The 72,089-nt window shown below is 40.0% G+C and overlaps 1 protein-coding gene across 6 annotated transcripts; it reads right to left on the minus strand.

Moving 5' to 3' along the window:
* Positions 1 to 16,358: 16,358 nt before the first annotated feature.
* Positions 16,359 to 51,013, minus strand: gabra1 (gamma-aminobutyric acid type A receptor subunit alpha1). 6 transcript variants are annotated; one of them, XM_079847036.1, is made up of 10 exons: positions 50,750 to 51,013; positions 47,861 to 47,961; positions 45,021 to 45,127; positions 37,089 to 37,156; positions 33,904 to 34,124; positions 33,232 to 33,314; positions 32,649 to 32,792; positions 28,948 to 29,100; positions 23,909 to 24,111; positions 16,359 to 18,440 (listed from the first exon to the last, which is right to left on the minus strand). In XM_079847036.1, the coding sequence occupies exons 2-10, from the start codon at positions 47,938 to 47,940 to the stop codon at positions 18,123 to 18,125; spliced, it is 1,377 nt and encodes a 458-aa protein (XP_079703162.1). In that variant the 5' UTR covers positions 47,941 to 47,961; positions 50,750 to 51,013; the 3' UTR covers positions 16,359 to 18,122. The 6 variants fall into 6 exon arrangements, with proteins under 6 accessions (XP_079703162.1, XP_079703159.1, XP_079703160.1 ...); XM_079847033.1 differs by having other exon boundaries at positions 50,162 to 50,959; XM_079847034.1 differs by lacking the exon at positions 50,750 to 51,013 and adding an exon at positions 49,420 to 50,141.
* Positions 51,014 to 72,089: the final 21,076 nt, after the last annotated feature.

Genomic DNA, 72,089 nt, shown 5'->3' on the forward strand with positions numbered 1-72,089 from the left:
GAAACGAGGAGGGATGTTGAGAAGCACCCCGAGTATAAATATCAGAGCACTGGCTAGCTGTAGCCTCAGCTTGTTCCTCTCACACAGAGCTGTTGCATTAGCAAGCCTCTCTACTACATTACTACATTAGTAGGCGAAAAACAGTGACAAAAGAAGTATGTCCGAATTCACACTACTCATAAAAGAGTAGGCAAAAAGTACTCAAATGACCTACTTCTGTGCATACGATGGACACTTTACTATCCCATAAGGCCACGGGAGAGGATTTGTGAATGGCAATGAAGTGACGTAACTGACGCTGGTAGGTCACATGATAAGGGCAACATGACGAATATAGTACGTCCAGATTACATTCATACTACACACACTCATACTTTATTGAAAATACTTTTTTAACTGGTAGTGAAGTAATTGCTTATTCAAAATAAGGTCTACTCAAGAGAGTATGTGATTTCGGACGCAGCGCTAGTTTCCTAATGTGTGCTTGTTTGTTCCCTCAGTTGCACTAACTTGGATTGGTTAAATGCAGAGGACAAATTCCGAGTATGGGTTGTTACTATACTTGGCCTTCACATGCCACTTTCATTTACACTTGATTGACATACTGATTATCCTCACCTGTGTTTAATTGAGTTCGCTTGTGTATAACCCTGGTCCTGTTCAGATCTATGACGGTTCAAAACAGAATAGATTTTCTGACATGTGCACATTGCATGAATATGAGTTTCCAGCTGTTTGCGCATACTAACCATTCTCCTACATTGGTTCTTTATTCATTTTAAACAGCTGACTTAATATTTATCTATTTCTGGTCATAATTGTGAGACAATGAGCATATGAACCATTGTGCTGTGCTACTTATATTTATCACGCAATAAAAATGCCCCTCCCCACGCCCAAATAACAGACGCTGAGTAAAAGGAGAATTTTAGAATGACGAGACACTAATTTATGACACTTTATTTAACAGAAAGAACAGCTCATTCCATGCGACATACATCATTGCACATGCACTGTGCTTTCAGTTTCGGTTTTCAATCCGATCAAGTGTTTACATGTTCTCTTGATCGGATTAGCAAAGGAATAAACCACCCCTATTTCATTCGGATTGAGCTCAATCACATCGATTAAGGTGTTTACATGAAGGCTTTTCAGTCCGATTGAGCCATCAATCCGATTACTAACGGATTATTTGTTTTTTTACATTGCTGATTACTGTGACTATCACAGTCTTTCATTACTGCAATTTTGGACTAAATACACATTATTCTACTGTGAACTTGTATACAGTAATTTCCTGTGCACAAACGGGTAGTTTTAATGTGAAACAAATGCAGCATTTCTCCGTTAGAAGTGAAAAAATTAAGAAAAAAGGAAGCAGCCATTTTGCAAAGGAGAGAGCTTTTGATTTAAAGCCTAAACATTTTAAAAGAGTGTAATATAGTGAAAATAAAGAGGTTTAATTTCTTTTCCAATAAAATCTGGGTGATATACTGTAAAAAAAAAAAAAAAGAATCAGAGTATTAATGACATGTATGTATGACATACAGTTGTTTTATTTTGTGTTTGAGTCATACAATAATAATATATATATATATATATATATAAGACGTTGCTCTGTTTAATGTTAACTTATGTATAACTTATTTTACAAAGAAAATCCTGGGAGAATATACCCACCTAATATTCTCCCAGGATTTTCTTTGTAAAATAAGTTATGCAGTTGAAGAAAGAAAAGAGAAAGAGATCTGAAATGTCATGCGATTTTATCTGTTGTCAAATCAGATAATGTGAATGAGTGATATGTAGCGTTAATAGAGTGATTCTGACAATTTAATTTAGCTCAAAGGAATTATTAATCAATTTATAGGGAATTCGAAAGAATCACTTATTACGACCGAGCAAATGACTCGTTCAGGGTTCATTTGAACCGGCCGTAACCATCCGCTCTGCAGCGGATATAAATTTCCAAACTATAGTGAAACACTATAGTTAGCAGGGTAACTTAGATCAGCAGTTTAAGACATTAAATTCGTAAGCACATAACAAGTAACACTTCTCTTTAAAATACAAACAAGACTTTATTGATTAACACATAAAACTAATATCTAACACAAACACACGCACGCACACACACACATACATACGAGTTGCAGAAAGGAAGAGAGTGAGGAAAGAGTGAGTTTAAGAGTGAGATTATGAGATCTCAAGATTCTATGCACTTATAAGACATGACCTGAAGAACCATCAATCATTAATTTAACCCTTCTTAGGCGGGTTATTAAATCAATACAATACACCAGTTCAGCTTTTAGTCTGGAGGCTACTTGCTTGTGTTGCGTAGGGATTCCCTTTTTGTCTGCGTAAAAGGGGGTTTCCTGGGTTCGTTCGTTGGTTGGTGTCCTCATGCTTGAATAGATGTCTGGGGCAGCCAATCACGTGGTGTGCTGGCGGATGGATTGAAAGTCTTTGTCTGAAGCTGGTTTTGTCGAATCGTGGAACGAAACTTTGCTGCAAAACTTAACTTAGAACCGAGACTCACAACGTAAAAGAAAGGAAAACTTAGAAAAGAAAGAAAATTGAGACGAGAGTAGTTAGATGGCTTGAATGAAGTGGTTAACCCATGTTCTTCTGATCTTGATTTGGGTTCTTTGTCTCTGCGCGTCTACATGGTTACTTTTTCTTGAGAGAGAGAGATTTTTTCCTGAGAGAGAGAGCCTTTCTTGAGAGAGAGAGAGAGACACAAGCTTTGTTTCGGGTCTAAGATTTTAAACTCAAAAGTTTGTCCAACCTCCTGAAGAGATCGGACCAATTAGACACTGGCTTTATTTGTCTTATCGTAAATCATGCGTTATCTGGGATCTCCTTACTCTCCAAGCTCAGAGGCCACAGTTTAGACATCATTCCTATTATAAGAATACAAAACATTTCACACAGATTTCAATCAAGCCATCTTTTGAATCACGAGCATACGATCATAGTGATATGAAACACAACACACTTTCATTTAAACATCTAACAGTTATAACCATTAAATGACTTACATGGGATCTAAGCTTATTAAACATGCATATAAGTGGTAGAAACAACAGAATTATGTGGTTGCATGATGTTTGATTATAAGTCCATCGAAAACTGTTCTGGAATGATTTTATGTATTGTTATGGGGTAAATATCAGTTTTCTGTGGTTTGGAGAGATTTTACTCTGGGTCATTCAGAGGTCCTTAAGAAGAAGATGGTCTGTTTTGTATCTCTGTCGTGGGCTCAAGCAGCTTCTGCTGTTATCTTGATCGAGCACTGAGTTGTGCCATCTCTGAACCAATCATTCTTTTAAAAACCATCTCACATTGACAAGTTCTTCAATTAGTTGGCCATAAAAGTTGGTTTGTTCTGTGTGGAGTTATGTTTGAACAAAACACCTGGAAGCTTCATTTGTGTTTGATTTGCACTCAGTCATTACAGATAAGTTCTCTCCATTGTGCAGTTTTTATTTTTATTTTTCGTTTTTGTTCTGTTGATGCATACTTCTTGAATCGACCTTGGACTAGTAAACGGTGAGCCAACAGTGTCTAATTGATGTCGCAATGCATCTTTCTCTGGAACTAATTCAGTAGCCTTAATCTGTCTTCAATCCCTGGAAACAGATAAGAGAATACAACACCATACACTTCGGATGCCTTAAGTGAAACAGAGTTTAAGGGTAGTAAATCTTTCTTTTGTCATGTGACTACTTCTACTTCTTCTATTTTTCTACTTCTATTTTTTTCATAAAGACTTCATAAAAGGACAAACAAGAACACAAGGAAAAGACTTCTGAACTGTGTTTTGGGGAAACATTTATTTTATTTCTCATACCAACAGGCCTGATTGGATTTCCTCTTGGTTCTATTGACTGTATGCTTGCAAACTTTCAACTTATTTTCATTTGATAGTACCAATACAATACATTTTCTTCTTTACAAGTTGTAGCGAAATTGTTGTCTCAAATCCTCCTTACGAACTTAGACGTTCAGAATAGTATCATGCTACTGTACCCATTCAACCTGATCTGTTCATTTAGAACTCCAGAGTGTTCAAACGGATTACATGGTTTTTTTTTTTTTTTTTGTTGCAGTGTATTTATTTACTAATAACTATAAATAGCCCTAATCAATATTACTCAGTACTTAAATGTATAATTACATTGTGGGGACACATTAAAATAAAGTGTTAACCACTTTCAGAATGTAATTTATAAAGGGCATTCACTTTTATATTGTGAGCAGTTGGACATGGCAGAGCTGAGGAAATATTGGTTTGTGATGTTAATTGAGAATTGTGGACTGGATAGGTACAGAATTATTTAATATATATATATATATATATATATATATATATATATATATATATATATATATACTTAAAGCTTTAATGAGAAATGTTATGTAACACTTTTATATTCTATAACACTCAAGGAGTCCAAAGCCATCATGGGAGGTGATCTGCAGCCTGTATTTAGGTAGCAAAAAAGGAGGTTTGAAGAAATCTCTCAGGTAAAAACATATATTTGGTAATCAGATGGTTAAAAATAGCATGTTATAATGACACTAGGTTTTATGCTGTATTTTTTCCACAAAGAGGAAGAACCTTTCCATCACATACAGGTAACTGTACCTGCGACTGTGTAGTAGCTCATCAGGAAAAGTGACAGTTACCTCAAAAAAGGTAGTAGTACTAAAGGTAACAGGCTCAAACTGAAAATCCATATTTGTTTTTTTAGGCAGATGAAACAAATATTTCACCCCTGGAGCTTGCACCGGAGAAGGCAGTGGTTCAGTGGTTCACAAAAAGTAGGTTTTGTTTGAGATGGTTGCTGCATCAGGCCAAGTAACATTTGATTTGTTTTGTGCTTTTTAACATTTATGATATTTCATTTGTGTTTATTGTTGAACATATTTTTATTTATCCTCTTTTGTATTGTGTTATTTCTTATGTGTGTGATGTATCTGAAAGAAGTTCAGGTTTCTTGTGTCCTTTGCATGGAGAATGAAGAAGCTGCTGAGGCTCTGGAACAGTTATTCAGTGCAGAGTTCAGAGAGCATGATGCTGTATAGCCACTGATGTTTGTTTTTACATTTATGCAGGACATGTATACGTTTCTTGCATGTGGTAGATAATTTATATCATTTTTTTGTACATTTGGAGTGCTGTCAATACAGAGAACAACGACAAAAATCGGTGTTGCCTACACCGAGTTATTCTATTTTTAAAATTTGCACCCTGTTGACTTCAATGGGGCAAGTACTAAACCTGCTTTTAGCCTCTTAACATCCTTGATGTGTCATTACAAGTGCACAGAAAATGTGAGTGATTCCTTCTGAGTGAACACGAGTGAGTGTGACTGCAGTAGATGTGAAAGAAATGTATAAAAATGATGTTATTTAAGCCAGCGCAAATACCTTTGTTTACATCCTGTTTTTCGGTTGAAGTCCAAAGTAGTCGATTGCAGAGTTCACACGCATAGGTTTAATACCTATGATCACGCGCGTGAACTCGGCAATCGACTACTTTGGACTTCAACCGAAAAACAGGATGTAAACAAAGGTATTTGCGCTGGCTTAAATAACATCTTTTTTATACATTTCTTTCACATCTACTGCAGTCAGACTCACTCGTGTTCACTCAGAAGGAATCACTCACATTTTCTGTGCACTTGTAATGACACATCAAGGATGTTAAGAGGCTAAAAGCAGGTTTAGTACTTGCCCCATTGAAGTCAACAGGGTGCAAATTTTAAAAATAGAATAACTCGGTGTAGGCAACACCGATTTTTGTCGTTGTTCTCTGTATTGACAGCACTCCAAATGTACAAAAAAATGAGCTCAATGTTAAAATTGACCGGAGTTCTCCTTTAAGTTAATTACATAATATATTGAAATTTTGGTTTCACTTTATTTTGATGGTCCCTTTAACACATTATGTTGACTCTAAGTAAAGTTGCACCTACATGTCTACTAACTCTCATTAAAGTGTTAGTAGAGTATTAGTAGACTGGTAGGGTTAGGGTTAGAATAAGTTGACATATACTTGCAACATTACTTATAGTCAGTAGAATTGCTGTTGGAGGACCACTGTAACAAAGTCCCCTGAAGCGAGTTGTAGTTGAGAACCCATGTGCAGTTCATTTAACATAAACTTGAACAAAATACAAAATAAACAAAGACCTGACTTGACTTGAAATGGACATGGACATGGACATGGACAGGACAAACTCACCAGTAGTGGTATACAGGAAACAAAGGAACAATGAAACATGAGGGCTATTTATACAGAGACTAATGACCAAACAAGGAACACCTGTGAACAACAAGGACAGAGAACCAATGAGAACATGACACATACAAACGGCATATAACGGCTGCGTCCGAGCACTGATAAATGCTGCCTACGGAGGACGCATTCCAAGGTATGAAGGCATCAAGGCATGTCTGAATGCAATGTTAGTTTCACTTCCTGTCTCTTGAGATCCTGAGATGCCTTCATCTGATCTATTTTTGAAGGCAGCATAGATGGCAGCATAGATGTATCCTTCGCAGCCTTTGATATCCCACAATTCTGTGCTTTCCATTCTGTGACAGTTGAGCAAGAAAAAATAAAGATGGTGTCTGAAATTTGCGGGTGGTTGTCAGTTTGTGTGTAAATGTACATTTTTGAACATCGTTTACCACTTATGATGTCATTTCTGGCGAGAAATTACTATTGTAGTAATTAAATATTCACATAGTTTTCACCAAAGCTCGCACTATTTTGCTGTAGATAGGTAAACCGTTTCAGTACCTCAGAAGTTTGTCCAAAATCAGTTTCATGAGGTGCCTTCATGTGCAGACGCTGCCTGCAAAGTCATTGCCTAATAGGGCAGCAAGGAAACAAGTCAGCTGCCTAAGTTTTCGTACACTGCCAACATGAGGATCAAGGGAAGCACATGACACGAAACCAGGAAATAAGACTATGAGAATTTCAAAATAAAAGACATTAAACTATAAACATGAAACAAAACACAAAACCACGTGACATAACCAACCACCACCACCACACACCCCTCAAAAAGGTTGGCTCCTGACAACCTAACAAACCACCTAAAAAACAAACCTTAAAAACGAACCTTAAAAACAACAAAAAGTCCAGGAGGGTGGTGGAGTGGAAAAGATCCAGGGGGCGGGATGGGGGGCCAGGCCCGTGAATGGGAACTGGACCTGGATCATGGTATGACAGTGGTCTTTGACTGTGGAGCAGTGGTGGGCCTGGACCGTGGAGCAGTGTGTCATAGCGCATAGGCGGACCAGGGCCATGGAGAAATGGCAGACCTGGGCAGTGGAGCAATGATGGACCTGGGCCATGGAGCAGAAGGTCCTGGTGCACTAGTGGACCTGGGTATGGAGCACTGGAGGTCCTGGGCCATGAAGTAGAAGGTCATGGGGCACTGGTGGACCTGGGGCATGGAATAAAGCAAAGGTGAGTCTAGACCATGAAGCAGTGGTGGGCCTGGTCCGTGGAGCAGTGACCAGGATAGCGCAGGCTGGGTAGGTAGGGCAGACAACCTCCAGGGCGGAGCAGAATATCACCATAGTATATCAGATGAGACAGAAGACCACCATAGTAGATCAGAAGAGACAGAAGACCCCCAGGGCATATCTAGTGGAACAGGCAAGGCTAGGTCAGGCAAAACTGAAACACAAAGCACAGAGGGGTTAGCAATGGTCACATGGGCCATGACAAAACAGGCAGACAGCTCAAGGGTGTTCTCCATGGACATAACTGGATCAACAAGGTGTCTCTGGTTTTCAGGAAGTCTATGCACAACCTCTGTGGTTGTGTCGAGGCAAACAGGAAGTTCAGGTATGACCTCTGCGGTTGTGTCGAGACAAACAGGAGGTTCAGGTATGACCTCTGTGGTTGTGTCGAGGCAAACAGGAATTTCAGGTATGACCTCTGCGGTCGCTTCGAGGCGAACAGAAACTTCAGGTATGACCTCTGTGGCCGTTTTAAGGCGCGGCGGCCATCTTGGCTGAGGACTCAGGCGTGGCGGCCATCTTTGGCTGAGAACTCAGGCATGGCGGCCATGTCGTAAAGAGATTCAAGCTTGGCATCCATGACGTGGAGAGGCTCTAGCTTGGTATAAATGACTTGAACTGGTCCTAGCTTGGTAGACAAGACGTGAACAGGCTCTGGCTTGACAGGCATGATGTGAATAACTCCTGACATGACAGTAGGGGCATGGAGACACTCTGGTGAGATGGGTACTGTAGGATTGCGGGTCTCCTCATCCTCAATTCCAACAGTAAATGAGGCTCCACTTACCAGAGGGGCATGGTATATGTATTCCCCTTGGCATCCATGAGCGAACGGGTTCGTTAGCAGAGTTAGCAGATGGCTCCAGCCCCTGAGCACAGTCCAGTGTCTGTTCAAGTGAGTAACAATTCTCGAATTCTTGTCTCAGAGTTTGTTTTAGCCTTAAAGATCAGCAGAGAGTAATCGCTTCTGTCGTCTACTCTATCAGTGATGGCTACTTCCAATATGTGCGTTTGGGCTGCACAAACTTTTCCAGTTTCCATTGAGGTGATGAATCTATTTCAGATCCATTTGAAGCAGCAGCATCCGTGCATGAATCCCCTGTTGGTCCAGTTATGTCCAGGAAGGCCATCAATGTATCCATTGCTTTGCCGTTCACCTCTGAACTCATTGACTGTCCTGTCTCGGCAGGAGAGGTCGCTATAATGTTCCCCGACTTGGCTAAGAGAGTCGAGTCAGAAATATGTGTATGTTCTATGTTTGCCGAGGAGGCCATTCTAGAGTTATTTTTACTGTTATGCTGTTGATACTCAGCTCTATATTTCTTTGTGCCCTGATGAAACATACATAAAGACAAAATTAACGGAATGTATAGTTGACATAAAAAATGGGATGACTAGTACAACCCCAAATCAGAAAAAGTTGGGACACTGTACAAATTGTGAGTAAAAAAGGAATGGAATAATTTACAAATCTCATAAACTCATATTTTATTCACAATAGAATATAGATAACATATCAAATTTTGAAAGTGAGACATTTTGAAATGTCATGCCAAATATTGTCTCATTTTGGATTTCATGAGAGCTACACATTCCAAAAAAGTTGGGACAGGTAGCAATAAGAGGCCGGAAAAGTTAGATGTACATATAAGGAACCACTGGAGGACCAATTTTCAACTTATTAGGTCAATTGGCAACATGATTGGGTATAAAAAGAGCCTCTCAGAGTGGCAGTGTCTCTCAGAAGTCAAGATGGGCAGAGGATCACCAATTCCCCCAATGCTGCAGCGAAAAATAGTGGAGCAATATCAGAAAGGAGTTTCTCAGAGAAAAATTGCAAAGAGTTTGAAGTTATCATCATCTACAGTGCATAATATCATCCAAAGATTCAGAGAATCTGGAACAATCTCTGTGCGTAAGGGTCAAGGCCGGAAAACCATACTGGATGCCCGTGATCTTCGGGCCCTTAGACGGCACTGCATCACATACAGGAATGCTACTGTAATAGAAATCACAACATGGGCTCAGGAATACTTCCAGAAAACATTGTCGGTGAACACAATCCACTGTGCCATTCGCTGTTGCCGGCTAAAACTCTATAGGTCAAAAAAGAAGCCAGATCTAAACATGTTCCAGAAGCGCAGGCGTTTTCTCTGGGCCAAGGCTCAATTAAAATGGACTGTGGCAAAGTAGAAAACTGTTCTGTGGTCAGACGAATCAAAATTTGAAGTTCTTTTTGGAAAACTGGGATGCCATGTCATCCAGACTAAAGAGGACAAGGGCAACCCAAGTTGTTATCAGCGCTCAGTTCAGAAGCCTGCATCTCTGATGGTATGGGGTTGCATGAGTGCGTGTGGCATGGGCAGCTTACACATCTGGAAAGGCACCATCAATGCTGAAAGGTATATCCAAGTTCTAGAACAACATATGCTCCCATCCAGACGTCGTCTCTTTTAGGGAAGACCTTGCATTTTCCAACATGACAATGCCAGACCATATACTGCATCAATTACAATATCATGACTGCGTAGAAGAAGGATCCGGGTACTGAAATGGCCAGCCTGCAGTCCAGATCTTTCACCCATAGACAACATTTGGTGCATCATAAAAAGATGCAACAAAGAAGACCTAAGACAGTTGAGCAACTAGAAGCCTGTATTAGACAAGAATGAGACAACATTCCTATTCCTAAACTTGAGCAACTTGTCTCCTCAGTCCCCAGACGTTTGCAGACTGTTATAAAAAGAAGAGGGGATGCCACACAGTGGTAAACATGGCCTTGTCCCTTCTTTTTTGAGATGTGTTGATGCCATGAAATTTAAAATCAACTTATTTTTCCCTTAAAATGATACATTTTCTCAATTTAAACATTTGATATGTCATCTACATTGTATTTTGAATAAAATATTGAAATTTGAAACTTCCACATCATTGCATTCTGTTTTTACTCACAATTTGTACAGTGTCCCAACTTTTTCTGATTTGGGGTTGTAATTTCCTACTAGATTTTCTAGAATTTCCTAGAGATTCTAATTATTGGACCAAAAACCACAGCACGCAATAACCTAGAACAGTGGTTCTCAACTCCAGTCCTCGGGACCCGTTGCTCTGCACATTTTGTATGTCTCTCTTATCTGACACACTCAGTTCAGTTCATGGAGTCTCTCTTAACGAGCTGATGATCTGATTCAGGTATGTTAAATAAGGGATACATACAAAATGTGCAGAGCAGCGGGTCCCGAGGACTGGAGTTGAGAACCACTGACCTAGAATACTGTCTAACACTTCATGACTGCTCTGTCAAGTCTTCGTCTTCAGTGAGGAACCTGGGTGTACTCTTTGATTCCAATCTTTCATTTGAAAACCACATTCTAGCATCTGTAAAACCACATTCTTCCATCCTAAAATATATATCTAAATTACGACATTTGCTCTCAATGACAAATGCAGAAAAGTTAGTTCATGTGTTCACGAACTCAAGGCTAGATTATGGTAATGCTCTACCTGGGTGGTTACCCTGCATGCTAGTTAGAGTTCTTACTAGAACCAGGAAGTATGACCATATTAGCCTGGTTCTGTCAACACTGCATTGGCTCCCTTTTGAACATCGTACTATCTTAATAATTACTTATAAAACACTAAGATGTTTAACTCCTCAGAACTTGAGCAAGTTCTTAACGCATTATAGTCCTTCACGTCTATTGCGATCTCAAAATTCTGGCCAGTTGATACTCTGGAACAGTCTTCCTAGCCTTTTTCGAGAAGCAGACACATTGTACATTTAAATCTAGGCTAAAACACATTTGTTTAACCAGGCATACACATAACACATTATCAATTTCTACTATTCAAATCAGTTAAATAATTGTTAGGCTGCATAAATTAGGTCAACCAGAACCGGGAACACCTTCTATAACATCAATTGTACTTGTTACATTGTAAGAAGAATGGCATCTACGCTAATATTAGTCTGTCTATCTCATACTTATCCCGAGGTTACCGTAGTCAGTCGGATCTGGTTCATACCCAGATCATAGGTGGACCTGCACCTAGACACAGCCTACCCTGAATGTCACCAGAGACAGCCCTCACAGCCTTATGGCCAGCTTCGACTCCATACCGGCATGATGAATCCAATCTTCAAGCAAAAGTAACTGGATGAATATTTGAATGCTACTAATCCTGATCTGAATTCTGACTTGTGATGAAGCCTGAATCATAATCACACCATGTTCGTTCATTTGCCAGAGGAGTTCTGGCCCTCTGACTGAGCCTAGTTTCTCCCAAGATATTTTTTCTCCCTTCTGTCACCTGATGGAGTTTGGGTTCCTTGCAACTGTGGCCTCTAGCTTGCTTAGTTGGGGACACTTAATATTCAACAATATTATTGATCTGACTGTACTGACGCTTTTGTATAAGAACTGAACTGAGCTGGACGATGACATAATTTCTTTTTTTTTTGAAGAACTGCTTTATAGATATTACTTTATAGATTTATAGATTATATTATATATATAATTAATTTAATAATTGATGATCTTTACAGCGGAACTGAATCAACACTGAACTGACTTCAGCTGAACAACAGCCGAAATGCATCCTTTTCCTGTTATCACTGTAAAGCTTTAAAGAGATATATTAATAGTGACTTGACTTATGACCTTTTGAATGGACTGTAAATGGTAATGAAATACAGTGGTCTATGAGCTTCAATTAAAGTATATTGATGACTTTAGTTCACCTTGAATTATTATGGCTACTTATGATATGTTGCAACTGATTGTAAAACAGCAGGGCCGGTGTTGTCACGTGTCAGTGTATGTTTGGACTTTCAGTTTGTGTTTTGATTTGTTCCTGTTTTCCTTTGTTCCTGTTTTCCTTTGTTCTTTTCCCATCACTCCTTCGTTTCCATGATTACTGTCATTATCAGTTCAGTTGTATCACCTGTTTAGTCATTATCGTCATCTGTATCACCTGTGTTCTGTTAATCAGAGTAATCTGTGTTTGTATTTAAGTTCTGTCTGTTCTGTCAGTCTTTGTCTGATCTCAGTTATATTTAGTGTGTGTTGCTGCCTGTTCTGCTGTCCTGTGTTTAATTACCAATAAACCTTCGTTTTGGAATTATATCCTCGTCTCCGTCTGCCTTCCTGCAACCACCCATGATAGAAGATTGGACCAGCCCATATGGACGACAGGGCTTCATTTGTCGCTATTGCTCATGAGAGCACAGAGTTTTTCTCCTTCATGGAGAACTTTATTCGTTGAGCTGTCACTAGCCCCTTGACGACAACCCTCAAGCTGCTTTTCTGGATCGGGGCCAATTTCCACCAGACCATCGACCTCCCAAACACAGATGAACTGAATTGGAGGGAAGCCATGAGCAGGTGTTTGGTGAGCGTCGCGTCCCGATCCAGAGAACAACCACCATCACCAGCAGCCGCCGAGATCACCCTTCCAGAGTCTCATCCCGCCGAGACCGCCCTTCCAGAGTCTCATCCCGCCGAGACCGCCCTTCCAGAGTCTCATCCCGCCGAGACCGCCCTTCCAGAGTCTCATCCCGTTGAGACCACCCTTATAGAGCTTCTTCACGTCATGCCTGAAGATGGCCGCCGCCTCACCGCCTGAGCCCTCGGCAAAGATGGCCGCCGCCTTGCGGCCTGAGTCTTCAGCCAGGATGGCCGCTGACGCCACACTGCCTGAGCCTTCATCCAGGATGGCCGCCGCCACGTCAGAGCCTGTTCCTGTCCCTAGATCTGTTCCTGAGCCTGTATCTGTTCCTGAGCCTGTATCTGTTCCTGAGCCTGTATCTGTTCCTGAGCCTGTATCTATTCCTGAGCCTGTATCTGTTCCTGAATCTGTTCCCGAGCCTGAGTCTGAATCTGTTCCTGAGCCTGTATCTATTCCTGAGCCTGTATCTGTTCCTGAATCTGTTCCCGAGCCTGAGCCTGAATCTGAGCCTGAGTCTGTTCCCAAGCCTGAATCTGTTCCAGAACCTGAGCCTGTTCCTGAACTCCCACCCAGCCTCCCTCTCCCACCTCCTCTCATCGTCCATTCTTCAACCACACTTTCGCCACCCCCTGCTAGCCCCACAGCTTGCCCACGTTCCACCTTCAGTGAGGTGAGCTCTACGTGGGTCTACCAGTGTTCAGCTCCAGCATGGTCGGTGGATCCCCGATCTCTACCTCCAACCTCTGCGACTAGGACTCCACCTCGGCCCGTTGATCCATCAGCTTAACCTTGGCTCCTACCTCCCTCATCTCCATCATGGCCCATCAGTCTACCAGCTCCGCCGGGCTCCCTCGTCCCCCCGGCCCTCGCCTCGGGACTACACTCCTCTGGCTTCGCCTCGTCCCTTTGTCCCTCTGGCTCCGTTGGGCTCCTCACTCCCTCCAGCTCCACCTTGGTCCTCTGTCGCTCCAGCTCCACTGCGGCCTTCTGGATCCCCGCCTGCGCCTCAGTCTCCAGAGCCATCAGCATCGCCATGTCCCTTGGGATCCTCAGCATCGCCTTGGCTCGTCGGCTCTCCGGCTCCATCCGGGTATTCTCTTCCTCCTGCTCCGCCTCCGTCAGTCGGTCGCCTGCCCTGCCTCCACCATGGCTCCGCCCTCTGCCTGCTACGCCCTGGCTGCCTGCTCCGCCCTGGCCTCCTGCATAGCCTGCTCCACCCTGGCCGCCTGCACCGTCTGCTCTGCCCTGGTCCCTCCTGTCTTCTGTCTGCCCTTCAACTTCAACTTCGTCCTCCTCCTGAGCCCCCGTTTTGATTTGTTTCCCGCCACTCATTCGTTTCCATGGTTACTGTCATCATCAGTTCAGTGTAATCTGTGTTTGTATTTAAGTTCTGTCAGTATTCGTCCGATCTCAGTTATATTTAGTGCATGTTGCTGCCTGTTCTGCAGTCGTGTTTAATTATCAATGAACCTTCATTTTGGAATTATATCCTCGTCTGCCTTCCTGCAACCACCCGTGACAGGTGTGTTGTAGCCATTAAAGAAAACATACTTAGTTTAGTAATGATGTTTAAATATTTAAATATTATTTGTTTAACATTCCATTTATTTAAATTTGTTAATTATGAAAGTAGACCATGATTGATATGTCATGAGGCTGCGGCTAATGGAGTGAACAGCAAAAAAATGCTGCGAGACATGGAATGGGTGAGATGCATTTTTTGATCACTTCATTTGACTTTGTTTCTTTTGGAAAGCTTTTCTTTAAAGTGAATTTTGGTTTGTATTAATTATATTGTGATTTCAATTAATGTACTAATATTTGTATTGGAAAACAAGACAAAAATATGGATTAAGCAAACAAAAATGACAATCTATGGATTTCTTTTTTTTTTTTTTTTATTGTATGGCTAATGAAGATAATCAAATTATACAGGGCTATAACATTAAGACAGCAAACCTTTACGAAGACAATAGCCATTTCCCAGTATACAGTGCAGAATAAATCATTCTTCCCTCTTGACAAAGTTGTTTGTGCCAATGACCATGTATGCACAAGTTCATCCTTTAAAGTTAGTAGTTACTTCAACTTTTGCCAAGCACAAATGTAGGTTTTTTTTTATTTTATTTTTTATTACAGCATGTGTTGAATTTCTCCAGTACACTGCAAAATCAAAAATAAAACCACGTTCATAATCTGGTATGCATATGAAATGCTATAATCTCCCATAAAAAAAATACAAATTCTTAATTCATAACACATTAAAAATATATATATTATTAGATGCAACAAAACAATCCAAATGTATCTATTAATTGATGTGTAAATAATATAAATACACTAACTGAATTATTTTTAATCCATATTTTTTTATTGCAACATTACCATATCTTTGATTTTGTTTATTCCAAAACTGAACAACCCATTTTTAGATTTTCTGAATGACAAACAGTCCTACAGCTAAATAGGGTGCACAGTTTATAACTGACTTTTTACAATATATATATTGAAAACGACAGTGATGAGGGGTGGGAAGCTAATTAATATGGTTTAAAGCTATCCTTGCATAGCACAAAGCTGACTACATAAATATCAAATATGCCTATAATGTGCAAAATGCATAACAACAGGTTGGTACAAATAAAACGCTGCATCTTTAGAAGTATCATCATGGATATTGTTTTATATATACTGTTTCAACATGATATTAAACATCAATTCAAGATATTGAGTTGAAACCTCAGTTAACTTAATTAAATTTACCGCATTCACAAAAGTCTGGCTCCATAGGACACCATGACTTTGCATGTGCATACTGTTTCCACACATATCCCAGAGTAAACTTTCGGTCTTTGCTTGATCTGGCACAAACTCAGCAAATTCCCAGGTACTATCAAAAAGGTTTTTAAATTGGGGTAACATGACATTTATCTGCATCATCAAGTGCAGATAATGTGTCAGAAATATACTTATTCAGTGACATACACCAACAACATCCATTCAAAAATTTTGAAAAAGAAAAAAAAGTATATTTTAAACAAAGAAAGTAACAAATTGACAAAACCGAGGAGCACTGCCAATTTAGGCATACATTAAAATACCAAGAATAGCAATTCAAATTGATTATAAAGGTGTGCCTTTTATCACTTCAATCACAAAAAAGCCCTTACTAATCTATATTGCTACATCAAAGTAAAGTATGATTATGTCCAAGTTCCTCATTTAAAAGAACTTTTTCTCTCTCTCAATCCAAAAATAGAGAGTATACTCCTTTTTAAGTGTTTTTTTTTTTTTTTTTTTTTTTTTTTTTAATAGGTGCTTGAGCAACTGACATGCCACGAACATAAAAAAAAAAAAAAGTGGCATTGTTATAGCATTGCAAGACATATTTATATGTAGAACAGTGTATTCGCATACATGGATAATATCTAGAAATGTTTTCTTTTAGTTTGCATTAACAAGCAGAGACAAACATGTCTGTAATGGATTATGTTGGATTATGTTTATATGCTTACTATGACATGTGAGACAAAAGGCAGTGTGGCTGATACTTTCTTCAGTGATGTTTTTAAAAGGTTGCCCATAAAATTAAAACAAATAAGTAGACCACCTTCTAAGAAAGTACCCTTTCAACTTGCAAATATATACAAGGCACTACTCTTGATCCATTCTGACTTGATCACACTAAAGTGATGTTAGCAAGTAACTGCACACAAGTGATAACCCTAGTGCCATAATTGTGCACCACCCACAATGTTTCAAAAACCATCTACCAAAATAAAGACTAAAGAGTATTTTAATGTTAATATAAAATTGCATTCTGACATCAACAGAAGTTTACATTTTTTTTTCTAGTCTCTCCTCTTAAACTCATTATAAACTGTGCAAATGCACACATATACTTTCATTTATTTATTATTACCATGAAAAAGTAAATCCAAAATAGTGTCTAGTAGATCTAGAAAAAAAAAAAAAAGAAAAAAAAAATTCCATACCCAAATTTTCTCAATGATCTGCACAAATCGAAACACAAAGCTCTCTTTCTGGCAAGCACTGAGTTTGTACCTTGTAGTTACATTTAGCAAAGCTCAAAATTAATATTGACATCTCTAACACTTTATATTTACATGAAAACTAAATAAATAGTATGCTTTATGATATACACATTAATCTTTTTTAAGTTCTCTTCAATTTTTTATATCCATGAGTATTTTTTTTCTCCACTGAGACATGTTTTATTGCTGTTAATGGAACCCTAGTAGAATATTAAGTCAAATAACAAAAGATTCAAAACACAGGCTAAAGAAAACAGAGAAACACATGACTCTTTTAAATCAAGCTGTTGATTGGGTATAGAAAAGCTTCACCCATGCAAACTTATTCCATGTACATTGCTAATGCAATGCAAAAACATAGTATTTAAATGTTGAAATAAACATCTAAAGAATAGTTCACCCAATTTACTCAAACTGTAGGCTTTTTTTTCTGGAACACAGAAGTAGAATCTTTTATTTATTTTTTATTTTGCACGTACACCTACATAGTCACCACATCAAAATAAATAAATAATAAAAAAAAAAAACACCATAAAAATATTCTATACAAAATCTATACTGTAAATCTTCTAAAGCCATATGGTAGTGTCATGTGAAGAATGGGACTTTAGAAGACTTGGAATAAAGTGTATGGTATATTTTTACTTTTATGGTGCTTGTTATTGGTGTTTTTGTCCCTTTCAGGTCTCGACAGACATTGTCACTAAACTGCCATTGTAACAAAAAGAACAAAGTGTATCATTTTGTGTTCTACAAGATCATACATTGGAACAACATGAAGAAGAGTACATAATGACAGAAAATTTATTTATGGGTGAACTATTCCTTAAGGAAATTAGTTTTAAACTATTATTCTGTTACACTATTTCGATGGTCCATTTTAAACACTCTACTAACAATAAGTAACTTTGCAATCATATAGGAATATACAGTATGTTACATATGTTGACACAAACTTGAAAGTGGGAACTTGACTAACATTGAAACAAATTTGAGACAAATTGTTTCTTTTCACTTTTTTGTAATTGTTTAGAAACATAAGGAGAAAAAAAGATAGAGGAGATAGACTTAGTGTGGTTGCACGGCACCCTGTAATTTGGGTTTTTTATTCAAGTAAGTTGCCCAATACACTAAGTTAAAGGTTCCGAATAGCAACGGGAAGGCTATTCTGGCAATCCTATCGATCTTGCTCACGCTGTTGAAGGTCTTTTTTGCCTCAGGAGCTTTGGGTTTTGGCTCTTCCTTGGGCTCAGTTGGGGGAGGGGGGGCACTTTTAGCAATAGTTGCCAAACCAGGGTCTCTGGCAATGTTTGGAGCAAAAGCTGTTGCTGTTGCAGCAGTGTAGGTGTTGTTCTTTTTCAGCAATGACTCCTTCTTCTTCTTTTGCTGTAAAGGAGGTCAACAGGAAGTATGTCATCAGCTGTTACTACCACTGGGTATTGCTCTAAACCTAACTATAGAGTATTTAAGATACTTCTTCATATACGTATTATTTGTCTACTACACCCAGGTTTTTAAAGAAGTTAACCAAAAAAAAAAAAAGAAAATTCTGTCATCAAAAGAATGAACTGCTTAGCTCAAAAAGTAAAAACAACAATAAAACACCCTAAAATCAATTATAGTGCAGTATATTCTGAGTTAGTGATTTTATGTGAAGAACAGATCTTTCTCATAATTATGAGGAAGTTTCTCAGTATTATGAGATACCAAGTTAGAAGTATTAGAAATTTTCAGAAATAATCATATTTTTCTACTCAACTGTGGCAGAAATAGGCTTCCCTCTCGGTTAGTCACTTCGACGTGGAGTAAATGTGATGACACTAGGGGTTACACTTCGGAGCCCCAAACACCTCTGCTACTTCAGAAAAGGCCAATGAGAAATGGTGAGTAACATTTGCATGTGCCACTCCCCCGGACATACGGGTATAAAGGAGGCAGTGCACATCCACTCTTTCACATTTGTTCTTCAGAGCCGAGTGGATGTCAGCAGACAAACACTTATTTCCATTCACTCTACTTGCTTTGCAGGGAAATTTACGCCACATTGCAGCGGTCTCTCCATCCCACGCATGGATAAATACAGCAAGTTTCCCCTGGGCGCTTCAGCAGAGAGCCGTTTCAGAACTCTAAAAGAGTAAAACTCTGGGGGAAAGTGTCTTTTTAAAGATGCATTTCCGATTGTGTTCTCATTTGGGGCTCCAGATGAGGGCGATGTTTCAATAGCAGAATTTGGGGGTGGGCTTTCACCTTATGATGCTGAAGACTGGGATCTAACGTTCTGAGTTGGCAGCCATGCTTGCCCAGGCCAACGCGAGCATTGGACTAGGGTGGAATCCTTTGCCCTGTCCTGAGCGCTCGCGGATGGATGATTGGTATCTGGGCTTGGAGCGCAATTCACAGTGCCTTTCTTCCTGGAGGTCTGCCCGGTCCCGCTTTGCGACAGTGGGGCAGACAGGGGGTACATGGAATTTCCCATGGTGGAGCGAAAAATTGCGGTGCATTTATGCCCGCAGAACACTGGCACCTGGAAGAATCGTCCCCGACTCTCATCCAGGATCTGGAAGTTAACTTCATCCCTAGTGCCCGACAGGCCACCTCTGCATTGCAGTTAGTTGTTCGGGTTAGTTCTGAGCCGGGATTAATGCAGTAACTGCATTTGACAACTGATTTCGCTCTCAGAGTGACTAAAGTCATGGTGCGGGCTCTCGGCCAGGCGATGTCCATCATGGTGGAACACCATCTCTGGTTTAACCTTGGTGAGATGAGGGACGCCGACAAAATTTGCTTTGAACTAGGGGTAAAGTTAAAGTGCCCATTTGGAGACTAAATAATTGGTAAACAATTGTAACTTTTTTGCCTGCGATCTATTGCACCTCCTATGGCAACCTATTTGGATGGGCCTTTGTCCACATACATTCTACATTGCCTTCCTCTATGCCTCTAGGGTGGCCTCTTCAGCGACACCGTCGAGGACTTTGCCCAGCAGTTCTCTGCAGTCAAGAAGCAGACAAAGGCTATTAAACGCATCCTGCCTTGGCGCAACTCCAGTGCCACCTACAGAACAAGAGGGATGACAACCCAGTGATGGCAGAGACTGTTATTTTCCAGGTATCAGTGTGCAGCAGTTTCCTCCTTCCCTGGGTTACACAGTTCACGGCATGAGCATGCCTGACGCGAGTATCCCACCTCCTCATGTTCAACCATTTCAGGCCATTTGCAGTGGGATATACAAAGCAAGGTAGGTGCCTATATGCACCCACATTCACAGATCTGGGACGCTATGAGAAAGATGCTCCTGTCCTGCATGCAGAAATTGCAGTCCTCTTGGTGAAGGAAGCAGTGGGTTGAGACCAATCCTAGACCTGCGTGTTCTAAATCGGGCCCTACACAGGCTCCCGTTCAAGATGTAGATGCAGAAATGTATTTTTGACATGCGCTTGCCGACATAATTGGTTCACGGTGATAGACCTGAAGGTTCCTCTACTTCCATTCTACCTCGACACAGACTATTTCTTTGGTTTGCTTTTGAGGGTCAGGCATATCAGTGTGAGGTACTCCCTTTCAGGCTGTCGCTGTCACCTCGCATCTTCAAGAAAGTCGCAGAGGCCGTCCTTGCCCCATCTCAATGATTGGCTAATCCTAATGCACTCTCGAGATTTATTGTGTGCACACAGGGACCTGGTGCTCAGATGCCTAGGCTGTTTGGGGCTTCAGGTCAACCAGGAAAAGAGTAAGCTCATTTCAGTGCAGAGCATCTCTTTTCTCAGAATGGAGTTAAACATGACAGCACATCTTACAAACAGATGTGCCCAATCAGTGCTAAACTGTCTGAAGACGTTCAGGGGGAGAACAGTGGTTCCACTGAAGCAATTTCAGAGGCTCCTAGGGCATATGGCATTGTCCGCGGCAGTAACGCCACTAGGGTTGATGCATATGAGACTGCTTCAGATTCGAGTCCCGAGATGGTGCTGCGTCACACAAAGCGTGATCATTAAACAGATCTGTCGCCGTACATTCAGCCCTTGGAAAGACGTTGCATTTCTATAGCAGGGATTCATTTAGAGCAAGTGTCCAGGCACATTGTTGTCAAAACAGATGCCTCCAAGTCGAGCTGGGGCGCTGAATAAAAATTTGGTACATCAATTGCCTCGCGTTGCTGGCAGTATTGCTGGCCCTGCAGAGGTTTCGGCCGCTGATCCAAGGCAAGCATGTGTTGGTCTGGATGGACAGCACCGCGACTGTAGCTTGTTTAAACTGTCAGTGCAGTTTTTTCACTCATGTCGCAATGGCGCAACATGGCCACCATCTCCTCCGGAGTCAGCAGTGTCTGTTCGCTAACTGGTGTGCTTCACGAAGGAAAGACCCTCAAAGATGTGCAATCTGGGTCAGTGCTTTCCTACTTGAAGGAAAGCCTGGAGGGTCAGCTGTCCCCTTCCACCTTGAAAGTTTATGTGGCCACTATAGCAGCACATCTCGATGCAGTAGATGGTAGGTTGTTAGGGAAACATAACTTGATCATCAAGTTCCTTAGAGGAACCATGAGGTTGAATCCTCCTAGGCCTTGGTTTATTCCCTCATGAGATCTCTCTGTAGTCTAGCTGGATGCCCTCTCACTGAAGACGTCAGTCCTGACCACACTTACCTCCATCAAGAGGGTTGGAGACCTGCAGGCATTCTCTGTCAGCGAAACGTGCCTTGAGTCCGGGGTGGCATACTACCAGATTGTGAGACCCTGGCTGGGCTTTGTGCCCACATTTCCTACTACCCCTTTTAGGGACCAAGTGGTGAATTAGAAAAGAGGGAGACCAGAAATATAGTTGCTGTGTCCAGTACGTGCCCTGCACATTCATCTGCACCACACGCAGAGCTTCATAAGCTCTGAGCAGCTCTTTGTTATGGGGGATAGCTGTCAGCAAACAGAGGTTGGCCCACTGGATCTTGGATGCTATAGCCTTGGAATATCAAGCACAAGGTGTGCCATGCCCCTTTGGTGTACAAGCACACTCTACTAGGAGTTTCGCTTTGTCCTGGGAATTAGCCAAAGGCGCCTCTCTAACAGACGTCTGCAGAGCCATAGGCTGGGCAACATCTAATACCGTTGCGAGATTTTACAATCTCCTGGTTGATCCAGTTTCTTCCCGTGTGTTGTCAGGTACGAGCAGGTAAAACTGCGGGCAACTTCCGGGTGTACGACTTGGCACCAAAGGTGAAGCACACAGCACCTTTTCCCTCCCTGAGGTGATAACTTGCACTTATTTTTGTCCATGTGAGTTTCCTAGACCGCTGAGCCCTTGATGTATTTCGCCTTTCAGCCCCTGAGGCAGTCAAATTCAGCTGAGGAATTCAACGCCAGGCCTGACTCATGATGCATGCCCTTTCAGGTCAGTCTGTATACTATGGTATATTGTATACCTGGTGCTCCATATGTTGTGATTTCCTAATGGTCATTCCATATGATGTATTGCCCATGATACGGATTTCCTGATGGTAAACCTGTGTCTTCTCCTTGGCAGAGCTCCATCTATGCCGCCAATCGTGTTTGTAGTAGACCTACCGCAAGGACTTCTGTCTACGTGTGGTACTTCCTGGAAGGTAAGTCCATGTGATGTATTTTAAAATGCCTCTTTTATACCCATATGTCTGGGGGAGTGGTGAATGCAAATTCTACTCGCCTATTTTCACTGGCCTTTTCTGAAATATCAGAGGTGTTTGGGGCTCCCAAGTGCGACATCACGTCTCATTCCCTCCATAAGGGAACGAAGGTTACAACAGTAACCAAGACGTTCTGAAGTTTGATCATGACCACTCAAGTTTTGTTCCCTTTCAGTCGGTCACGTTCTACTTATGTCTCCATTCCCTCCTTCGGGGAATGAGGGTTACAAATGTAACCAAGACGTTTTTCTTTTCAAGCTTGAATCTAAATGCCATCTAACTAATGATTCCTGGGCCTTAAAAAAATGATGTCATGACAATGCTGAAAACACAACAAGAACATGAACATGTACAGTCCTAAACCATTCACTATCAATTATCTGAGCATCAAAATAATTGATTTCATCACATTACACATTAGTGAATTCCCGTATATGATGGTTAGATGGCATTTAGATTGATTCCATCACATTAAACATTAGTGAATGCCCGTAAATGGAGAAAGACTTTTCGCAGCCAAAAGGTATAGTTATGAAATCTATGAGCTAACTGAGCAAACTGGACCATGCAAAACCGCTAAACTGGACAATTCAAAACAGCCAGACTTTGACCACTTGGATGCAACACATGTAAAAGTGTTTTAATATGCACAAGCAAAAAAATATATTTTTTTTTTCAAAGGGCCACATTTACTAGCCAAATTAGCGTGAGACTGTAATCTCATAAAAGTGCCAATGCAAGTGAAAAGTTCTGCGGGTGATCTACTGACAGTTAGAAAATTAAAGAACACAGACACAGCCAGCTCATTTCCATTATGAGCAAAACAATCTATCAAGAGCAGCACAAATGAATGTAGGGTCGCAAACAAGTGGAGCCGATGATAATCAGGTGTGAGTGATCTACTAACAACTCAGGCGCAGCAAATTAAAAATAATGTGGCTTGGCAAACAATATATTCAGATAACGTCTTCCTCTAGCATTGCAAAATGAAAACTAGTTGAGAAAATTTTTCAGAGTATCGAAAGTACCAAACACTTTCAGTGTATGGAAAACAGCAGCATTAAAATATCATATGAAACACAGTAACATGAGTGAGAAAATGATGACAGAATTTTCTTTTTTTTTCCTCCTTTAATTACATTTATCTCTATTTGTGTAAAAGTTTTTTTTTTTCCTTTTATTTGAAAACTGAAAGGCTTTACCTTTTCTGGCACCACACTTTTCCCATCCCAAGCGTAACCCCTCTTTGTGAAGTAGTTAACCGTAGCAAACTCTATGAGAGCTGAGAAGACAAAGGCATAACAAACAGCAATGAACCAGTCCATGGCTGTGGCATATGCCACCTTGGGTAGAGAGTTTCTCGCGCTGATACTTAGGGTAGTCATGGTAAGGACAGTGGTCACTCCTGCAAAGAAAAAACATATGGAAAGCGTCTGCATTAAGCAAGTATATGTCAGGTTTTTATCAGTCTGCCAGAAAACAAAGTAGTGTTTAAATACTATTAAATCGATTGCTGGATTTGTTTTCTAGGTTAGTAGCTTCTTTAGAGATTTAGAATTTTGTTTGAAGCACAAAGTAATAAGCAAAGTTAATATCTACTTGGAGAATTCTCTTGAACCCTTATGTAACTGACAAAAGTATAAAGAAAAAAGTCAGATTTTTTCACTGACCAAAGTTTTTTTTACAAATAAACAAATTTTGATTGTGATGGCTGCACACACTCCCAAAAAGTTGGGACAGAGGCAAAATAAAAGTGAAAATATTGTTTAAACTTTTAAACGTTTAGAAACAGTCCACAATTAGCAGGTGAATTGGTAAAAGGTAAAGGTATCGTGAACAGAAAATAACGACCAAAAGCACAGACTTTGCAAGCATAGATGAGTCATGGCTCACTACTTTGTGCCAAATTTCATGTCAGAATTGTCAAACAATTTAAAAATCAGATTCAAGGTCAGATGAGTCCACATTTCAGCTTGTTTTTGGGGAAAAAAATGGATAATGAGTTCTCAGACCCAAAGATGAAAAGGACCATTTAGACTTTCATCAGTGACTGATGCAAAAACATCTGTCATGGTATGGGGGTGCATCAGTTGCACTGCGAGTTTTGAGCTGGGCCCTTCACTGGCCCCCGTTCAAGATGCTAAGGAAGAAATGCATTTTCAAATGCATCCGTTCCTGAGATTGGTTTGCAGCGATCAACGCTGCAAGGGCTAGATCCCAATTCGTCAGATCACGTCTGACATTCCCTCATTACATACTTGACCGAGACATTTGAGCTGCTAGATTTTTTTTTAGGAAATGTCAGTTTCATGTCATTTGTCTTTATGTCGTTAAAGGGAAGCTCAAGTTATTACAATGTGTGTATGGTGGGGTGAGAGTTGTATTAATAGTTCTGACAGCTTGTAGCCATAATTAATAAGCAACACTATTAACACTACCCCAACCCTTACTACTACAGTATATTGAACCTGCTGATCAATAAAGGTGTCCTCGAAGGACTAGAAAAGGAAGCCCTGCATGATTTGAGCGTCGTATAAATATGAGCGTCAGTGTCAACCTGTCTCATCAACAAGTCCCTATTTCAACTATAGACCTACTGAATACAAGTTTAACACTTTATTCCAACTATTATAAACATATTAAGCAATTTTCCACTTTTTGATATTTTCAGAATTTCTTAATTAAAATAAATGTGTCACATAAATGATACAGTATGTGATTCGGAAAAGGAAATAGAAAAGGATTGAAATCGGGCCCATTCTTGCTCTCCACATGAAAGTCCCAGTTACCAGCTTGGTTTCTCTTGTAATTCTGTCTGGCTCACCCAGACAATGGTGGGTGAAGTTAGTGTAAGTAGTTTTTGTCAACAAAATTAAGCGTAGCGTCAGTTCTGGCAGGTCACGTTAGTCAACTCGCATCAGCCTGCCTCGCATCTCAGCTGATCCACATCTACCTATAGGAATATGACGTCTATCACTGTATACATATATAAGTTCCTTCAGTATTATCAGCAGCTATCGCGTTTCTCAGGAGCGAATTACCCTCCTCCCTCCCCAGCTCCTCTCGTCAGTCAGGATTTGGCCTTCTGATTCCCCCTGAATCAGACTAAAATTCTCTAATTATGTTGTACATTAAAATTAATTAATGATATCTGCAATACATTCATGTTGGTTCTGTCCTGTTTACCCTAAGTGGGGTTATTGCTGCTCTTATCCATACTAGGCTGCATGGATGCGCAGGGAGTTCTTGCCCAGAACAGAACCATACCGCCAATCCAAACTGTATGCTAATTGTCAATCGTATTTGACAATAGTGGTTCTGACAGAAATAGGCTATTTTTTGTTGTTGTTTTTTTATAGGTCCAAACACAAAACAAAAGAGTGTTGCATATTTGACCCATTAGTCATTTTTCAGTCAAAAGTGCATTTGTAGAATACAAGTTCATAAAATTGAGAACACGAATATAGTTGCCCAAGGCTGCTGTAAAGCTACCTAGCAAGAAGTAAGGCACAGACAGCTCTCAGATGCAACTTTTTGTTTGTCTGAGATGTAAACGCTTGGGAATTCAGAGTGCCCAGTCAGGAGACTTCAAGCAAGGGTAGCCCAACAAGCTGACAGAAGAGCAAAATCTTTCCTTTCTGATATGTGTTATATAATACATTACACAGACACACAGAATTCCCCTGGCACAGTTTAAAACTTTGAATCACTGCTAAATTAAGGATTTATGATTTTGCAGTTTGCAGGTTTCTCCTAAAAGAACTAACAACCAATGCATGCAACCTTTTAATAAAGTATTTAAAACTATTGAGAACAAAACTTAAGAATTTGACTAAAACATGTTATTAAAAATGAAGTACTTTTCAAGACCAAATAAGAAATAGAAAGATGTTGCAAAATTATAGCAAGAACCCCAAACCCTGTTCCATTACAAAACCTGCCTACCTGGTGAGCTGCCAACCTAGACAGCATTTTAGGCCACCATAGTCATGCTTTCTACTCAAAGTCTGTTTCAAAAAGTATGTGGCACAATTATTGGGGACGTGTAGAAGTTGAATACCTTATTAAAAAAAGGAATTGATAATGACTTCAAAACAAATAGCAATTTCTAATTAAGAATATTAATAATAATAAAAAATAAATAAAACATTAGATGCAGTCACTCTTTGTGCTTGCTGGATAACAGGTGAGCCAGGTGACGGCACAATGTTTTAGAAACATCTAAAATTACAATGCAATACTGAGTGCATAAAATTAATGGGTAAAATTTCTATGAATGAAAATGAGCACAGCGTGAACAAATAGCCATGTTACAGTGTATGATGTGCAACAGCAAGCTTATTAATTTGTCATGGCAACCAGATACATTTACACTGATTTACTACAAGGGCAGCACTGAAAATGTAGCTAGAAGCATAGAGATATGCAAGTAGCCTCATTCGATAAGGTGTACATATAGGAGCATACTGTTACACGCCTGTTCTCACACACACATGATCAACGCAGCAGTTGTTCAGATCTGTTTAAACTGGCCGACCATTTGACCGACTCTGGTGCAAATGTATTTTGTTTTACATGTATGAATTAAATTATGAGAATGTGGGATTGGTGCTATTTCTGTATGCTGTACATGGATTCATTGTTCATGGCTTTCAAAAAGTGATAGAGACAAAATCATATCAAACAATTGTGGGGACATGTCCCACCCACCCCACACACAAATGAAACCTAAGTACTCTACTAAAGAACTTTCCCCCCTTTTTAGTATTTACCATTTAGTATTATTGTTAAAAAATAATTATTGTATGAATAATTAAATAATTTTGCCATTGCTACAGATACAGATGCAAAGGTACTTCGCTGTACACCTCTGTGTGTCTCATGAGGAACACTGTTTTTGTGGTGGTAAGCCCCTTTCACACAGCGCGTTGATCTCGGGAAATTGCTGTAAAATTGCTAGAGTGCCTTCTGTGTGAATGCAAACACGATCCGGGATTGATGCCGGGATCGATGCCAGGATGGGGACTTAGTAACATTGCAGGGATCAGTCCCGGAACGCGCCTTGTGTGAACAAAAGGCAGGACCAATGCCGTAAGGGGTGTGTCGCAGTGATGACGCACGTTAGGGCTGTCAAAAAAATAATTAGTATTTCAAATTTTCGCCGAAAAACAAAACAAAAAAAACACACATTCGAATGCAAAAACCATGAATCCAAATTTTTGGTGTGTCAAGAGGTGCGTGAGACATCGTGATGAAGTAACTGACGCAGGTTTTTTTTTTTCTGTTAGCTTATACAGTAGTACACAGCATGGTGCGGTTGCGTTGTTTATTTGATAAATGGTGGGAAAAGGCTTCCTGCTGACGAAACCCCTCTTAGGGCAAAAATCGTGCGGTATGTATGCACATATTGCATGGCTGGCAAAGACATACTTGACCACACCTAGCACCGGTCAGAGCTGAGCGTGTGTTTTCATCAGCTGGAAACATTGTCAACAAAAAGTGCTCAGCACTTGCTGCAGATAAAGTTGAGCTTCTGGTGTTATTGACGAACAATATGTAGATGTAGTGAGTGCAAGTGGATTGTTTCTGAATGGCAGTTTGCTATTTTGTGTTGATGTAGTTCAGTCTGTTGAAGCGTGTTTTCTCAGTTACTGATGCTCAAACACAGTTTTATGCAATATTGTAGCCTAATTGTCCTTGCATGCACATTGTCCTTAAGGAAATTATATTTTATTTAAGAACAATTGTTTGAAAAGTTAATGCACTTTAAAAAGTGAATATAATTTAATTTCAATAAAAGATGCTATGCTTGATTTGGTTTAGGCTATTTTTGTTTATTGCGCTCGCTTGTGTCCTCTTGTGAAAGTAGGAGACAATACAGTACTTTTTTCCTCTAACGTTAAGTATTGTCTTTAGAATTCGAATGTAATTTAAATGTTGCTAATTTTGCTAATATTTGAGAAAGAAATTCGAATTTAGCTTTTCAGCCATTTTGACAACCAACCACATTATCTGTGTATTTTTTGGAATCTCTGTGTGAAAGGGGCTGTAGATTATTCAAAAGCAACAATTTATAAGATTCCATTTCATGCAGAATGCTGATTTAGAAAGTAGCTACGTAGACAGTAAAACAGCTCACTAGATTTGAAGATTTGGGAAAAGAGCTGTTGAAGAGTTGGATACTGCTGTAGAGTGATGGTAACATTGAATGGTTAACTTAAATAACAATTTGGACACTCACCAAACACAGTTCTGGCAGGGACAGATTCCCTGTTTAGCCAGAAGGACACCTGGGACAGGATCACGGTCATGATACATGGCAAATACGTCTGGATGACAAAGTAACCAATCTTCCTTTTGAGATGGAAATGTGTTTTCATGACAACATACTCTCCTGAAAGTGCAGAGAAAGAGATTGTAGTGAGAAAGTTTTGAAAGAAGGACTATAAACATGAATTGGTGTGTATATTAGAACAGTCAATTTAACATGTTATTTTACCATGGGTTACTATAAAGAAATGAACATGAAATGAAGGGATTTCCGTATCCCCTGAAAAAATCAAGCTTGAAGAGCTACTTTCATGTTTGAGTCTTCAAGTTTAATCAAATTGCACCATTGGTTCTCAATCAGGGGTCCCGTGGCCCACTAGGGGAGCTCAGCAAACTTCCAAGATGACTTAAAAAAATTTAAGTTTGATATTAAAAAATCAATGACAAAATGATAATGACAAACTCAACTGTAAGATGGAAATCTGTGGACTATAGCCCAGTGATAGACTTATCTTTAACTAAAGATGAAAAAGAATGAGGGAAAAACGATCAATTTACCTCAAAAGTAAATATGACTATTCAATGATTTACTCATCTTCTATAACAATACATTTGAAATATATTTGAGGGATTTTCCTCTGCAATTATTGATATGCATGATTAATTATAATTAATCTGAACAGAAGCCATATGTTTTTTTTAATGTGTGTCTGCAATCCTCCATTGTGTTGTGTGTCTGTGAAATCAGTCAGGATTTGTCAGTCAGGACTCGCACCAGTTCTGCTCGGTTCAACTGCAGCGTGGTCATGGGGATCGCAGTTTGAGTTGGCAGACACAGAGTTTGAGACACACTCTCCGCAGACATTTTTTATCTCGAAGTTCACTCTGGGAATTTTTCAGACCAAAACGTGGAACTCATGCTTTCTGCATCTAATCCTGAAGGGACTGGATTTGGATAAGCAGGCGAGTGCTTCAACAGAGCAAATTCCTCAGTTTGACACTTTTGAAGAGCTGCTTGAGGTTGTTACTTGTGCAGTGGCCAAATTAAATCTGGATTGGCCCAAAGAGAGAAAATGGATGTAAACTGGATGACCACTTCCTCATATCAACGTGAGTACAGCCTCCTCACCGCCATATCACATTATTTCCCGATCTTCACACTGAGGTGTCAAGATTGTGGAAGGATCCATCCATGTTCCACATCATGTTCATACGCAAGCGTCATCAACCTCCTCGCCCCATCTTCGCTCACAAGCAAATCATTCTTGTGGTCAGTCCGGGTGTTCCCTGCCAGTCCGCTGCTTCAGGGCACCAAACAGACCAATTCTATTGAAAAAAAGATTCCTCTGTCAGACTTTGTGACAGTGTGGTAACTTTTGCCAGAAGCCTGTAACAAAAGGTTACAGGATTCAGTTTGTCTACCGACCACCTCGTTTCCAAGGAGTAATTGTAACGAAAGTGCGCCAGGAAGGAGACAAAGTCTTCCTCAAACAAGAACTGTGCTCTGGTGAAAGGGGCCATACAACATGCACCCCTCCCAGAAAGAGACAAAAGATTTTACAGTTGGTATTTTATAGTACCCAACAAAGATGGGGGTCTGCGTACAATTTTAGATCTAAGGGGCCTGAACCGTACTATTCGGACATACAGGTGCAAGATGCTAACCATGAAATTTGAGGAATGATTTGTGACTATAGATTAAAAGGACGCATATTTTCACATCGAGATCATGCCAGAACACAGGACGTTTATCAGGTTTGCTTTCGGGGGCGAAGCTTACCAATATCGAGAACTTCCTTTCGGCCTAGCTCTGTCCCCACACATGTTCACCAAGGGCATGGATCCTGCTCTTGCTCCGCTGCGACTCCAGGACATCCATGCACTCAATTATATATTAGCCCAGTCGGAAGAGCTAGCAACACGACCTCGAGATTGTGCTCGCTCATATGAAGCTTTTGGGGCTCAGGCTGAACCTCAAGAAGAGTGTGCTTTCTCCAAAACAGAGAACCACTTTTCTAGGAATAGTGTGAGAATCGACCATAATGCAGGCACATCTGTCACCTGCACATGCAAATTCAGTCCTAACTGTGAGAGACTATCAAGCTAGGCCAATAGGTCTCTCACAGGCTGAGGTGCAGTTCTCGATGGCTGACCAGCCCGTGGCCTTTGGGAGGGCCCTCATACCTCATGGCACATAAACTGCCTTGAGATGAGGTCAGTGTTTCTAGCTTAGAAACACTTCCTCCCACAGTTGAAGGGACACCACATGTTAGTCCGCACGGACAACACCTCGGTGGTCTCTTATATCAATCACCAGGGCAGGCTGCGTTCTGGACACATTTTCAGGCAGGTGCAGCAGATCCTGCTCTGGGCAGAGAACAAGTTCCTGTCTTTGAGAGTAGTTTATATTCTGGGGGTTATATGCCCTGATATGGCAACTGCTTGTATCTTGGTCTAAGCAACATGATGTGGATCCATTTAACTGCCCTGTCGGTCCAGGATTGGAGTTCCTTCAAGAGGATCTCGCAGCAGGGATGGCTCCTGCTACCTTAAAGGTGTATGTAGCAGCCATTTCCGCTAGCCACACATCTCTGAACGGATCTTCTGCGGGCAGGCACCCCATAGTTTCTCAGTTCTTGCATGGTGCCAGATGGATGCAGCCTATCTGTTGGTCACGAGTTTCCTCCTGGTACCTAGAATTGGTCCTGGGAGCCTTAACAGAGGCCACGCTTGAGGCCTTGGAATCAGTCCCAGACATGACTCCAGAGAGTAGGAGACCTGCAGGCTCTTTCAGTAGCCTCCTCCAGCTAAGACTTTGCTTCAGGTGAAGTCAGAGCTATACTACACCCTAGATCGGACTATATCCCAAAAGCTCCTTCTATGGCTGGTTAGCCAGTTGTCTTGCAGGCTTTCTTCCCTCCACCTCATGAGACGCAATGTATGTCCACCGCTCAGGCTCGTGGCATTGATCCTCTGTGCTTCTAGTTTCTTTCGGTGGTCACAGTGGAGGAAATACGGTCACCAAGCAGTGCATCTTGCATTGGATTACTGATGCTATCACTCTTCTCCTACAAGGCGTGTGGTATGCCTTCACCTGTAGAGGTCAGGGGTCACTTCACTAGGAGTGGCCTTCACTAGCAAGTCCTTTGCTGAGGGTGTATCACTTCACGATGTATGTGCTGTTGGTCCTCTCGGCAAACATTCATCAGGTTTTACAGTTTAGATTCAACCCCAGGTTCTCAGAAACTAAACAGAACTGAACATAAACTGAAGCTAAATATTACAATGTGTTTATATTTATGATAGATTATGCATTGTTTATTCAATTCTACACTTTTTTTGTTTCATGTTTTGTCATGGATTGTCCATATGCTGCTATTTTGCACCTGAATTTTGCTCCTGGGAACAAATATTTATTATTTAATAATACTTATTGCTCATATGTTGGCAAGAAATCTATCTGCTATGTGTTTTCATCTGGAAGAGAACAGCATTCAGATGTTTATGATTTAGAATGTATATGAATTCTGATCAATTGGCCAATAAAAAAGAGAACAGAATAAATCAACAAGAAAAATGATGGACATGATACTTTGAAGTAAACTTGCAAAAATAAAACCACAGAATGAAAAAGTAATATTATTTAACTTAATTTAAGGGTATAAAACGCACCAGTGCTGGATTGCACCACACCCGAATCGACAGTCTGTCCCATCAAGTCATACTGGTTGAGGCGCGAGCCGTCATCAGCCACAACCACAGATTGCGCTGCCCCTCGTGTCCATACATACACCACTTCAGCCCTTGTGTATGCATCTGGTGCAAACAAACAAAACACAAAATAAACTGTTTAAAGTGAAGAAGTCACTTGTCAGCTGTCAGTGCTTCCTGGGGTCATATACTGCAGTGGATTCTCAAGCACAGCAGAGACGCAGCAGACACTGAAATATTTAGAGCCTTGTGGCTTTGAGTCTCAAGCTTGTTTTTTTATTCATGTTTCTTTTCCTCCTGATTCTTTCTTTACACTTTGTTCTTTCTTTTCAATGATTAGTTGGGTCAGGGTAGAGCTGGCTAAATCTGTCCGGCTGGTTGTGTGAACTCAGTTATGTGAGTTGCTACAGTATGTCAGAGATGATCTCTACACTCTGTAGACCTATGAGAAAGTCACCGTTTGCTCACAGGTACTCAGTTTAGAGACTTTGTGTAGGATCTGAACTTTCTACTGAACAAAAATGTAAAAAAGCACAGCACTTACAACTGCCGAATTTGAGAGGGCAAGCATGGGCATCCATTGGGAAGTCTTCTAAGTGCATCGGACATTCAGCTCTGACTGTAAGCCTGAGACACAAGAGAGAAGGTGGGATAAAATATTTAGACCCCTTGACAGTTAATTACAATTTTACCCAGTTACAACATACTCTTTCAAAATGATAGAAATACAGTTGGTATTATTTGTATGTATCTGTTATTAAGCGGTGTAATTCGATGCATTGATATGGAATTCACCTGATATGCAGTCACTGCTCATCCATTCCGAATTTAGAGATGTACACATCGATACATTTCACTTTTTGTGTTTAATATATTTAATTCACTAGATTATCCAAAAATTGGCATTACCACAATGTCATTTAATATACACACCTTTGTCGTTGTTTTAATATTTAATATATATTTTTTCATATAAATAAATATTTATATCCAAACATTTATCCTATTCATCCCCAAACAGCATATCCTCTGTAGGGTCAAGCCACAGACAGGGAAACACCCTGGACAGTCAGGCCAGATATAAATTACTACATCTCGGTTCTCAAGTGCAATCACTTGAGATAAAACACCAACATTTAAAGGAAACAGCATGAAAAGGTCACCAAATGCACCTCCTGTTCTTGCAAAGCAGATGAAAAACAAGTAGCAGCTTCACCTCATGGTGTAAAGCAGAGTTCCTTCCTCTGTGATCCGTAGAAGTTTGTTAGGCATGGTCATATTATGGGCTACTGACTTCTTGCCATTGTGGAAAAATGTGTCGGGGGTCCAGATTTTACTAGCCATGAGATTGTTGAGACGAAGCACTGCCATGGGACCTTTGAATTTCAGCCTCTCATCCTTCCAGCTCTGCCTGAAGAACACATCTATGGTGTACTCCTGCAAGACCACATATTTTCAGTTTCATTTTGATAATTTTTCAAATTTATCTTAAATCAATGTGTAGTTTTAGTTTCAATAAATAATTAGTTAGTAACAGTATTTTGTTTTAAAAAAAAATGTTACACTCTTGTCACTGAATGCGACAAAACAAGCATCTTCTCAAATACTTTAAAGGATTCTAATTGATACTTGTAGAGTAGCTGCTGTGCAGTAATTTCGGTAAAACTGCAGTCACAGGAGGAGCCATGAGCTTTCTGAAGCATTGGTGGCTATAATTAGTGGCATGAATCATTCTAACAACTACTGATTGTCATAGCTGCGGGCATCCCATCCCCCCCCCCCCATTTTCACATGATCATCCATTATGACACTGATTAGTGTTGAGTAAGTTACTCTAAAAAATTATTAATTAATTGCTACTAATTACATCTTCAACACTGTATTTAGATTACTGTACTAATTACTCTGTCTAAAAAGTATTGCGTTACTAATTCCTAAATAACATATCAACTTCGACCAGTTGAACAAGAATAGACATGAAATTGCTCTTTTAATTCTTTCCAATAAATCATATAAAATTGCATAAATTATTCTTGAACAGACTAAGTATTTAAAACGTGAAGGTTTCATTAATAACAAACATTTTTAACATTAGATGTTAAATTCTGATGTTAAATCCACTATTGCTTTTAGAATTGTTTTATAGCCTATACAGTATTTAATGCAATTACATCAGAAGTAACTGTAATCAAATTATAGGAAATTAAGAGTAATCCCTTACTTTACTTTTTCAAGGGAAAAGTAATATATTATACTAATTGATTACTTAGGAATGCATTACACCTAAAACTGATACTGGTACAGCCGGTTGTTCTAGGTAAACTTACATAACTGGATAAATAAAAAAAATAAAAAATGAAATTAGACCTGATTTACAGGTATGCATGTACAATATGCAGAATTACTTTCTGAAGGAACTTTGAATGGAGAAATGTGATATGGTAATATCTTTTAATATCTAATATTAAAGATTAAGCATTTTTAGTACTTAAAGCTACACTGTGTAACTTTTTTAGTTGATTCTTAGCAAAAAACACTTAGTTCTTTCAAAAATATATGTGCTCATTAATGTATATTTACTTCTTTCAAGTAATAAAGTATTCTCTTAAGTTTATAATCTGCCATTGAAAGTACATACAGGTGAGGGGTTCGAATGCCGGTCGCCATGTTGCCCCTCCATCTTGAAACTACATTAGCCAAAGAGGGACATACCTGTAAATTCAAGCTTCGCCTTTTGACACCGTGACGAATGCGAGGGGGAGATTACTCGCGAGTGCCGGCAGATTTGAAAGATAGTGTGGTGTGTGTGTGTGTGTGTGTGTGTGTGTGTGCGTGCTCACATTTGAAAGAGAGAATTAAAACGTCAACGCGACAGACAAATCAGCAAGACCATAGTCAATATTGGAGTAACTTTTTCCAGATGGAAAGAGCTCATGAGGAGAAAAGATTTTAAAACGGACGCCGAGGTTGCCTGCTTTCTTCTCGACAGGTAATTCAGCCTGTTGTAATTCATTTGTGTAAATTAGAAGTTTTATAGTTGCTTGTCTAACCATAGCATGGTTGTGCATAACGCCAGATCGACCTCTAGTATAACTTCATCCTCGTGTCAATGGTGAAAAAGTTTTGTTTACCTTGAAACATAAATCTGTGCTGCGACGGATCACAGGTGATGAATAGTTTTAAAGGCGCAATTTTTTAAGCTATATAAAAAAAAGGACACTGTAAATTTTAGTTATTTTTAATTGCTTTTACTTTGTACACATTGTAACGTTAGCCTAATCTGATTATGCTGGGATAGCCGATTCCAAGGGTGACGTTTACCTCCTGACATCTGTCCTGTAGTTTTATTCATTTTAGACGTATTGTTTATTATTGTCATGGACGAAGTCGATAACTGGAAGCCATGTTAATCTTGGAATAATACGGCCACCGTAGGAGTTAAAACGCCCTCGGAATTGAGAGGAACAGAAACTAATATTCACTGGGTAGTCATATACAATTTCACCGCTAGATGGGGGTAAAAATCACACAGTGTAGCTTTAATATATTATGTAATTAATAATTAAAAAACAGCACATTTCCATAAATTTTTTTCCTGAGTTTGAGTTTTGTTTGAGCTGTTTTCTGAGTTGGTTTTTCACTGTTTCCTGTTCAGTTTCCTGTGTTTGCATTTGTTGCTATGGTTGTTCATTGTTTGATTAAGTTGCCACACCTGTTTCTTGTTTCCTCTCTTTGATTATCCTTTGTATATACAGCCTTGTGTTTCTAGTGTTCTTTGTCCGATCTTGTCTGTATTAGTGGTTGTTCTGTTTGCCGAGTTTTTGTATTCTGAGAATCTGAGAAGTGTTATTTTGAGTTTATTAATTTTTTTATTAAAAATCAACTGCTTGCGATTAGATTCAGCCTCTACTAATCCTTGCTGCAACCCTAGAGTGACACATAATCATATTAAGCTGTTAACCCGTGGGAGGATGCCGGCATCCTGAAGCGTTCTTTGTTTACATTAGTTCAAAGTTACTGTAAGTTTTAAAGCAAAATAATATAATTATTGGCAAACAATAAATCATTAAAAAGGTCTAAGACTCAAGCTTAATTTTTTGACCTCTGATCATATAGTGCCCATGCTAGCTTCCATGAGAAATTATGTTTTATGACTATTTTTGAAAAGTAAATATCAATGGAATGTTTATTTTTTTGTCGCTTTTTTTATAAGGACATTTGATACATGTCAAATAAGGTGAAATGACAAGCTTTATCAAAGAAATAAGGTATTAAAACAGTGTGAATAGAAAGTCGTCAGTAAGTATAATAAAGACAAAATAATAACATTTAGAGCCATATCCCAGCTGGAGGGTTAAATGTGTGTGACTTTTAAAAAAACAAAGAAAAAAGAGGTTTTACCATGTCATGGTCCGATACTGGTCCAATACTCGTCACGAAAATGTCAGTCTTGACTTCAGTTACACGCTCTGTTGAAGCAAGAAATTAGGAGTTTGAGTGTCAATCATAGTTGGTCATTAGTTTAAACAACCCTTTAATCCAGAGGTTCAACCAGCCTGTCTTTGATCTAATCGAGGTTCAGCAAACTCTCCACACTCAAACTGCATGAGTTCTACAGTATCTCTCTCTGATTCCTGGGATATTTTGGTCCAGTTTTCTTTTCTTTTCTTTTCTTATCTTTTCTTTTCACAAAAGTACTTAAATTCAAGTAAAAACCTCGCTATAACGTTCTGCATACATAGTTTGGTGTTGTGTATGCAGAAATGAACCTTACTATCTTGTCTCCAAGAAAAACAGTGTCTATCTGTCATGTAATAATGACTGATGTTGATGGAAGTTGTTAGTCTATCAGGTATTGGGAGTAAGGCCAAAGAAACATATTGAAAATTAAAAAAATATATGCCACATGTGTGAAGACATTCTTGCCAACTTAATTAATTAGTCAGTTCAGTTCAAAGCTAATTCATGGCATTTTTGACAAGGAATGTTTCTGCATTCAATATATAATGTTTTTAAAATTAAACTGATGATACTTAGCTAAAAAAAAATTCCAACCCTGATCGCATGCTTTCATTACAGTTATGCATATATTTTTTAATATGTTACATATTTATTAAACATTTAGTTTATCACCACAGTACACAGCAATGCGATCTTTATTTCTCCTTTTTGTACTTTTAACATTCAGTTCATTCAATAGCAAACAATGCAAGATATGTTTCAAATTACCCTTGTTTTTGAAATAAAGATGTTACAGTACTTTTTTTTTTTTTTTTGGTACTGTTTTCACAAGTTGAACATTTTTTTTCAAAACCTGCTTTCATGCTTTAATTACATGCTTTCATTACAGTTATACATATTTTTGGTCCACGTAATCATTGTTTCAATGCAATACTATTGCAATATGTAATGAGTACATTCGGTTTAATCACCAAAACACAACAGTGTGATGTTCTTTCAATACAGTACCTTTAACAATCAGTTCATTCATTTGCAAACAATGCGAGTTACATGTTTAAAATCACATTGTTTGTGAATTAAAGATGGTACAGTACTAGAGTCTACAGCTGTCAGATTAGACAATACACTTACATTTAGAGACATAATTGACATCAAATGTTTGTAAAAGTATCTATCCAGTGTGTTATCAAAAGGTTTGGTGACACTTTATAATAAAAGCTTTATAATAAAAAAAAAAAAATAATAATAATAATAACAAATCATTTGCAAACAATTAGTTTATAGTTAACTAATAGTTTATAAATTGTAGTCTCTACATTGTGAGTTCTTCATTCAATGTCACTGTAATTAACAAAGTATTATTGTTTAATAAGCTCATATGTAAAGAGTCAATGATGTTTTTTAATGCTTTATTAAAATCTTGTTATTCATACCTATCATGCACTTAAATGTCAAACTTGTGTAAAGGATTTGTCAATGATAATTCAGAGTAAATATATCCCACTTTAGATTAGATCATTGAAAATACAAAATTGCCATCAATTAAGTGCTTTAAACCTATCTTTATTAGATATTAATAGTAAGTGTTCTCAACATGTTTATAAATACATTAAGTCTAATTGTGTATTATTTTACTTTATACATAAACCTTCATATATCAACACCATATATATATATATATATATATATATATATATATATATATATATATATATATGAGATCCCTTAACTCTATCTCCAATCCTAAACATTACATCTAAATTAAATACATAAATAATATATATATATATATATATATATATATATATATATATATATATATATACTGTATATATATTAGTTTATGATTAATTAATGGTTTATAAGCTGTAGTTTGTATATTAATAGACTATGTAAGGGATAATGTATAGCGAGGCGGTTGTTATAGCGAATAACAACCCCGACAGGCTGCGGCGCAAGTGGAGGGGTCTTGAATCAGCCTGAAGGGGTTGTTATTCGCTATAACAACCGCCTCGCTCTACATTATCCCACTTATTACATGGCTACCTACAAAATAAATAAATAATTTGACACAAATTATTGATTTAAAAAGGAGTTTATTGATTTAAAAACGATTGTATTGCTTCCGCTAAAGAAAATAGTCCGTTCCACGTCCATAGCAACGCTCTGTTTTTCATGGCAACGGTGTGTTATAATTCGCAGCGGTCTGTTATCAAGAAATAACAGACCGCATTCTACATTGGAATTGAACCAAGCCATGTAATAAATACAAATAATAAGTTCTTCATTGTCACTGTAATTAACAAAGTGTTATTGTTTAATTAGCTCATTTGTAAAGAGTTAGATAATGCTTCGTCAACAACTTATTAACATTAAAGTCCCACGTAGTCAATAACTGTATCCCTTAAAACTAATCTTTGATCACAAAAATTACATTTAAAAGTTTTTTCCTGGGAAAAATAAAATTCTTCATGCCTTAAAATAGCTTGAATGTAACTCTACACCCTTGCCTCATTTACTATACACGGTTATATGAATATGCAAATGAGTCCCGCCTCCACTCACTCACACCAGCTCAGAGATCCAAGAATTACAAGGAAGTTTATGACGTCAGAAACACCAGCGATTTCAAACCGTGTTTTTGAGACTGTTTTTGGTTCACTGCAGTTTTAAGGAGAACATACTCAGGTGTTGACATATAAAATGGTGTTGACTCATGCATTTGCACATGGTTTGTTTTAAAGCATATTAAAAACACCACATAGACATATAAACAACATTACAATCTTGATTTTCAACATAGGTTTAAAGAACTTAATTTTAAAACAAAGCATGATTTAATTCTTTATATATGAGCTAATTAAACAATAATAATTTGTTAATTACAGTGACAATGTATGAATAACTCATTGTTTGTATATAGTCTATTAATGCATTACCTATAGTTTGTAAACTATTAATTAAATATAAACTAATAGTTTGCAAATGATTTGTAAACACTTTATTACTGTAAACTTATTATAAAATGTTTCTAAAGGGGGTATGAAACAATTAAAGGGGGTATGAACAAATACCTGATCACTGTGTTGTGAAATTAACCAAGCGAGCTTGGCTGTAGCCAAAAGCTACCTTACAGTGCACTGAGTGACCAAGAGCTTAGGTGCCTGAGGTGCGGGATCCACAGCTCAATACCCTCCCTTCCTTACTTACCTGTACAACTGCCCCGGGCGCCAAGCTAACTAGGGAGGCAGCAGCTTCACTGCGTCCACCAGCAACTCCAAACTGGAAGAGGGCAGACTAAACTACTGCTACTCCGACCATAACAATCCCTCGGCTATAAGCTCTAAAGGGCAACCTAACCAAAGGGAGCATGTAATTAAGCATCCCATCCTTAAAGGATTAGAAGAGGCCTCAGGAGAGAACAGTGCAATCTCAACTGTTTGCTCTACCCTCAAGTCTCCTCAAGGAGAAATAGCAAAAGTACCCTTGGGAGATCTGGCAAGAGAGCACCTAGAGTGGAACCCATACGCCAGCTCCACACTTCCATGCTCTCCATTGCCGATCATCAAAGAATCATGTTGACAAAGTTAGCCGCCGCCTGCTACTTCCGCGGCTAGAGAGGGCCACACAGTAGGAGCGACACCCACTGGAAGTGCCCTATTGCCGAAAGAATGTCACCGCTGAACCCCAAGAGAAGCACTCTACCTGTTAGTCAGGTCTCCTAAGGAAATGAGCCAATGTATTCCCATCAAGCTACAACATCCAGCGCAAAACGGAAGGAGGCTAGTGAGCTATAGCGCCACTCTCATCTACTCTCTACTGGCCCTCATCGGCTATTGGTTGCCCATTCTTACAGTTCTAGCGAGGAGGCTTAGATGCATATCCACCTCTGGCCAAAGTGCAGAAGGGGAGGACAGTGGACTCTGTCAACGTATTTATGCAGCATCATTCCATTACTACTCACGAACAGTTAGGAAATATGTTAACAGCTTCACCACTATGTCCACATTATCATGGTTCATGGTGGAGGTACGACAGATGAGGGAGTGAAACTCCTCTTCTGTACAGGCCATTCTTATGTGATTACATGAGGAAGCACATTAATGCAACCTCTGTATCCACTGCATCAGAGGGGGCAGCAGATGGAAGTAGGACGCTACTAGCGGTCATGGCCACTCTTCCTACTCTGTGAACAACCCCTTCCCTCGCACATCATATGGCGAAGTGCAAACATGCTGTTTCCACACTCCATGTATTGGCCATATGAATGTGATTCCATAAGAAGCCCATTGACGCTTCCTCCATACTCCAAGTGCCAGAGAGGGCGACAGATGAGGAAGTGTGATGCGAGTGGTGGTATTGCCTTTTCACCTCCTCTTTAACAGCCCATTTATATGTGATTACAGAGGGAGCACATTGCTTCCACCTCCATACTTTCAGTACCGGAGAGGGCAACAGATGAGGAAGTGGGACCTGAGTGTCGGTATTGCCCTAATACCGTAATTGCTCCTAATACCGACAGACAAAGGAGAGGGATGCAAGTGCCGGAATTGGTCACTCTCCTTTCTTTGCATTAGCCGACCTTTTCGCAATAGAAAAATTTGGAGGATACTGCCTCCATACCTTGTGTACTGAAGATCATGACAAATAAAAGAGTGGAACGCAAGTGGCGGCACTGCCCAATCTTTTAATTTGTACCCACCATAAATATGTGGTAGAAGGGAAACACAGCAATACCAACTCCAAATTCCTAGTCCTGAAGAGACGACGGAGCGGAATGCTTATAGCGATAAAATCCACTTTGTCATCTGAGAACACACTTATACTGTCTCCATCATATAAATGAAGAAGGCAACATATAAGAACAGAGGGGCAGTGATGCAAATGAGGCCACTTTCTTTTCATTAAAGCCTATAGTGTATGGTTATGAGATGTGATTACAAGTGAAGAACATAATCTCTATTGACGTACTCCTGAGAGCAGCTGTAGTGATGCAATGACTTTGCCAATCAGAAATTGGCTCTTTTACATAGAAGGCAGGACGTATTCTGCCATATTGTGCGTTGCAATTTCTCCAATTCATAAGTAATAGAAGTGAACTGTCTTTCTATATAGTCTTTGGTCTAACTCATTAGAACAATAACGAGCTCTCTGCTAGATCGGAAGAAGCGGCCAAGCGAGCTTCCAGATCAGGCATGAGAGCGGCTAAGCTAGTGGGTGAAGTTGGAGAAAGGGATAGACCCGTCTCTAACTCCTCCGCAAGTTCCATTTGCAAAACCCATGATCTAAGTCACTGCGCCGCCTCGGCAGCAACGGGACAGGAACCACGCGGGGCAGACACCTGGCTCTTATCCCCCTTAAAGAAAGCCAGGTGGAAGTAAAGCTTCATCACTGTAAAACAGTTACAGTGAACACAGCCAGCCCCCTTTGAGAGCTGACCGTGCATATGCTCCGCTCCAAGACAGATGACACACATCTCGTGTGTATCCTCTACTTGTAATGAAACGAGGTCAGGGCATGATACATTTTCTAACCCACTTTTTCTTTTCATGCTGCATGACACTTTTCAAACACAGAGAAACACGGGTTCAGATTTCACATACACACACTCATACAAAGTGGCTTCCTGAAGACAAAAGAGCTGATGACATTTTCTTCTGGCACCTTCTTATAGCCTGTCGGTGTGCCTGTGATGTCACCCAACTGCCGTAGTCAATCAAAATTCCCATGTATTCACACTGGAGTGTTCCCACATATCATCAACACCATGACGCAGCGTCGAAGTTTCACTTCGGAACACTGTGGTTATTATCTGAGATAAATTGCTTATACTATTTATATTTTATTTGGTTTTCTGTTTCGGAAATTGCAAACAAATTGCAAACTGTTTCGGAATTGCAGTTCTATAGAACCTACATCTATAAACATCTTTTGATAATCTGTTAATGGTACAATGCATTAATAATAGTATTATAATAGTATTAAACTGAACAAGAAGACATGCAAATGAAACATTTGATAGTAATGGCATAATGAAAGGCAGTTATGAATGAAAGATTTACATAGATGAAACTATTAAAATGATACTTTTTATAGATTTAGACATTATAGAAAATGTTTAAATGCTTGGCGAAAAAAAGCATTTTTGATGATATTTTGTAAGATAAGTACTAAGAGTTTTGAAAATGTACCATTTGCTTGTGAAAATTGTACATAAACAATTAAAAACAATTACCATAGTGTGAAGTATGGATGTGCCCGAAGCCGAATACCTTATCCGTAAAAGCACGGTTAATGGCTTTAAAACAAATAATGAATTCTATCGAATAATAGGAAAAATATTTTCGGCTGGGGATAGCACAAAATTATACATAAACCTCTAACATCACTATGCAATAATGAGTGTGTGAAGTGAATGAGTGTAAACTGAATACAATAAGCACTCCATGATAATAATAGCCATGAGTAATATAAGCTAAAATACTACATCATGCAAATACACTATATGTCTATTGAAATGTTTTAAACCTTGTACAATGAGACACATGATATGTGTCTTTGTCTCACTCTCTCCCGGTAATGGCAAGCATTTATGTATTCTTTAGGCTTTAATTTGTAAAGATTTGCATTTTGTATGAATATTAAAATTTGTTTTAGCAATTTTTAACTACTGAACATCTTCTATCATCTTGAATGTTCTCTAATCAGGTATTTTGTAGAGTCCAAATAAAATATATATTTTTTAAATTAACATTTTATTTTATTTAACATTCAATTTTTTTTAATTTAATAAATTTTTTTTTTAAATGTAATCTACCTATAGGAATATGACGTTGTATTTAACGTCGTATTCCTATAGGTAGATGTGGATCAGTTGAGAGTCACTGATGCGAGCTTGACTAACGTGACCTGACAGAACTGACGCTGCGCCTAATTTTTCAAAAAATATATATTTATGAGTTATACAAGGCATATTTGTTAAATGATTACTATGAAGGGAACAGAATTACAATTAAAACAGTCTTCTCAAGTAATTTAAGGAAATCCGTTTAAAGCTCCGCCCATGTCTAGGTTTTATCCGGATACAGATACAAATAATTTTGAGATTGTAACAGATACAGATACTGGTTTCACTGCACACCCCTAGTATAAAGGACATGTTTGCCACTTTAAAAAGTCTCTTATCATGATTTAATTGTGATGGAAAAATGCATTTGGCAAGTAAATAAAATTGAGCTAAAATTGAAATAAAATTGAGTAAATAAAATTTTTTTGGTGCAATAAATAACTTAGAAAAGCTTACATGGTTTAAATCCTAATAAAATAATAACAGCGTGACCCTCTGTCATGGGTAGCATGTACCTAAATCCAAAGATGAGATGCGTGACGCAGAATGATGATGAAACAAGAAACTTTAATAAACACGGAGAACGATAGCACACTACACATCTAACATCAACTTTAACGTGGAACAGAGATAAAAGAAAACAGAAGAAAATTAAAGAAACCGATAACAGGTGTGTAACTAATCAAACCATGGAAACAAACTAGAAACGAGAACTCAAGCAAATAGGAACATGGAGAACCATGAAAACGAAATTAAACAGAACATGACAATGAAACTATTAAACTAAACAAGTCAAGATCATGACACCCTCGCTGACGTGAGTGCATCAAATCAGAGAGATATAAGCAGACTAGACATAAATGGTGAATGGTGTGTGTTTGTGGAAACTTTTTCCCTTAGACTACATTTACCACCAGAAGTTTATCTGGAAAGCCATTTTCTTTTTACCGTTAAAACCAAAGAACTCCCACAAGGCTGAAAACTGGGACATATGTATAAAGCATTAGTGAAACGTCTGTACCTACCTCCTAGTCCAGGCCTAAGACGGTTGTCATAGCCATCGAGGAGGCTGTCCAGAATCCTGGTGAAAACTGTGGTGTTGTCTTTCTGCTCATCTGTATTCTGATTGGAGCTGACAATGCAAAACAGCAGATGTTTAATTCAAAACCCAACAAAAGCAGGAATCAACAGCAAAGGGTGGCTAGAACACACCCTGTTGTGTAAAATCAGACACCCTCCTCGGGGTAATTCTCAAACATCCAGCCAGTTTAAAGAGAATTTGCAATGTATTAGCCTGAAGACAAAAAACAAGTCTCCTTCCATCTTAGAAGCAAAGGGGTATATTCAGAGGAACAATGCATTATTAATTAGCTAAAATACTGTTTTATATGCAAATTTCCATGTGGATATTCTGAGTTCTGGCATCATGAAGCCAAATGTTAAAAAGACACTCTTATGACTGCAAAAAGAATGAACTCTGTTAACATCTTTGCTCATAGGTATTTCAGACAAATGATTATGAGCAAAATGCAGTTTAATCATATAGTGTAAAATGGTATTTTATGATTAAGAGCTTGTAAGGATGGTGAACAATTTGTCATCCCCTAAAAACCATCACCGGTGGCCGTTCATACGTAATTGCTTGCTTTTTTGGTAATCATTGACATTCTTTTCCTGCTAAAAGGTACTGGACGACAAGTGCGGCTGCAGACTGTTCGGTGTTTCAAAAATAAGCTTGGCATGGAAACAGATTTCAAGTAGAGGATGAGGTCATCGTGATTAGTGATGGACCACGGATCGGAGTGTTTTGACATGGCAAAGACAGAGGGAGAGAGCACGACAGAAAGAAAGAAACAGAGAGACATCGCACGCATTGTAATGCAGGTTATCCTTGTATCTCGTTGCTTCATATCTGTTATTGCACATAATTTCACTAGGCATATTCCACTAAACCTACATAGACAAACGATAACTATCGATTCAAAGCAGTTCAATAAAATTAGCTGAGAAGAAGAGTGCGCACGTCGTGCACTTGTTTTATGTACTCATCTCAAGCAGTCTCTTTGCACAATTTCCTTTGTCACAAAGAACGTATTTTATGAGGTCCATGCGGTTTAAAAGTCTGAACTTTGAAAGTCTGAACAGTTTCACTTTGAAAATCTGGGATTTGAACTGTTTTCAAAGAAACGTTATGATTGGTTATGACTGGTCGGTACTGACCATTTTAATCACTATTTCATTGCTTCAATTACAGCAAACAGCATTCTCTCAATATTTTGGTGTTAAATTCTGATTCTGCTTTCATTTTATTCGGTTACATTTTATTTTAAGATGACGTAGTTACATTGCACTTAAATAAGTGCTGAGTAATATTAACTACATGTACTTACCATACAATTAGGGTTATGGTTTGGTTTATCTAATTTAATTTACTCTTACTACTATAATAAGAACATGTAATAATGTAACCATGTCACCTAAAATAATGTGTTAACCTTTTAATCTATTATAAAAATGCAAAATAGAGATTTTTTTTCACAAGGGGTCTCACAACGTTGGAACTCACCGAATTCAACAACAGACTGCCACAAAAACAAGGAGAAAATTAAAATGAGAATACTTCCACCCTTCCCCCATCGGCGCAGAGAGACATACACGCACATGCACACAGACTCTATGAGCGACACTGAAAAGGGGTCATGAGAGGAAAACGTAGTCTCATATAATACGCATACAACACTCACAGCATACTGGTAATGTCAGCCTGACCTAAAATGACATATCCGCTGTTATCTCTGTTAATAATAATAATAGAATGCACAAAATTCAGAGTCAGAGAAAAATCGCAGCAGACTACTATGTGTGTATATTTATATATATATTGGTACATTTGGTGATAATTGGGTGAATGAGAAACCATGCAGTGATGAATAACACAATGTAAAATCCATGTGCTTATGAGCAGAAAACAGATCTCCATTAAACATTGTACAGCAACCCCATCTACAGGTCATATAGACAGCAACAGTGCTCTCTGCTCTCACACACACAGCTTACAAATAAGATATTGTATGCCTATGGCATTTTTAAAGTATTGTTATAAAATATTAATGGGAATGAATACAATACCGTGACTGTCTAAACGTATAACATATATCTAAGGCAAGCAAAACGTGGCATGACATTTGTGTTGCAGTGATTATTTTACAATCATGATTACTGATCTGTGCAAAAAAACGGAATTAAATGCATCATTAAAACACTGTTTTTGTTGTCGTTGTTTTTCCTAAACCGCAGCATAATTCTCTGCTAATAGTACAGAACAATCCAAGCTCCATTGATAAAAACGTAACAGTAAATTTAAAATAAAAACTCGATCAGATCGAACAGGACGTACACTCTTTGAAGCCACATCCTCCTTTGATTACAAACCTCTGCATTTATCCTCAATATTTAAAGAAACTTAAAAAAAAAAAAAATCTATCTTACTGTATGTTTTTGTCTTGTTCCAACTAAATAAACTGCTTAAGGATGATGGACTCGCGTATAATCTTGTTTTCTTATACTTCACAATGTATGTCAGAAAAAAATCACTTATAAATGAATAACACACCATGAGCCACGCAGTATAACGGTAAAAGCAAGTAACAGCAGGATGAAAATATTAATGAAAGCTTCATTAGCATAACATCCACTTTGAAGTCGGAGGTTCTGATCCTTGGTCTAAGTTAACATCATAGGTTAGATCAAAGACCTAGATTTAGATCAAAGTCATTACATATAAAAAAACAGAGACAGTAGAGAATATGTTAATCATTCCAAGATATGAGTACAATATGTACCAAAATCAAGTGCATTAACATACCTTTTTCCAGCCAGAACACTGGTCACCAGTAAACAGGCCCGAATCCAAAGCCAAGCTGCTCCCCTTCCACCCCACATCATTCTCCAAAGGATGAATCCTCACTAAAGAAGAGAAAATACAAAGTTAAGGTAATAATCTGCTTCATGAAAAGCATAACTTTGTGATTATATGGAGTGCGTCAATTTTCATTTGGAACATGCTTAAAAATCTGATTAAACAAAGTTTTTTTTGGACAAAAACAAAAACAAAAAATGATCTTTAGCGTAACTCACAGTTAACATTCAAAGTCTATATGGACAGCAACTTTGTTTTGTGATTTGTTGATTCACAATAAGGTCATCTGACAAGCTGCATATAACATTATCTGGTAACACTTTACAATAAGGTTTCATTAGTTAACATTAGTTTACTAACATGAACTAACAATGAACAAAACATTTGTTGCAGTATTTATTCATCTTTGTTAATTTTAGTGAATAAAAATACAGTCATTCATTGTTTGCTCATGTTAGTTCACAGTGCACATACTAAAGTTAACAAATACAACCTTTGATTTTAATAATGTATTAGTAAATATTGAAATTAACATTCATTTAGATGAATAAATGCTGCAGAAGTATTATTCATTCATGTTAACTCCAAGTAGTAACTAATGAAACCTAAAAGCAAATCCTTTAATTGCACAATATCCTTTATGGTAGTTTAACAAGCACTGAACAAAATGTTCATATTTCCTCGTTTTAACCCTCTATCTAATTTAAAGCCTGAGCATATTCATAAATACTGCGCGTTCATGTGAATCGGTGATTTGTGGTGGTCCAAGCCCCCGTTACAGTTTATGTATAGTGTAGATTAATACTACAGCAATTATATGCATTACCAGGATAACGATTAAATAAATCTCAAAGTTGTGCATGGCAAAATACGGCAGTCATTCCGCATACGAAGAAGCCACAAGCCCTCTACGCAAATACTAAATGTTTAATCGCACTTACACCTTTTAGACTATTATTTTGTGCTCATGCACATATAAGGCTGTGCATCATATGAACAGAGTTCTATACATAGGCTATAAAATCTAGGCAAGAGCAGTGTGCTTTCATTCCGACGGTCGGCGCTACGCATTTACGCAAATCATTACACACACGATCGGTGCTCTAATCCTACATAAACATCATGCACAATGATTTACAGCTTAATGCAAAAAATCTTGATCACACTTCCATGATGCACACATTCAAATTGTAGGCTACGTGATAAATCTGGGCAAAATTACCTGACTTCACATGGATTCTAATGCGTACACCGTCCATAACATTCACACTTTTAGAGTTCTGTCGCGAGAGCGCATCGTCAAAAGCATGTCTCTCAAGGTATCTCAGAATTAGTATTGGGCGTGCGCCACGGGGTTCTTCCTAAACGTGTAGTAATTAAATTGGAGTAATTAAGCAAACAGTGCCCTACTACAGCCAAGTTCGCAGCAAACATGCACACCATAAACATCCTACATATAAAAGTAGCTCATAATCAATTTGAAATTTCCAGGAATATGGCACTACCTTTTAATGCCGTCGTGATCCCCCAACCACTGGTTTTTACAATTTCCAAGACACAAGCATCAAGTCATATAGGCTACACTTACGTCAAATAGATCGCACCTTATCGTCAAACTTTTGCAAACGTCTTTTATGTCTGGATGCGAGGAGATGATGCTCTGAGATGCGAGCTGTTCTGAATTTGAGCTCGAGGCTGCTGCTACTGCTGCTGATGATGATGATGCTGAGCGCGCGCAGCTCTCGCGCACTCTTCATCGAAACTCTTCCCGGTTTACAGCAAATTAGTCATATACCAGACCCAAATCCACAACAATAAAGCTGTACTATAGCAGAGCAGCAACCGTGCTATGCCCCTGAAACGAGATCACTTGAGTACATGGCGATTGTGTTACAGAATGGAAGGTACCAATCTCACATCGAAAGACCAATCCGTCCTATTTTTATATGCAGCACAATTTCACTCGCACTGCTGTCGACTTAATCTCTTTCAGTGGTTGGGGATCAAATCCTCTTACATTTTACCCGGATTTCGCCTCTTTCTCGCTCTCTTCCGTTGCGTTGGAACAAAAACACAAAGCGCATCATCTCCATCACAATTAGCATGCTATTAATTATTACACCAAGGATATTGAGCACTGCCACGTAAAAGGCATGTCAGACATGCATGCAAAAATATGCATGCCAAACCGCAGTGCATGCATGCGTGCATACACCCAAAATAAAGTGGAATGCATGCATTTCTCACCGAAAAATCCCGATGACTCAAATCTTTCTCCCAAAAAATTCACCTCGAAGCAGTCTCTACAAACCCTCTTCTCACTGACTCACCCACCGCCTGGAATATTGCACTGATATTTTTAAACAAACGCTTAAGGAAGATCCGCAGTCCTTACAGCGCATCTGCAGAGGAGCTTTTTTGATAATTTGCGTAGTGAGCACACAAACTAAAAACCGGAGGGTGTTTTAAACGTGACATTAACGAGGAAAATAGCGCATCTTATTAGAGGCCACGTCGCGAGCTTCCATTTCAATATGCTGAGTGTTAGAGAGCGATGACGGTACGGATTGAAACATTAAGTAAGCATTCATACAAACTCCACGGCGTCTTGACGTTCATGTACATGTGCATGTTCATGCATGCGCGAGACAGGATTTATCTCAATAAACGATAAGCTCGCGCTCGCTGTCATTAGCAGACTATAGTTCAACTCAAACCTGATGCAGTGCGAGCAACAGCTGCAACGCAAACACTTCTAGTTTTAAAGTTTTAAACAGAATGCCAGTTTATAATGTCTTGTATCTTAAAGTCACCGTGTTCTCATCCTGGGAATACCTGAGCATAGAAGTCGGATCTCGAGTATCACGTTTCGCACGTGACTGTGCAGATGGTGTCATGTGCATCAGGAAAGTTTTTATTTGCCGAGCGTACCCTTCATCTAATAAGTAACTCATAAATGATTCACATTTAGAGAGTGGCATTAATTCTAAAGCATGATCCGTATGACTTTGCCCGTTTCGCTTCAGCACCATGGACAGCCACGAGACAACAGACAGCTTTAAAAAGCTCTCCAGATGAGGTTTCTTACAGCAAGCACGTGCACTGGAGGCTTTTGCACAGCAGAGGTCTACTTGATGAAACCTCTGAATCACTGATTAAGCATGATATTGGATACAAGTCATCATGTTGTTTCCAAATAAATACATCAATAAAAATGTCAATCATTTTACAACAACAACAACAACAAACATTTATTTCGGTCCTCGCACATAATTTTCCAAAGTAAAAAAAAAAAAAAAAAAAAAAAAAAAAATATATATATATATATATATATATATATATATAATAGGCTGAAGCCTATGCTAAATATGCCTACCCTTTATGCATAGTATGCCTACCCTTTATACCCTTTTATACATAGTTACATAAAACAATTTTCAACATGATTACAAAGGTACACATATCAGATATTATTTCAGTAGTTTATGACGTACACAAATTACTCATATTGAGTTATATAATTATTTATCACCTTGTTTTTAAACATTTTCTTGAATTTACAGAGTGAAGTACACAATTTTAATTCCTTATCACAATGATTCCATAGTTCAGTCAGGACCACTTCGCCAAGTATATACATTTATTAACATTAGCATACAGTTAGTGTTGGCGGTATGGTTCTGTTCTGGGCAAAACTCCTACTCCTGTCCATGCAGCTCTGCCTGGATAGAGCGGGGATAGCAGCAAGTCAAACACCCCTGGGGTACAGAACAGAACCATGCATTCATAATCACAATTCTCAATTACATGAGTTGTGAAAATACAAATACATGATAGAAAACGCAATGTATTGAACTGTATGGGAAAAACAAAATAGTCAGAATGACTATGAATGACAGGTTCGGTTGGAGGAGGGAGTTTAAATGCGAGCAGCGATGCTATGGAGGAAATGCTGAAGGAATGGGAGTTTATATGTGCCGCTGTGATAGATGTCGACACTGGATTGGAACACGTCAGGAACAGCTGGCTATCAGCTTATGCGAGCTAACGCAATGCTTGATGTTTACCCCTTTAACAGATATACATCTATTTTTTGTATTAGTTTTTGCTCTTACTGTTTTAAACATACATTAATCTTTCTCTTATTTCGAACAGCCTCTAACACAATTTCGAAGTAAATTATTATATACTTTATGTACATAATCTGTGCAGTATAAAGGTCAACTAAATCAACAATTTTTAAAGCTTGTAAATTAATAAATAATATATTTGTTGGTTCATAATAGTCAGCCCATTTTACAATCCTTATTGCTTTCTTTTGTATTGAATTTGTATTAGTTTTATATGTATGACCCCACACCTCCACACAATGATTGATTTTTCGTTCAAAATGTTTTATTTTATTTAATATTGCAATGGATTTAGACATTTTTGTTTTTACATTACTTATATGTGATTTCCAGCATAATTTATGATCTAACACCCCAAAATTTATATTCATAAACTCTTTCTATTTCCTCATTACTAATCCTAATTTTAGTTTTGTTATTACTTTGTCGATTGCTAAATATTATGAACTTTTTTTTTACTCAAATTCAGGGAAAGTCGATAATCATCAAATCATCTTTTTAAGACCATCAATTCATTTTCAACTGTATTTAGAAGCTGTTCCAACACCCCCACAGTATATTCATTATTATCTATAGAAGCGGCTGGGATGAGAATCAGCACCTCCAAGTCCGAGGCCATGGTTCTCATTCGGAAAAGGGCGGCTTGCTCGCTTCAAGTTGGTGGAGAGTTCCTGCCTCAAGTGGAGGAGTTTAAGTATCTTGGGGTTTTGTTCACGATTGAGGGAAGGATGGAACGGGAGATTGACAGACGGATCGGTGCAGCTTCTGCAGTAATGCGGTCGATGTACCGGTCTGTCGTGGTGAAGAAAGAGCTGAGCCGCAAGGCGAAGCTCTCGATTTACCGGTCACTCAACGTTCCTACTCTCACCTATGGTCATGAGCTGTGGGTCATGACCGAAAGAACAAGATCATGGGTACAGGCGGCCGAAATGAGCTTTCTCCGCAGGGTGGCTGGGCGATCCCTTAGAGATAGGGTGAGGAGCTCAGTCACTCGGGGTAGCTTGGAGTAGAGCCGCTGCTCCTCCACATCGAGAGAGGCCAGCTGAGGTGCCTCAGGCATCTGTTCCGGATGCCTCCTGGACGCCTTCCCGGGAAGGTGTTCCGGGCATGTCCCACCGGGAGGAGACCCCGACGCTGGAGGGATCATGTCTCCGGCTGGCCTAGGAACGCCTCAGTGTCCCCCTGGAAGAGCTGGAGGAAGTGTCTGGGGAGAGGGAAGTCTGGGCATCTCTGCTTAGACTGATGCCCTCGCGACCCGGCCCCAGATAAGCGGAAGAAGAAGATGATAATGATGATGATGATGATGATGATGATGATGATGATGATGATGGTTTTCTGGGCCAATATCATTTTCAATATCATACATTTTATAATCTGTGTGATTCAAGTTTTCGTACTTACAGTATTGAGTTTATAAGTGGTCAGACACACAGTCCTTATGAATATTAACAAACTCCCCATCGTCAATATCTCTGAATGGGAACAAGAAAATCCTTTTCAATGTCCATAACTTATTTTGGTGATATATGAGTCCATATGATATTCCTCCACACAGTCCTCACTTGTAACACAATCCACAGTTGTTGTTTATCATGGATATTCCTCCCCCATACAGTAGTCTTCACTTATCCGTACTGGTCCAGTTCTTTGAGTTCTCTTATTGTGAGTTCTTTGGCTTCTTCAGGTGTTTATTTATTTAGCCGTATCATCACTTTGCAACTCCTTGTCCATGTAGCTTGTATCTTGTTCTGTTTCCTCAGTATGCATGCGCATCTAGCAATATCAGTGTTCTTCTTGGTAAGATGTTCATTCAGATACACCCCTGTACCCTTCAACTTCTTAGCTTGCCTCAGTGACTCGGTATGGGGTTTCCGATTCACAAACCGAACAACTATGACAGGCTTTGCTCCGCTGTTCCTTCAGGGAAGGGTATGACAGGCCACAACATTATCACTCTGAATGTTCATATTCTAACTTTCAAAGAACTTTATTACTTGTTTTTCCAGTGTTTGAAGTTCCTCTGGCCAGCCCGGTCTCACCCCAAAACGTCATGTACTGACGGGTCTTGACCATACGGCAACATTTGACGAAAAGGGTACCCCTAAAACGTCCATATGAGACGAAGACATAAGCGCACCAGCAGCGCCTCCTAGCGGTACCCTAACGCATACCTAAACCTACCCATAACCCGAATCGTCACATATGGACGTTTTAGGGGTACCCTTTTCGTCGTATGTTGCCGTATGGTCAAGACCCGTCAGTATGTGACGTTTTGGGGTGAGACTGTGTTACTCTGGCAGGGCGTCTTCACCGACTTTGTCTCTGGTCACAGTCCTGGCATACGTTCGGTGTGTTGTTTCCAATCCATTTATAATTAAATCCTTCATTCTTGTATATTGTTCCAAATCATCAATCCTTCTCTCCAGTCCTTCAATTTTCTTATCCTTCTCTTTCACACGGTTCTTCAGTTGTTTAACTTAATCCATCAGATCAAGTACCATAGCTTGTTATTTAGCAACTTTGCTCAACTCATCCGACATTAAAGATTTTCGAATCTCCTCCAACTCTTCCTCAACTGCGTTGCTGATTTTCTTCGGTGGCATTTTGTTTGCTTTTTGTCTCGTTTTCTAATAATTTAACAATATCACTTTAGTTTAGTTTAATTATTGTCTCTTTGTTCTTTCTGAAGTAACTGCATGTCATAGGGTGCCGCCATCTTGATTTTTTGATGACACACATATTAATAATATTTTATTAATATTACTGACATGGTTGCATGTAATGTTGTAGTCTAGACCAAACCAAGACCTAATCAAGACCAAGACAAGTGTGTGCTCAGACCAAGACAAGACCAAAACCAAGGCAGGGCGAGAGGCGCGAGACCGAGTCAAGACCAAGACCAGACCAGCACTCCTCAAATTCTTCAGAAAAATCCACATTTACTGCCTGATAAATGTCTTATATTTAATCAATAAAAACAATTAGAATAAAAAGACACTATAGAGCTGTTAATCAAATGAAATCATGCAGATGGCACACAGAAGTTGCATCTGAATTGGTAAAATTACAACTGCATAAATAATGTTGAGATTGTTTTAAAAATAATATAGATTTTTTTTGAACATTTGTATAAAATCAATATCACATTTGCAGTCGTGCTCATATTCGTGAAGACAGCTCTCTTGCTCTTGTGATATTAATTGTATCATATGTTATATAGTGTTACGCTATCAAGAGCGAAGTGAACAAGATATACAAAACAAGATCTTGTTCAAGTAGAATTTTGTGGGCATTTGTATTAATTTGGTGACATTTTTGCACAAAAGAAACCAAACTAGAAGTAAGTTATTGATTGCATCTGAGGCAGGAAGTTTTATATCCAATCGCATTAATGATGTTTACAAATCATAATGCACTGGCAATTTAATGATATGCCTGCAGTTGTGGTCTTGACCGGTCTTGAAATAAAATCCCAAGTCCTCTTAATCTGAGACTGAGAAGAGACCAAGTACAAAAGCGGTTCGAGACCGAGGCAAGACCAAGATCTTCAAAAAAAGATCTGTCTTGAGTACACTCAAGAACACTATTTGCATGTGCATCATTTTCTGTGAAAGGTCAATATTTAGGTTAAAAATGCTCCACATACATGGTATTCACCATAAGTAAAATACATGGACACAATTGTCCTGCTATTCTATTAACATATTGATTAAAATGTATAGCCTGCCCTAAATGCACAGTAAGTTGTCTCATTCACGTCTTTAACACTTTGTCAATATTTTGACGTTTTGCAACTATCTGTCCAAAATTTTACCCAGAATTACCTTTTTTTGGACATGTTAAGATAGAAATGAATGTTCAGCTACTATGTTTAGTTACAGCTACAGCTACTGTTTCAACATATGTCCACATATTTTAACACATCCTTCCTACCACCACCACAACCAGAAACCTTTGTGTGCAGTGAGCAGTGAGCAGTTTATGTAACAGTGATTACAAGATCGGGATTTAGTAAACCACTGCACATATTAATACTTCTCAGGCCATCTGTTTCACCTCTTGCTTGCCTTCTTTAATGTTTAATATTCTTTAATACACATTTAAGGGGACCTATTATCCAAAATTCTTTTTTACATGGTGTTTGAACATAAATGTGTGTCGGCAGTGTGTTTTAACAACCACCCTGTAATGGTAAAAATACACCCACTCTTCTTTTTTTTAATCCCTATAAATTACAAGCAGTGTCTCAGAACAAGCCCTTAGCAGATTGTAGCTTTTGTGATTTCACAGCTCCTGACGGACTCTGCCCTATTAGCATAGACCCCGCCCTGAGTGAGCAGTACACAGTCCGCCATGTTTATCTCCTCACCAGAGCATTTAACAGCAGCATTCAAGTAAGAAGTTTATTCTTATTAAAGCTAATACAGTAAATTCAATCAAGAGCAGTGAGTGATTCTCTGTTTTTCTTTTGTTGTGTGATTCATATTAACAGCATGTATAGCAGTAGGTAGCCTACTGTATATTACGCTGCTTTTACTTTAATACACAGATCTAATCTTTACTTGCTGTTAACGTTCACAGGCATAAACCGAGTGTTTTATGTGAACTTTGTGTGTTTTTTATATAACCTTGTGTGTATTTGACAGTTTAAGTGCAATATTAAGACGTGAAAGAGATACATTAGACTGCCTGACAGCAAGCTATCTGTGCGTGTGTGCTTCAGATGTGTGCACTCAGAAAACGGTATATCAGAAGTTTAGACTAAAATGGTTTTGAAACGCATGCAGATAATATGATGATGAATAACTGCAATGTTGCGTGAACATGACCACGATAAAGATGATAATTAAAACTAAACAGATGTTTTGTTCATTTTTTTTTTGCAGAGTGTCCCAGGCACGAGCTGTACAGGCTCCGCCCTTTTCTGGAAACATGGATGGAGAGTAGCAGCTTATTTGCATTTAAAGACATATGCACGAAAACGTCATGTTTTTCCTTCAACTCAAAAATGGGCATTTACTAGCCTGGTTAAAACCAGACCATTCTCAGTAGTAACTGAGTTATGGTCTGGCAAAGCTTCATTAATAACTCATTTCCAAAGGGGCGTCACCAACGGACGTCGCTCAAATGCCTCTGGGTGCAATTGGATAGACCTAAAACCAATCAGAGCGATCGTCATCGTGTAAAGCCATATGCTGCGTCCCAATTCGCCTAAGTTACACTACGCCATAAAAGTATGTACTCTTTTTGTGAAGAAAAGGTATTTACTTTTGAAAGTATAGCAAAAAAGTAGGCAAGCTTTGGGACATACTACGTTGTCATCTTTATCGGACGGATCTGTTGCGTGCATCCTGTCACGTAAACTGCCCTGTCAATCATCTTGTTACAGTTAAAATCCTCTATTAAATCTAATTTAATTTCCTACCATTTCGGAGAGAAATGTAGTAGCATGTTCATCTGCCAATGGGTCTTTCATGGAGACTGTCCTCATGTGTTTGCAATTTGAATATAATAATGCATTTAAAAGTTGGTGCGCTTCACCAACGGACGTCACTCAAATGCCTCTGGACGCAATTGGATAGACCTAAAACCAATCAGAGCGATCGTCATCGTGTAAAGCCCGCCCCAAAGTTTCTGATTGGTGCTGCAATTTCGACGGATTAGAAAAGGGCTTGAATGAGCTCTTTGCCAGACTACTTGCAGAGCAAATCTAAATTTGCCGGAAGTTGACTGGGTTTTCCCAGGCTAGGCATTTACAACATGGTACAATAAATGATCTGTGGGGTATTTTGAGCTGAAACTTGTGGACACATTCTGGGGACACCTGAGGCTTATATTAAATCTTGTGAAAAGAGGCATAATAGGTGCCCTTTAAACAGTTTTCAGTGTTAGTCTAAATAGGTAAATTTACTATTAAGTTAAAATAACACTATTTATCACAGAATACCAAAGTTTCAAAAAGTTTCAGCTTGTTCAAGAGAAAAGTAAATGTCTGATTCTCAATTCTGAGTTTGTGTCAGTAGAATTGGCCTGAGGCTATGACAGTAACTGTCAACCCACGCTTGAAATAGGAAGAGAAGGACGAATCTTAGATTATTCTCGCCTGTGAATGAAAACCTGGAAGAAGTGACATAATCAACACCTATGCACCTCAACTGTTCAGGACTGCCAGATTTTGTCACTATTTTGGGAGGACCGGCAACTAGGCTTCCTGGTTTCTGAAGCACGAGATACAATGAGGTGCATATTTAATCACATGACAGGCAGAAAAAGTGTCAGCAGGCACTTGCCTGCCAAACCAGGTGTGAATGTCATCAGTCAGGACACCAACACATGGAATTAATTCAGAGACAAGATAGAGAAATATGATAAAATATAGAATCTGGAGTATATATATATATTCTCTCTAAAGAAGTTACTATATGGATGATGGAATTAAATTGATTAGGCTGACAGGCCCTATCTAATACATATTTGGCAATGAACATTATTCTAAAACTGTGATGCTACTGTATAACCATTATAATGAGTATTTTATTAAAGTCCAACTGAAATCAAAATTGACCCTATTTACTTTGTTAGTGCATATTACTAGTCTTGTGGTGAAAAATTAATCCGTGCAAGTTAATACACAGAAAAAAAAATGGTTTGCCGTCGTAATCTTTAATCAAAGTCTGAAAAGTTACTTCCGGTCTGGAATGGCGTTCCTTCTCTGATGATGTAGGTTTGACGGCTTGGGTTGGGAAACGCTTAACCACTCCCCTCAAACCGTTAGCCTGTTATGAGCAAGAGATGGAGAGGAGGAGCACTAGAGTAAAACCCTGCCCTCTGTTCAATATTCCTTTTCACGGGGAAATACGTCACAACACTGGAGAAAAGTCGTTTGCAACTTCCGGTTCATGGGGACTTTAAGAGAAAATAAAGTTATGGTGTCAAATTTTACGATTTCATAAGATAATACTGATAATACTGGTATGGAGCTCTACAAAGTGTGTTAAAAAAAAAAAAAAAAAAAAAATTCAGGCAGCATAATTATTTTGTACGATTTCCTTCACAAAGCATTGTAACCAGCTCAAAAATAAATTCAAAATGATGGTCAAAGTGAGAGAAGGTTTGAAACATATTATATTAAATATAGTCTAATTCAGTGGTACCCAGGTTTTTTTTTTTTTACCGGACCCACCTTTTGCTGAGAGCAAAACTATTTTCTTGCACCCACATATAGACACTCTCAGACATGACCTTGTTTGCAAAATCCTATACAGGTGCTGGTCATATAATTAGAATATCATCAAAAAGTTGATTTATTTCAGTAATTCCGTTAAAAAAGTGAAACTTGTATATTATATAGACTCATTACATGCAGAGTGAGATATCGCAAGCCTTTATTTGTTATAATTTTGATGATTATGGCTTACAGCTTATGAAAACCACAAAATCAAAATCTCAGAAAATTAGAATATTACATGAAATCACACAGTAATTACACAGTGATACCATGGTCATTGAACCAGGTTTTGGTTCTTTTGGTAGTGTGGGCCGGTGCAAATCCTGCTGGAAAATGAAGGAAGCATGAAGTGCTCTGAAAATGTCCTGGTAGACGGCTGCGTTGACTCTGGATTTAATAAAGCACAGTGGACCAAAGTCCTCTTTTCTGATGAGAGCAAATATTGCATCTCATTTGGAAACCAAGGTCCCAGAGTCTAGAGGAAGAATGGAGAGGCACACAATCCAAGATGCTTGAAGTCCAGTGTGAAGTTTCCACAGTCTGTGTTGGTTTGGGGAGCCATGTCATCAGCTGGTGTTGGTCCACTGTGCTGTCCACTCAACGCAGCCGTCTACCAGGACATTTCCAGAGCACTTCATGCTTCCTTCAGCAGACAAGCTTTATGGAGATGCTGACTTCATTTTCCAGCAGGATTTGCACCGGCCCACACTGCCAAAATAACCAAAACCTGGTTCAATGACCATGGGATTACTGTGTAATTACTGTGTGATTTCATGTAATATTCTAATTTTCTGAGATTTTGATTTTGTGGTTTTCACAAGCTGTAAGCCATAATCATCAACATTATAACAAATAAAGGCTTGAGATATCTCACTCTGCATGTAATGAGTCTATATAATATACAAGTTTCACTTTTTTAATGGAATTACTGAAATAAATCAGCACTACACTTCATAATCCTTCCTGACTCCCACCTGCACACACTCCACCATCACCTGCACCTGCAATCAATCACCTCATCAGCTCCACTCCTTAAAAGCCTGCACCACACGCACTATCATTGTCTAGTCTCAACTAGGACTCACCCAAGTTGTGGATGTTCCTTACCGGAGTCATCTCCTTAGTTCTATACTCAGTATTATACTGGTGTGTTGGGTGCTTGTGGTGCAACATACCTGTGTTCTACTGCTTCATCTTCATCATCTTCTTCCTGGTTGTTGTCTACCTGCAATATACTTTCCATTAACCTGTGTAGAATAAACTAGCTTATTGTTACTCACTACTTCTGCGAGTCTGTGTTTCCTGACAGAAGACCAGACCTAACTGATTGCAGCATGAGCATACTACACCGCCTGATTGATCAGCTCACTCAAAATGGCCATCCAGTTGAGGAGTATGCTGAGGATTTCCTGGAGCTGGCTTCTACAGTTTACATGGAGGATGATATGCTCCTGTAAATTTTCCATGGAGGTTTGGACAAGCCACTGCATTCTAGGGTGCCGTGGGATGTGTATGGCTGCACATTGGAGCAATATATTCTCTCTCCTGTGAGTTATCTCCAAAATTTGCCCCAGTCCTAGAATCAGATCGAGAATTTTCCCCAGACCAAGCGTTCGCTCCAGAGTCTACTCTAACCCATGAGTTAGCTCACGAGCCTGCTCATGCTCCAGAGTTCAGTCAAGAGTCCGGTCCAGAATCTTCTCACTACCCTGAGCACACCAGAGCCCACTCACTTCCCCGAACTCAGCAAGGAGCCTGCTCACTTCCTCAAGTCTGTTTCAGAAAGTAAAATCCACGATCCCATTCCTGAGAATGAAGTTCCCGAGTCTGTTCCATAGAAGGACATCCCTGAATCAACTCCAGTGAGTGAGATTTTCAAGTTCATTCTCCTCCTGCCGGCACCGCCCTGGTCACCTGCTCCATTTCCGCCCTCCCTCCCTGGGTGTATTCGGTTTGCTGTGAGGTCACACCTTCTAGGAGGGGGGAGCACTGTCAAAATTCAGTCTCCTCAGTGCTACACTTCGCACAATGCTTCCTGGCTCCCACCTGCACACACTCCACCATCACCTGCACCAGCTATCAATCACCTTCATCAGCTCCACTCTTTAAAACCCTGCACCACACGCACTATCATTGTCTGGTCTCAACTAGGATTCACCCAAGTTGTGGATATTCCTTACCTGAGATAGCTACCTCCGTATTCTTCTCCTTATCTCCAATCCTGCATGTCTCCAGTTTCCAGTTCTACAACTCCCTGTAAGAGGAAATCATCTCCTTAGTTCTATACGTAGCATTATATGGGTGTGTTGGGTGCTTGTGGTGCAACATACCTGTGTTCTACTGCTTCATCTTCATCATTGTCTTCCTGGTTGTTGTCTGCCTGCAATATACTTACCATTTACCTGTGTAGAATAAACTTGCTTATTGTTACTCACTACTTCTGCGTTTCCTGACCACAGGATTTATTTGCAACATTATCAATACAGTACTACAATTTCTTAACTTCAACAGGCTTCTCTTTGTGTTTGTGATGTGAAGTCTCTGAGTGGCATCTTAACTTTTTCAGCTTTATACTGTTAGAAGCTAATATTTTGAGGCATGCAACACACTGTGGTCTCTCTTCATTACTCACCGTTGTACTGTTTGAATCCAAGGACGATATATGCCTTGTCATATTTTCTTGTCTACACTGGACGCAACAAAGTGAACATTGCAAATCCATTTAGGCATGAGTTGTCTTGTGTGCGGGGCATGGTGTTTGGATCACGGCAATTCGGTCTAGTTTGGTTTCGGTTCTGTGTCAGGATTCGGACATTCATGTTCTGTGTGTTTCGGTCTCATAATTTCTGTCTTGTTGTGTGAGCGTGCGGTTTCGAGTTCGCTCGGGCTCTTCTGTCTGTCTGTGTTGTTATGTTCTGTGTAGCACGTGGTTTGTGTTTATGTCACGGGTGACAAAATGCTGGGAGAAGCGGAACCTTTCTTTCTTTCCATGTTCCCCGAGGGGATTATTTTGGTGTAACGCCTCACTCCGGTTCCGGGTGTAGCGGAGATATTGTCCAACCTAATTACCGCTGATGCACGGCAGGTGTGAGAGAGAGAGGAGCGGTGTTTGCACAGGCTTTCCGCTTCACAAGAGGAGGATAAAAGAGCCATTCAGAAGAGGAGTGGAAGCGGAGTCGAGGTTGGAGCTGGTAAAAGTCAATCGGTGTTCAGTTGATCAGTTGTTTGGCTGGGTCTCTGTCGTTGTGTCTTGGGGTAGAAGATCTCCTGTTTGAGCGCTTACATTGGACGCTGTAATCCTGGAAATTCGTGTAAGTGAAGAACTGCCATTGGAGTCTGTCGTTTAGAGCTGCTTGTGGAATATTACTGGATTGAACTGCTGCTTGGATCTGCGCTGGAAGAGGAAGAGAGAAAGATAAGTGAATTAATTACATCGTTGAATCAAATGTAAAGCTTGAAGAAAAGACTGTGAATGTGAAATTTACTATTGAGGAGGACATCTGTTTCAGATACGCTGGAGAGGAATTGAGAGTTAAATATTCCCATTGAAATGCATGGATGAAGCGAGGCTTCTGATCAGCCCTACTGTGTGAGTGATTTGCAGTTGTTTGCCTTACCTGATGCACGCTGAATTAATGCTGTGGATTTGTAGTGAACACGAGTGCTGTGTGCTATGCTGAGAAGAGTCTCCCAACGCCTGCTTTCATTCTTGTGAAATGATCTACTTGTCCCCATCCAAATTCCAGAACGATACAACTGAACTGTTGAAGTAATGCTTTGTATTATCCTCTCTTCCACTGAGTATTGTCGTGAAGTGAGTTTTAAAGTCACAATTTCCCTCTCACGTCCTGTTAAGAGAATCTGCTGTTAAGAGAAGAAACCTTACCTGTTACCTACCGTCTGAGTCCTGCAGATGTGCAGCAACGCTGTGAAGTGAGTTTTAAAGTCACAATTTCCCTTTTATGTCCTGATGAGAGAATCTGCTGTTGGGCGAAGAAACATTACCTGTTACTTACCGTCTGAGTCCTGCAGATGTGCAGCAACGCTGTGAAGTGAGTTTTAAAGTCACAATTTCCCTTTCATGTCCTGATTAGAGAATCTGCTGTTGGGCGAAGAAACATTACCTGTTACTTACCGTCTGAGACCTGCAGATGTGCAGCAACGCTGTGAAGTGAGTTTTAAAGTCACAATTTCCCTTTCATGTCCTGATTAGAGAATCTGCTGTTGGGCGAAGAAACATTACCTGTTACTTACCGTCTGAGTCCTGCAGATGTGCAGCAACGCTGTGAAATGTGCAGCAACGCTGTGGAGTAAGCGTTTAGAGTCACTGTTCCACCATTGTGCCCGACGACGTATCTGATACGGAGAGAATACATCACCTGTTACTTACCGTCCTGCAGACGGTAGTCCTGCAGATGTGCAGCAACGCTGTGGAGTAAGCCTTCCCAGCCACTATCACACAATTGTGTCCCGAAGACAGTGAAGAATCGATCCAGCGGCTATTCCAGTCAAATAGCCCTAGAAGAAAAGAGTTGCTTATCCTTTCCTCAAGTTGATTGTTATTCAATAAAGATTGTTATTTTTGAACTCAATTGCTTGCCTCCTCCTTTGTCCATCTGTTGCGTGCCTGTGGTGTCGGCTCCTCACGGTGGTGTCTGGAGTCAGGGGCGGCTGGTCATCCGAGTCCGCCCCGGCCTGCACCGGTGACATTTACATCGGTCACGTGCTTTCATGTTATGTTTTGACTTGTGCTGCTTTCATGTTGTCATGTTTTGTGAACATTTTGACTGTTTCATAAGCTGCGTGTTCATATCTTATTTTGTTTGATCACATGGCTTGTGATTTGTGTTCGCTGGCCATGAGCTCGTGTTTTTGTCATGTTTGGTGTGAGCACATGGCTTGTTGTGTGTTTCCTTTTGCCATGTACTCTCCTGTCTATTGTCTTAACACCACCCATCTTGTTACTTGATGATTGGTTCATTTGCCACACCTATCCTCCCTCGTTACCTGCCTTGTTTGCTACCTATTTATTCCCTATTTATGTTTGCAGTTGTATACCAGATTGTCGTGGTATGTCTACCCATCACATGTCCCCTTATGTGTGTTTCCCTGTGTGGTAGATTTTTCCCTAAACCTAACTATCTGGGGAGTCTCCAAATCGACACCCAACTGATCTTAATATCTGTGGCGTCTCCAAATCGACACCAATACCTTTATCTGGGGCGTCTACTAATCGACACCCAATACCTTTATACTCTAGATCTTGCGTCTTCAGTCGACAACTGGCCGAGTTTCTAACTAACTTGCTTCCCTAAACTAGCTTCCTGCGCAGGAATCAATCGACAAACAGACCTGCAAATGTCCTTTAAATGCTTTAATCACGGCCAGGAGATCTTCCCGAGCAGTTCTCAGGGAATCTCTCCCAAGAAGCAAGGCCGGAGGATCTCAGACAAATTCCATTGAGAATCCCACCGTAAAACACGGATACAACAGTTTTTTATAGACTCGAGAAAACAAATAAGAATAACATGTCACCTTCAATATGATTGGTTCAATTGGTTCAAAAGCCCCAACCTTTTTCCTCTGTCACTGGCACAAGCAAACTCTGTTTTAATGATGACTTCATTTGTTAATCACAAGATTCTTACAGACTGTCTGGTTTCATTTCCCAAACTATATTATTTTTATACACACATATGCACACAGTCAAAGTCACAAGTTTTCCATTTGTTTCGTACAGTACATCCTGTTCAAATGTTAGATGTTAAATAAGGTTAGATGTTAGAAACATGGTTAGTTTAATATACAGTTTAAAATTTCTACGACACCTGATTTCTGTCAAGTCAAGTCAAAGCCAAGTCCTGTTTTCCCCCTTGGGTAGTTTTTTTTAATTATTATTATTATTATTTTATTTTTTGTAAAAAGTCAATTGTTTTCTTGCATCTTGAGTACTCGCCTCATCCCTTCACCCCAACCCTGAAAGGTTCATCAGGTCTTGCTGGTTTAATGTGAGTAGGACAGCTGTCTGTATGATAGCAGTGTTGTTTATCTTGTATAACTGTATTCTGTATTTAACACATTAATGATGTAAAGGAAAAACAATATAAGGTTAAACCAAATGATTTATTGAAACATATAATTATAAATTTGTAATTTTTTCACTCCCTCTTCTTAAAGTAGAATTTAAAGTCTTGATTGTTTTAGTTATGATCATATTATTAACCAATGTCACTGTTAAACTGGTTAAACATTTCAAAGCATCAAATAAATGATCACCTGTTTCAAATCTGTTTTGGTGGTGAATGGGTGGTGATGGCAGGATGAGGTAAAGCGATGGTGATGGCAGGACGTGCTGAATGTGTGGTGATGGCAGGATGAGGCATAGGGATGGTGATGGCAGGATGACGATCCCCTGGCGGCAATGGTGGAGAAAGTCCGCTAGCACAGACCTAGAGCTTGCCAGTGCAGACAGCCCATGGTGGAGTAGAGGGAGGGAGGAGCCAAGATGGTATGGAGGCTGACGACAACTAGGGGACGACTGACGGAAACGAGGCTGATGGATCCACAGGAACAGAAGGAGAGTCGATGGAATTGAGTAACATCGCTGACACTGGAGATCAAGGCGATGCCGTGGTGACGGACATAGAAGGCGTAGCCAGAGTACCCGAGGGCTGAGGTGGAGCCGGTGTGATGGAGGACAGAGGTGACGTGAAGGGGAAGGAGTTACCCTCTGCAGCCGTAGGGGTGGAGGGAGTCCGTGGTGGAAGTGGTGTGATGACTGACCAAGAGGGAGCCAGCAGGGTGAGGGAACCCGGTGGAGCTGCAAGTCCTGCGACCTGCGACTCATCGTCATAGCAGGAGACTTCCACGGAGACGGCGCAGGGCTGTAAACATCCGGCAGCAGCAGGGCTGGATGGCGGAAACAGAAATCTTGACAGAATCACGGTAAATATAACACAGTCAATGCAGGTCGATGAAAATAAGTCATAGTTCATGGTGCTGTCTAGAAACAGTGATGATGAAAGTACCGGGTGGGATAGGGTGGGATAGGGTGGGATAGGGTGGGAGTTGCTAGCTTCTCACTGAAGTTTTTCAGCCAGTCCTCATTGTCCATAGTCACTTCTCCCTCGTCCGCTGATGTCACGGGCAGTGTTGGTCAAGTTACTTGGAAAAAGTAATTAGTTACTGATTACTGATTACTTCACCAAGAAAGTAATCCAGTTACTTTACTGATTACTTATTTTCAAAAGTAATTAGTTACTTTACTAGTTACTTTACTAGTTACTTTTCAAAAACATGATGCACGAAATGAATACGCTATAAAGCAGGGTTTCTCAAACTCGGTCCTGGAGGGCCACTGTCCTGCACAGTTTAGCTCCAACCCTGATCAAACACACCTAGCTGTGAGTTTCTAGTGATCCTGAAGACATTGATTAGCTTGCTCAGGTGTGTTTGATCAGGGTTGGAGCTAAACTGTGCAGGGCAGTGGCCCTCCAGGACCGAGTTTGAGAAACCCTGCTATAAAGCAATAGACCTTTCTGCTTAATTCTATTCTTTCTGCATATTCCATCATCTAAAATTGAATCAAATGAAACATTCTTTTTTAAAACTTGTTTTATTAGTTTCAGTATTTTAACTTTATGCACATTGCATCAATGACTCACTCATTAAGATGGTCGCCTGCCGCCTCCTACTGGCAGTTTATAAATATTATTTCTATGCACAAATAATATTTCTTATTTGTATATTCAAAAAATATTTTATATAATCTCATTACATTATTTAATGCAGTTTATTTGATTGGTAACAGCCCTTTAGCATCTTACTATTCTATTGTAATGTATGGATCAAATTTAAGAATTTTAAATGAAAGATGAAGCAAACGATTAGGGAAAAATGCCCTTTATAAAGGTTAAAATATCATAAATATGCCGATTTATATATGCTAAAGCTGACTGAACTGATGAGAATACTGATTCGGAATAAATTATATTTACAACACACACACAAAAAAATCACATTTTCTTCCTGTTCTAACAAACGTTTTTACTCAGACAAGTGAATGACCGACCGAAGGACAAATGAAAAGGCTTAAATGTTGAGCCCTGGTATATATTTTTTATTATTATTCATTTATTTACCCATAAACCTGTCTTTAGGAAGCCATAAGTTACAGTGGCAAGAATAACTTTGTGAAACCTTCGGGGGTGGTGGACAGGACAGGGTTTAAATTAAGACAGGAGTTTGCCTTAATCTAGTTGATCATGCATTTCTTTTATTTTATTCCACAGCTGATGTGTGCAGTTTTTTTATTGCTTGCATTAAAATAATTTTCTCTTGTTTTGTTTTTTAATTGCAGTCTTTTTCTTCTGCCATTCATGCTTATCAGCTCCATGCAATCTTAAGCTTTTCTTGGTTCAGCTGCACACAGTCTGAAAAGGTTTTTTGGCAGTTTGCTAAAATAAAAGAGCCATTCTAAGAGCTGTTGACTTTTCTAACTTGGGAAAGAACGTTAAACGAACAACTTAAAAAGGCATGACAAATCATGACATAAGACTGACATCACTCACAACGTACCAATGCATTATCCCTCATGAACAAATATAACGTCTGATGTTTGCACGTGCATACCAGTTTTCCATTGCGACATTGTTCATGAATAAACATGACGTCTGAACACGGACAAACGGTGCGTGTTGACGCGTCAAAATTCACACGTTTCATTTAAAGACTTTTGAACGCGATCGCTTGCCATAGTGTTTACCACTGACTTCGCGGCGCTCAAGTCATTGTCACTCACGAGTCACGGCTCACGTCTCGAGACAGTCTCGCAGTATAACGCAGTAACGCAGCCTGTTTACGGGGAATTAAAAGTAATCTAATTACTGTTTTTGCAATTGTAATCCCTTACTTTACTCGTTACTTAAAAAAAGTTATCGGATTACAGTAACGCGTTACTTCTAACGCGTTACTGCTCATCAGTGGTCATGGGCTCACACCCCTGGTCAGAGTCATAGTGGAGCTCCACTTCCGGGGCAAGGGTCTGACCCCTTTCTCTCAGGCTCTGGCTGACGCGACGCAGCAGGTGGTAGCTCTCCGTCTGCCGGGGGTACATACGAGATCTCTGCGGTCAAAGGTGGTGATTCGGGCTCTGGGTCTGGCTGTGTCCTGGATCGGGGAAGGACGTTCTCCAGACACCGGATGATAGCTTCTTTCCAATTTTGTCTGGGAGGTCAACAGGGTGATGGTTATTAGCCCCAATCCAGAACAATGACATCAGGGTCTCGTCATTGAAAGGGCAGGTGACAGCACGACGATAAAACTAATCAGAAAAGGCAAAAAAATTTGGCGTAAACTTTGCTGCATAATCCATGAGTCCGGTATTCTGTAACGCTAATATCCTAATCGCTAATATAAGACGAAAATGATGATGATAATAATCCAAGTTTAATTAAACAATAACCAATACAACATGCGAGACAGTGTGTTGAACACAAACAATGCCGGATAATGAACAGAACGAAGGGAGGAACTAAATGCACAGTGATGATTAACTAAAAGATGAAAAGCTGTGATGATTAGTGTCCATGGTGACTGATGAATGGCTGGACCTAGAACAAAAGAAAACATGTGATAAAAACAAACTGAAAGTCCATGAAAATAATCTACCTAAACATAACTGTGACACAGCGATGCTGGACTTTTCTGCAGGGATTGAAATAAGCAAAATGAATCAAAAGCTATTAGCATTTTTCTTTTATTCATTTTTATCATTTTTGACTACAAGATGGCGCTGTCTCAAAACTTTTTGAGTACCTTTATGAAATGGTGACGATGACACATACCGATTTGCATTTTACAACAAAATTTAAAATGGTTGACTCTCAAAATGGTTGTCATGGGAAAACGGGTTACCATTCGACCATTATGTTGCACTGAATCAATGATTTTTTTGGGCAAACCATTCAGAAGGTATAATCAAAAAGAGACAATTTTCATATCTATTGACCAGTTGGTGGCACTGTAATGAAATGCTGCAAGTAGCCTCTTGTGATGACTTGTACCAAGATTTGTCTCAATACGCTGAAGAGTTGCAGATATTTAGCCATCCATCCATCTTCTTCCGCTTTTCCGGGTCGCGGGTGCAGCAGTCTAAGACGAATACCGAGACGTTCCCATGCCAGCCGAGAGACGTAATCCCCCCAGTGTGTCCTAGGTCTTTCCCAGGGTCTCCTCCCGGTGGGACGCGCCCAGAACACCTCCCCGGGAAGGCGTCCAGGCGTCTCAATATGGAGGAGCAGCGGCTCTACTCTGAGCTCCTCCTGAGTGACTGAGCTCCTCACCCTATCTCTAAGGGAGATAGGGTGAGGCGGAGAAAGCTCATTTCGGCCGCCTGTATCCGGGATCTTGGCCTTTCGGTCATGACCTACAGCTTAAGACCATAGGTGAGAGTAGGAATGTAGATCGACCGGTAAATCGAGAGCTTCGCCTTGCAGCTCAGCTCCTTCTTCACCACGACAGACCGGTACATCGACCACATTACTGCAGAAGCTGCACGAATCCGTCCGTCGATCTCCTGTTCCATCCTTCCCTCACTCGTGAACAAGACCCCAAGATACTTGAACTCCTCCACTTGAGGCAGGAACTCTCCACCAACCTGAAGCGAGCAAGCCACCCATTTCCGATTGAGAACAATGGCCTCGGACTTGGAGGTGCTGATTCTCGTCCCAGCCGCTTCACACTCAGTTGCAAACCATCCCAGTGCACGCTAAAAGTACTGTTCTCATGAGACCAACATGACAACATCATCCGCAAAAAGCAGAGACGAAATCGCGTGGTCCCCAATCTGGACACCCTCCGGCCCCTGGCTGCACCTAGAAATTCTGTCCATAAAAATTATGAACAGAACCGGTGACAAAGTGCAGCCCTGCCGGAGTCACCGGTAATAAGTCTGACTTACTGCCGGCAATGCGAACCAAGCTCCTGCTCCGGTCGTACAGGGACTGGACAACCCTTAACAGAGGGCCCCGGACCCCATACTCCCATACTCCGCTACCCGTCAGCTGCCTCAGGAGTCCCACAAGCCAGCCAGGCCTGATTGGGCTTCTTCTTCAGCTTGACGGCATACCTTACTTCCAGTGTCCACCACTGGGTTCGGGGATTGCCACCTCGACAGGCACCAGAGACCTTACGGCCACAGCTCCGAGCGGCCACTTCGACAATGGAGGTGGAGAACATGGTCCACTCGGGCTCAATGTCTCCAGACTCCCTCGGGATCCGGTCGAAGCTCCACCGGAGGTGGGACTTGAAGATCTCTCTGACAGGGGACTCGGCCAAAAGTTCCCAACAGACCCTCACAGTACGTTTGGGTCTGCCGAGTGTGTCCAGCTTCCTCCCTGGTGCCATGTGCACTGATGGACACCTTTATGCTTGAACATGGTGTCCGTTATGGACAAGCTGTGACTAGCACAGAAGTCCAATAACAGAACACCGCTCGGGTTCAGATCAGGCGGGCCGTTCCTCCCAATCACGCCCCTCCTGGTGTCACTGTCATTGCCCACGTGGGTGTTGAAGTCCCCCAGTAGAACGACAGAGTCCCCAGTTGGAGAACTTTCCAGCACCCCTCCCAGAGACTCCAAGAGGGCCGGGTACTTTGCACTGCTGTTCAGCCCGTAGGCACACACGACAGTGAGAGACCTGTCCCCGACCCGAAGGCACAGAGAAGCGACCCTCTCGTTCACCGGCGTGAACTCCAACACATGGCGGCTGAGCTGGGGGGCTATAAGCAAACCCACACCAGCCCGCCGTCTCTCACCATGGGCAACTCCAGAGTGGTAGAGAGACCAGCCTCTCTCAAGGAGTGTGGTTCCAGAGCCCAAGCTGTGCGTGGAGGTGAGCACGACTATCTCTAATCGGTTGCTCTCCACCTCCCACACAAGCTCAGGCTCCTTCCCCGCCAGCGAGATAATGTTCCACGTCCCTAAAGCCCGTTTTTGTGTCCAGAGATCCGGTCGTCAGGGCCCTCGTCTTCGACTGCCGCCCAATCCACTATGCACCGGCCCCTTACGATCCCTCCTGCAGGTGGTGAGCCCATGGGAGGGCGGCCCCATGTCACTCGTTCGGGCTGAGCCCAGCCGGGCCCCATTGGGGGAGGCCCGGCCACCAGGGTGGGGCCCCGGCTGCACCATGCCGGGCGACGTCTCGGTCCTTGATAGATTGTGTCTCATAATGGGCTTCTGAGTCTGACCGGTCACCTAGGACCTGTTTGCCTTGGGAGACCCTACCAGGGGCATATAGCCCCAGACAACACAGCTCCTTAGATCATTCGGGTACTCAAACCCCTCCACCACAATAAGGTTGCAGTTCAAGGAGGGGAGAGATTTAGCCTCACATCCGTTTACACGTTATTATAAAATGGTTGGGTCTATAAAAAAAAAATCTTTTTAATATCTGTTTGCCAGCATTTTCTGAGGGTGATCTGAGGCAATTTTGGTGAAAATAAGACAACTTGTCTAGAACAAGTTCAAAAAAGATGCCGGAAAATTATGAATCAAATCGTCTTTTTCTTGCCCTTGTGGTTCAAAAGTTATTAGCATAAACATGAGTGCATCTTTGGACAGTTGGTGGTGCTAGAAGGGAATGAGTTAGAGACTCAATTTACGGTGGACGAAGAAGAATGAGAATAAGAAGGAAGAAAAAAAACACTAATGCTTACAATAGGTGCCTACATACCTTTGCCGCTTGGCCCCTAAATACACATAATCTTTAACTAACAAACTCAGATACTGCACTGAACTCCCTGAATTTACCTGTAAGT

The sequence above is a fragment of the Squalius cephalus genome, assembly GCF_949319135.1.
Source record: "Squalius cephalus genome assembly, chromosome: 17".
Lineage (NCBI taxonomy): Eukaryota > Metazoa > Chordata > Actinopteri > Cypriniformes > Leuciscidae > Squalius > Squalius cephalus.

Excerpts from the sequence above, each read along its gene's own strand:
- gabra1 (XM_079847036.1), bottom strand. The coding sequence starts at position 47,940 with ATGATGTGGGGTGGAAGGGGAGCAGCTTGGCTTTGGATTCGGGCCTGT. Across the intron at positions 45,128-47,860 it reads AGTGTTCTGGCTGGAAAAAG|CTCCAATCAGAATACAGATG; the intron begins GTATGTTAATGC and ends TTGCATTGTCAG. Across the intron at positions 24,112-28,947 it reads CCCTGCCAGAACTGTGTTTG|GAGTGACCACTGTCCTTACC; the intron begins GTGAGTGTCCAA and ends TTTTCTTTGCAG.